This window comes from Bos grunniens, chromosome 3 (genome assembly GCF_055505025.1).
Source record: "Bos grunniens cultivar Pamir isolate PY7600 chromosome 3, Bosgru_T2T1.0, whole genome shotgun sequence".
In the NCBI taxonomy this organism is placed as follows: domain Eukaryota; kingdom Metazoa; phylum Chordata; class Mammalia; order Artiodactyla; family Bovidae; genus Bos; species Bos grunniens.
In genome coordinates, this window is record NC_141167.1 from 117,095,724 (window position 1) to 117,167,812 (window position 72,089).

Genomic DNA, 72,089 nt, shown 5'->3' on the forward strand with positions numbered 1-72,089 from the left:
TGAATCTTGGGCCACTGGAAGGATTAAGTGTCATTATTTTAGACAGGGAAATCTACAGAGGGACAAATTTATTGTAGTAGTTCAGGAGTTCATTTTTGGGACATGTTAAGTTATAATGCCTATGCGACATCCAGATGAATATATCCAGCTATCCACTGTATTCCCAAGTCTGTGGTTTAGAGGAGGGAGATCTGAGCTGACGATACAAAGCTTAAAGTCATGAGACTAGATGAGCTCACCAACAAAAGAGAAGAACTAAGGAATACGTTCTGAAGCAATATAATGTTAGAGGTCAGGAGACGATGAGGAACCAGCAAAGGATAATGAGAATGAGCAGTCAATGAGGGGAGAAAAATAGATGCTGGAACCCTTGTGTGACAAACCACGTAAAATAATAAGGGGACTAAGGAATTCTCATTTGATCTGCCAAGATGAGGATTGTTGGAAACCTTGACAAGAACCATTTTAGAGTAAATTGGTGCAGGCAATTTCCTCATGTAAGGATTTAAAAGAGAATGAAATTTAATTCAACATCATAATGAGATACCTTTTCACATTCACTAGAATATTAACTAAAATCAAAGAGACTACTCACTAAATATAGGTGAGCATGTAAAGCAAATGGAGCTCTCGCACAATCCTGATTGGAATATGAAGTCTTAGAATTACTTTGCAGAATTGTTTGGCAGATTCTTTAAACGGAAATATATACTTATCATAATACCCAGCACATACAACCAAGACAAATATCCAAAATAAACGGAAATATATATCCACTCAAAGACTTATACACTAGGACTCAGAAGAGCCTCTTCATAATAGCCAAAACTTAGAAAAAAACTAAAATATCCATCAACAGGAGAGTGGATATTCACACTGTGGTGTGGTCATATAATGTGAGAGCTTTCCTGATAGCTAAGTTGGTAAAGAATCTGCCTGCAATCCCAGAGACACTGGTTTGATTCCGGGGTCAGGAAGATCTGCTGGGGAGGGGATAGGCTACCCACTTCAGTATTCTTGGGCTTCTCTTGTGCTTCAGATGGTAAAGAATTTTTCTGCAATGGTAGAGACCTGGGTTTGATCCATGGGTTCAGAAGATTCCCTGGAGAAGGGAAAGGCTACCCATTCCAGTATTCTGGCCTGGAGAATTCCATGGGCTGTACAATCCATGGAGTCTCAAAGAGTCGGACACGACTAAGAGATTTTCACTTTCTTTCACACTTTTGTATAATGTTATTACTCAACAATACAAAAGAATAAACTGATACTGATGGACAAATCTCAAAAACACTATGTTGAGCAAAAGAAATCAGATTCAAAAACATAAATACTGCATGATTATATGAGGACATGAAGTCCAAAAAAAAGAAAAACTATAAACAGATAGAAATTCACGTGGGAAGAAAGCTAATTGATTAGAAAGGGCAAAAGGAAATTTTCTGGGTTGATGAATATGCTCTGTGTCTTGTTTTGTGTGCTAGTTCCATGAGTGTAAGCACTTGTCACAACTCAATGAACTATACATTTGAAGGCTGTGCATTTTATTGAATGTTAATTAAATCAAAATTTTAAGAAAGAATCAGAGATGACTTGGAGTCAGTAAATTATAAGCAGCTCTTCAAATGGAAAGAGGATCACAGAAAAAGATCAAAGGGATTAGGTGAAAGCTGGAGAGACACTGGAGTTAAGGACTTTTATTTTCTCCTATTATTTAAAATGAGTGGTGTTATTATATTTGCATGCTGATATATTAATAAATGATCCTTAGAAAAATAAATGATGATGCACAAGATTACAACACCTATCTTTCAGAATTGTTCTCAGGATAAAATTATAGATAATGAGTGAGAAGGATTTAACACAATACCTGGAATTTAGTAAAGGGTTCAGTACACCATAACTGATTCTGCTATTATTGTCATGCAGTGATTATGGGCTTTCTGCTTTCACTCTAAGTGTAGTACACATGATGACAAATTTTTCTTATGACTTTTACTTTATCCTTTTGTTTTTCTTTTTTTATCTGAATTTTTTTGTTTCTTTTTAAAATTTTTTTATTTTATTTTATTTTTTAACTTTACGATATTATATTGGTTTTGCCACATATCAACATGAATCTGCCACAGGTATACACGTGTTCCCCATCCCGAACCCTCCTCCCTCCTCCCTCCTCCCTCCTCCCTCCTCCCTCCCCGTACCACCCCTCTGGGTCGTCCCCGTGCACCAGCCCCAAGCATCCAGTCACCAGTCCAGGTTCGATGCATGATACTTTATCCTTTTTTTTACAGCACCTCATGATTAGGTTGATGCCCCCACTACTCCACCAACACTATTCACATTAAGTTCACTTGCCACGCTGTCAGTAAGTCTGAAATTTCATTGACTTCTTCCCCTTCCAATTTGATATCTGTAATCTGCAATGTGCTGTATAACCCAGATTATCAAATTTCTGTAACTGAATCTATCAAAGAATGGTGAATAGGCTAAGAGAGAAAATTATGCCATTTTAACTGATCCATCTTCCCAACTTGGCCAAGTTAGTTTCTACTCTTTCTTAAAGGGTCCATTTAGATTTCACTTACCCAGAGAAGCTTTTTCTGACCACCAAAGACTAGGTTGTCTAGGTCTATAAATTAGGAATTTTTCAGCTACTAGCAACAGAAACCCAACTAAAATTAGGTCTCAAAAACTATTTACAATAGCCAAGGCATTGAAGCAACCTAAATATCCATTGACAGATGAATGAATAAAGATATGGTCCATATATATAATGAAATATGACTCAGTATAAAAGAGAATGAAAAATGTTATTTTCAGCAACATGAACTGACCTAGAGATTATCATACTAAGTGAAGTAAGCCAGACAAAGACAAATGTCACACAATATCACTTATAAGTGGAATCTTAAAAAAATGACACAAATGAACTTATATACAAAATAGAAATAGACCTACAGACATTGAAAATAAACTTACAGTTCAAAAAGGTGGAGTGGGGGAGAAATATATAAGGAAGTTGGGATTAATGTATATACACTACTATATCTAAAAAAGGTAAACAACAAGGATCTGTTTATACCACAGGGATCTATATTCAATATTTTGTAATAAGCTATAATGGAAAAGATTATAAATACACACACACACACACACACACACACACACATATATATATATACATATATATATATATAGTTTGACTGGATTGCTTTGCTGCAGACTTGAAACTAAAAATTTTCATTTTAAGTAGTTGTTGTGATTCAGTCACTCAGTTGTGTCCAACTTTGCCATCCAATGGACTGCAGCACGCCAGGCTTCCTTCTCCTTCACCATTTACCAGAGCTCGCTCAAACCCATGTCCACTGAGTCCGTGATGCCATCCAACCATCTCATCCTCTGTCATCCCCTTCTCCTCCTGCTTTCTATCTGTCCCAGCATCACTGTCTTCTCCAATGTGTTGACTCTTTGCATCAGGTGGCCGAAGAACTGGAGGTTCAGCTTCAGCATCAGTCCTTCCAAAGAATACTCAGGACTGATTTCCTTTAGGATTGACTGGTTTGATCTCCTTGCAGTCCAAGGGACTCCCAAGAGTCTTCTCCAACACCACAGTTCAAAGTCATCAGCCTTTTTTATTGTCCAGCTTCAGCACTCAGCCTTTTTTATTGTCTAACTCTTGCATTCATACTACTGAAAAAACACCATAGCTTTGACTACACAGACCTTTGTTGGCAAAGTAATGCCTCTGCCTTTTAATACACTGTCTAGGTTTGTCATAGCTTTTCTTCCAAGGACCAAGTGTCTTTTAATTTCAAAGCTGCAGTCACCATCCACAGTAATTTTGGATCCCAAGAAAATAAAGTCTGTCACTGCTTCCATTGTTTCCATATTTATTTGCCTTGAAGTGATGGGACCAGATGCCATGATCTTAGTGTTTTGAAAGTTGAGTTTTAAGCCACCTTTTTCACTCTCATCTTTCACCTTCATCGAAACATCCTTTAGTTCCTCTTCACTTTCTGCCATAAGGTTGGTGTCATCTGCAAATCTGAGCTTATTGATATTTCTCCCAGCAATCTTGATTTCAGCTTGTGCTTCATCCAGCCTGTCATTTTGCATGATGTATTCTGCATATAAGTTAAATAAGTAGGGTGACAATGTAGGTTCTTGACGTACTCTTTCCCAATTTTGAACCAGTCTGCTGTTCGACGTTCAGTTCTAACTGTTGTTTTTTGACCTGCATACAGATTTCTCAAGATGCAGGTAACTGGTCTGGTATTCTCATCTGTTTATGAATTTTTCACAGTTTATTGTGATCCACACAGTTGAAGACTTTAGCATAGTCACTGAAGCAGAAAGAAATGTTTTTCTGGAATTCTGTTGCTTTTTGTATGGTCCAACAAATATTGGCAATTTGACCTGTAGTTCCTCTGCCTTTTCTAAATCCAGCTTGAACATCTGGAAGTTCTCAGTTCACGTAGTATTGAAACCTCACTTGGAGAATTTTGAGCATTATTCACATGCAGTAGTTTGAATATCCTTCGGCATTGCCCTTCTTTGGGATTGAAATGAGAACTGACATTTTCCAGTCCTGTGGCCACTGTTGATTTTTCCAAATTTGCTGGCATATTGAATGCAGCAGTTTCACAGCATCAACTTTTAGGATGTGAAATAGCTCAGCTGGAATTCCAACACCTCCACTAACTTTGTTCATAGTGATGCTTCCTAATGCCCATTTGACTTTACACTCCAAGAGTTCTGGCTTTAGGTAAGTGATTACACCATCATGGTTATCTGGGTCATTAAGATCTTTTTGGTATATTTCTTCCATGTATTCTTATCACCTCTTCTTAATATCTTCTACTTCTGTTTGGTCAATACCATTTCTGTCCTTTATTGTGCCTATCTTTGCATGAACATTCCGTTGATATCTCTGATTTTCCTGAAGAGATCTCTAGTCTTTCCAATTCTATCGTTTTCTTCTATTTCTTTCCATTGTTCACTTAGGAAGGCTTTCTTATCTCTCCTTGCTATTCTTTGGAACTCTGCATTCAGATTACCTTTTCTACATTGCCTTTCACTTCTCTTCTTTTCTCAGCTATTTGTAAGGCCTCCTTAGACAACTCGTTTAAATGGTAGAAATGGATATTAATTCATGTAATTGTAACATTCCAGAGCTGGATCTGGACAGATGTGGCTAGATTTAAGAGTTAAAATATGTTTTAGGAATCTGTGCCCCGCATCTGCACTTCTTCACATTACTCCTAATTTCTGGACTCTGGTTTCCCCTGTTTTGCTTAATTCTCAGGTGGTTTCATTACAAATGCTGACACAGGTGATCAGGTAGTTGTTGAGACCTAAAGAAGTATTAAAAAGAAATTCCTTTTTCCCATTAATTCTAGTATAGGTTCAAGGTGATTTATTTTTCTGACTTTAATGAAGTGTCCATCAAGTGTCCCTTGGGTGATAAATTTCTCTGAATGACAGTATGTCTGGACTTAGAAGCAAGGAGGCAGTGTGAGCCACAGCTATGAATCCTTGACTAGAAACAGGAAATTCATTCTGGGCAGGTTAAGACATAGGGTCTCCATGTTGTCTGCCTTAATCATTCCAAGATACCTTGAATGAGCCCTATCTTATCATTTAAAAAATAACCACTACTGCTAGTATGCACTACAGACTATGCTGAGAATGTTACAAACAGCATTTCAGTTAACTGTTGCAAAAGCCACTTTATTACCATTTAGTTCTATTTTACAGATAAGGAAACTAAAGCTCAGAGTTGTTCAATACACCCAAGCTGAGGCATGAAGAAGAAAGAAATGGGCCTACAGACCAAGGACATATTCTGGACTTCTGATTCTGGAGACCCTTTCACCATGCACTCCTGATGACTCTGATAGGTGGTCTATTCTCTGCAGCTTCCCATGAAAACATACCATTTTGTATTTTTCCAGCCATTTATAGTACACGTATTACAACATACTCACTTCCTTGAACATTTGACTCCCATCTCCACAATCTGCAGTGCTAACTGTGGCATTAGAACTTTGTTCAGTGTAGTCATGACTTTTTCAATGCTTCTAGAAGCTATATCAATAGCAAGTTTACACAATTTGTTTAGGTCCAGAATACGAAATCATATATGTCAAGAAGCTGATAGACCACATTTTGTCAGAACTCTCCACCATGACCTGTCCATCTTGGGTGGCCCTACACAGCATGGCTCATAGTTTCCTTGAGTTAAACAAGGCTGTGATCCAGGTGATCAGTTTGGTTAGTTTTCTGTAATTGTGGTCTCCATTCTGTCTGCCCTTTGATGGATAAGGATAAGAGGCTTGTGGAAGCTTCCTGATGGGAGACACTGGCAGGTGGTAAATCTTTAATCCACTTTTCTGTTGATTGTTGATTGATTTTCTGCTGGGAGGTGTTCCCTCACTGTGGTAGGGGTAATGGGGGCAATGGAGACCTACTTCAAAAGGACTTGAGCCAGGACTGTTGTACTCAGTGCTCCTGATTTTCACAAGACAACAGAGTAGAAGAATATATGCTTATCTTCTCCTGTGAGAACTCCAAAATTGCAAATAACAGCTGAAGAACCATCAACAGCAGAATGTTGGATCCCATCAAAAAAAGATACTCCATGTCCAAGGGCAAAGGAGAAGCCCTAACAAGATGGTTGGGGGGTGGTGAAATCATGTTTAGAATCAAACTCCATACCTGCCAGATGCTCAGAGGGCTCAAACAAAACCTTGTGTGCACTAGGACCCAGGGTCCCTACAAGAGACTGTGCCAGACCTGCCTTTGAGTGTCTGAGTGTCTTCCTGTGGAGGCACAGGTCAGCAGTGACCTGCTGCAGGGACAGGGGCTCTGGCTGCAGCAGACCTGGGAGGTGCAGCATGTGAGACCCAACACAGAGGCCCAGAGCAGACAACCCACAAACTGGAGAACAGTTATATCAAAGAATTCTAACACTGTTGTGAAAGTTCTAGGGACCACAACAGATTTCCCAACCTGGGGATCTGGCAAAGACCCTGAGAATCCCTAGGAAATTTGACTTTGAAGGCCAGTGGGATTTGATTACAAAACTTCCACAGGACTGGGGAAACTGACTCTTGGAGGGCACAAACAAAACCGTGTGCACACCAGGACCCAGGAGAAAGGAGCAGTGACCCTGAAAGAGACTGAGCCAAACTTATCTGTGAGTGTCCAGGAGTCTCCAGCAGAGGCGTGGGTCAACAGTGGTCTGCCATGAGGTCAAGGGTACTGAATACAACAGTCCAGGCATAAGTATTTTGAAGGAGATTGCCAGTTACCATTACCTCTACACAGCCACACCCATCAACAGAAAAATGGTTTAAAGATTTATTGATCATGGTCCCATCCACCAGAGCAAGAACCAGATTTCCCCACAAGCAGTTCCTCTCATGAGGAAGCTTCCATAAGCCTCTTATCCTTATCCATCAAAGGGAAGGCAGATCAGAAACCACAATTATAGGAAACTAACTAAACTGATCACTTGGATCACAGCCTTGTCTAACTCAGTGGAACTATGAGCCATGCTGTGTGGGGCCACCCAAGGCAGATGGGCCATAGTGGAGAATTCTGAAAAATGTGGTTCACTGGAGAAGGGAATGGCAAACCACTTCACTATTCTTGCCTTGAGAACCCCATGAAAATTATGAAAAGCAAAAAGATGTTACAGTGAAAGATGAACTCCCCACATAGGTAGGTGCCCAATATGCTACAGGAGAAGACTGGAGAAATAGCTCTGAAAGAATGAAGAGGCTGATCCAAAGCGAAAACAATGCCCACATGTAGATGTGAGTAGTGATGGAAGTAAAGTCCGATATTGTATTGGAAGTGATGGAATTCCAGCAGAGCTTTTTAAAATCCTGAAAGATGGTGCTGCTAAAGTGCTGAGCTCAACATGTCAGCAAATTTGGAAAACAGCAGGCACCACAGGACTGGAAAAGGTCAGTCTTCTTCCAATCCTAAAAAAGAGGCAATGCCAAAGAATGTGCAAACTACCACACAATTGCACTCACCTCACAGATTAGCAAAGTTATGCTCAAAATTCTCCAAGTTAGTTTTCAACAGTATGTGAACTGATAACTTCCAGATATTCGAGCTGTATTTAGAAAAGGCAGAGGAACCAGAGATCAAATAGCCAACATCCACTGGATCATAGGAACTACAATAGAATTCCAGAAAAACATCTATTTCTGCTTCACTGACTATGCTAAAGTCATTGACCACGTGGATCACAAAATAAGTGTGGAAAATTCTTAAAGAGATGGGAATACCACACCACGTGATCTGCCTCCTGAGAAATCTGTATGCAGGTCAAGAAGCAGCAATTAGAACCAGACATGGAACAACAGACTGGTTCCAAACTGGGAAAGAAGTATGTCAAGACTGAATGTTGTCACCCTGCTTATTTAACTTATATGCTGAGTACATCATGTGAAATGCCAGGCTGGATGAAGCACAGGCTGAAATCAAGATTGCTGGGAAAAATATCAATAACCTCAGATATGCAGATGACACCACCCTTATAGCAGAAAGTAAAGAAGAATTAAACAGCCTCTTGAGGAAAGTGAAAGATGAGAGTGAAAAAGCTGGCCTAAAATTCAACGTTCAAAAAACAAAGATCATGGCATCTGGTCCCAACACTTCATGGCAAATAGATTGAGAAACAATGGAAGCAGTGAGAGACTTTATTTTTGGGGGCTCCAAAGTCACTGCAGATGGTAACTGCAGCCATGAAATTTAAAAAATGCTTGCTCCTTGGAAGAAAAGCTATGACAAACCTAGACAGTATACTAAAAACAGAGACATCACTTTCCTGACAAAGGTCAAAGCTATGGTTTTCCCAGTAGCCATGTATGGATGTGAGAACTGGACCATAAATAAAGTTGAGCACTAAAGAACTGATGTTTTTGAACTGTGGTGTTGGAGAAGACTCTTGAGTCCCTTAGACAACAAGGAAATCAAACCAATCAATCCTAAAGTCAGTAATAAATATTCATTGGAAGGACTGATGCTAAAGCTGAAACTCCAAAACTTAGGCCACCTGATGTGAAGAACTGACTCATTGGAAAAGACCCTGATGCTGGTAAAGATTGAAGGTGTGAGGAGAAGGGGAAAACAGAGGATGACAGTGTTGGATGGCATCACTGACTCGATGGACATGAGTTTGATCAAGCACTGGGAGTTGGTGATGGACAGGGAAGCCTGGTGTGCTGCAGTCATGGGGTTGCAAAGAGTCAAACATTACTGAGTAACTAAACTGAACTGATATGTCAAGAAAGAGTTTTCAGGGACTTCCATGGTTGTTATCCAATGGTTAAGATTCCACACTTCCACTGCAGGGGCACTGGTTTGATTCTTTGTAGGGGAACCAATATTCTGCATGCTGTGCCATGTGGCCAAAAAGTTAAGCAAGCTCCCAGGCCAATAAATTCTTTTCCATAACATTCTGTGTTTGAGGACTCTGGACCTAACCTGCTAAGAATATAGCCCCAGGAATACAGTAAGTCCCCTGCATAAGAACATTCAAATTGCAAACTTTCAAAGATGTGAATATGCATAACTGGAGTGTTTTTTGAAGAGGTTGCATTGTGCTCAGTTGCTCCAGTCATGTCTGACTCTTTGACCCCATGGACCGTAGGCAACCAGGCTCCTCCATCCTTGGAATTTCCCAGGCAAGAATACTGGAGTGGGTTGGAGTAGATAGAATTGAATTCAGCAAGGAGCAGAACCTGTGCCATCAATATCAGGTAGGTGTGAGTGAAATTGCAGCTTGCCCTCCATCTCCTATTTCTGATGATCCTTCATCTCTACTACCTTCCACTTCTCTCTCCTCCAGTCATTAACTCTTCTTGCCTGTTCACTCAATACCAGCCCCTGTATGCCAGCTATTGTACTATAATACTGTACTTTCAAGTACGTACTATAAGACTAAAAATGCTTTCTTTCTTGTGTTTACTTTTTATGTATTAATTTGTGTGAAAAAATATTACAGTATTATGTAGCTGATTGCATTAGTTGTGTACCTAGGCTAACTTTGTTGGACTTAAAAACAAAGGAGACTTAGGAAGGTGCTCCAAGAATAGACCTCATTTGTATGTAGGGGACTTACTGTACTGTGAGTGTATGTCAGCTTGGTTATGTAGTTCATTTGAGCCAGAGTCTCTTCTCTCTCTAAATCAGGCCCAACACAGATCCAGGTGGGTTAAGGGGAATCTAGGAATGTGTCTTGATGTCCATCATATGCCACAAATCACTTAGTCTGCTAGAGCAGATTACAAACTTGGATATATTTTATATAACTATCAACTTGGTGAATATAGTCTTTTCTTTCTCAAGCTAGAAAAAGATTTTAAATAGTTTACATTCACATGGAATGAACGGTGTTATACATTTAGAGTTATCTTCTTGAGTTATATTAACTCTCCTTCCTTAGGTGATAATATAATTCAGAGACAGCTGGCGACATGCCACAAAAAAATCACATTGATAACATTACACTGATTTGGGCTGAATAAGCAAGAAGTGGCTGGAGCACTGGAGGCCTTAGAAAGGCATTGTACATACCTTTCCAAAGAGAGATGCAGGGATCAAATACACCTGTAAAATCTGTAGTGGTTCAGTGGTTATTGCTGTACCAGGACATTTGCATCAAAGTAAAGACAATCATTGCATCTTGCTCTTCTTACCACAAAGAATAAAGCCTAAATCACATGTTCCAGAAGCTGCATATTCTACACCTAGGAATATGGCTTTGCCCCTTATACAAAAAGAGGCAAAAGGCTATCAGCTTTGATTAGGCCCAAAGTAGGAGAGGACTTTCCAGAAGATCCACGCTGTGGTACCAACTGGTAGCAACATAGTCCAAGGTATCACTTGGACTGTGTCCTCTGGTGTCAGAAGTATCAGTGATGGGAAAAGATGCTGCATGGAGTTTGTAAGTAAGAGAATCACATGGCAGCACTTGGGATTCTGAAGTGGGACTTTACCATATGCTGAAGATAATTATACTCCTTTTGAAAAACAACTCTTACCACGTTTCTTGGCCCTGGTAGAGCACAAGCATGACCATGAGACACAGGCGACCATGCACCTGAAACTTCCCATCTTGAGCTGGCTCCTATCAGACTCACCACGTTTGGAGGGCAGTGACCCAGTGATCATCCACTGTGGGATTAAGTGTCACTTCTAAGACTGAGATCAAGTAGGATCAGAGGGCAGAAAGAAACTGCATAAATATATAGTCAAAATTTCCCATGCTATCCATCATTGTTGTACCCTTCCTTGCCTTGCATCTAGAGCTCTGTGGGGATTCATGAAGAAGGAACGGAAGTTCCTAGCTTGGGACAGTGCCCCTGTTCATACACTTTGTGGTGAAGGAGAGGTGACCCCACATTAGACTTCATGGGCAATGGTAAATAATGGACCAGATGGCAAGGAGTCTAGAAGGAAACAGATTGAAATACTGGGGACAAGTCAGTCTTGGATACAGACACATAAAAGAAGATACTGGAGTGGGTATAAAGTTTGAATGTCTTTCAAACACAAGATAACACCCACCAAAGAGCATTCCCCACATAAGTGTTAAATAAAAGAAAAGAAGAAAGTGAAAGTCACTCAGTTGTGTCCAACTCTTTGTGGCCCCATGGACTATACAGTCTGTGGAATTCTCCAGGCCAGAATACTGGAGTGAGTAGCCTTTCCTTTTTTCATGGGATCTTCCCAACCTAGGAATTGAACCCAGGTCTCTCACGTTGCAGGTGGATACTTTACCAGCTGAGCCACCAGGGATCCAGTCAAATAAGTATATCAAATGATTTTATATAATGGACAAAAGAACAAAGTGTCCATATTGACAGAGATGGAGGCTATGCATGGACTCAAGTGCATGAATTCCTAATAATAAAGACTGACATAACCATTGCTGCCATTGGAGGTTTAAATGGCAGCAACTGAGATCAGTACTTGACACCCTCATGGCACTATTTCTCTAAAATACCATATGGCCACTTGATGACAAGTAGACCACATTGGGTCACCTATATCCCAAAAGGGCCAGCAGTTTATCTTCACAGTGACCCATTTCCTATATGGGTTGCCCTTTCTTGTTTACAAAGCCTCAGTCATCACCACTGTCTTACAGAGTGGCTGAGGCTGGGGCCCACTTCACAGGGTCCTCAGTGTGGGCACAAAGCAGGATCCAATGGTCATTTGACATACTATAATGGCAGAAGCAGCTGGCCTCATAGAATGCTGGGATGGCCTACAGAGGCACAGTTACAGCTCCAGCTCCAGCAGAGAGGCTATAATTTTAAGAAAGGGTTGGCAAATTCAGTCTACCACCTGTTTTTGTAAATAAAAGTTTTATTGGAACACGGCCATCCTTATTCGTACACATATTGTCTATGGCTGCTTTTGCACTACAAGGGCAGACTTGAGTTGTTGTCACTGAAACCATATGGCCCACAAATTCTAGAATAATTACTATCTGGCTCTTTACAGAAAAAGTTTGCCAACCCCTCTGCTAGAGGATGTAATGCCATCAACTGGAAAAATGTATACACTGTGCCCCCAGTAAGAAAAAAGATACAGTTTCAGAAATCAAGGGGTGGAGGCATCAATGGTCTTACCATCACAAAGAATGATTCACTGGATTTTGTGTTTCCAGTATCTAGTACTCTGGGTTATAGGTTCTGGTTTTCAAAAGAGCCACACTTTTTTTTAGGGGACACAATAAGTGTCCCACTGAATTACATGATAAAGTGCTACTGTATGGAAAAGTGGATCTGAGTGGCATAAACAATGAAACATAGTAGACAGATGAATTATCCATAGTCTTTTGCAAGAAAGAACCTAATACCACTCTGCATGGAATGCAGTCAAAGGTTCCTTCTGCCTTAATTGTCGAAAATGGGTTTGCCCAAAATCATGACCTTCCCAGAGCAGCCCATATCCAGAGACTTTGCAAAGCAGAGGAGCAGAATTCTGGCTATCGGGGTGTAATGCGGCTAGTGATTATCTGGTGCCATATCACAGGAATTGTGTGTATGCATTTCCTCCTCATTCCCCACTCAATGGCATCACGTTTGTAGTTTCAAGTCAGCCACGGTAGAGGAATTTAAGTGATGGAAATTGGCAAATACTACAAATCCAAATTCCCCCCCACACCCCACTCCAGAGAGTTAGCTATTAAATATTTATCAGCACAGCACCAAGACACTTGTTGGGTAACAGTCACTCTGTAAGTCACTGCCAGGGTGAGTGAGGCTTGGTGTCATAGCTTTTCTCCTTCCTCTAACCAACACTACTTTCTCCCTTTCTTCCAGAGGTATTGAGCACCAATAAAAGTGTTAAATTTTATCTTATGTCTGCTTCCAGAAACACCAGGTTGCAACTTAAGATTTTTAGTATAAAGATTACTATTAGTAATCCTGGCATATAAGCAGCAAAAGAAGTTGTACTTATTTTAAGTGGTGTGATATATTGCAATTATATATTTGAATCAGGCTTTTGAATACATCAGTATAGAATTTTAACTATCAGCACTCTTAGAAAACCAAATGGCAAGCAAAGGACAGCTAACTTAAAGCTATGAAATCTTGTATTATTTCTGAAGGGAACATCAGCATGAAAATAAGGGTACTAGAACCAAATATCACAGGGAAAACTATTGTAGTTCAATTAAAAACTCATAATTAAAAGTCTTAGTTGAAATAGCCTAATGGAAATGCTCCCAGTACTAGTTAATCAATCACCTCTATACATAAAAATAGCTGCAGCAGACCTTCTTAACGACATTTTAAGATCTTAAGTTCTGTTCAGTCACTCAGTCTTGTCTGATTCTTTGCAACCCCATGAATTACAGCACGCCAGGCCTCCTTGTCCATCACCAACTCCCGGAGTTCACTCAAACTCATGTCCATCGAGTCGGTGATGCCATCCAGCCATCTCATCCTCTGCTGTCCCCTTCTCCTCCTTCCCTCAGTCCCTCCCAGCATCAGAGTCTTTTCCAGTGACTCAACTCTTCGCATGAGGTGGCCAAAGTACTGGACTTTCAGCTTTAGCATCATTCCCTCCAAAGAAATCCCAGGGCTGATCTCCTTTAGAATGGACTGGTTGGATCTCCTTGCAGTCCAAGGGACTCTCAAGAGTCTTCTCCAACACCACAGTTCAAAAGCATCAATTCTTCAGCGCTCAGCTTTCTTCGCAGTCCAACTCTCACATCCATACATGACTACTGGAAAAACCATAGCCTTGACTAAGCAGACCTTTGTTGGCAAAGTAATGTCTCTGCTTTTGAATATGCTATCTAGTTGGTCATAACTTTCCTTCCAAGGAGTAAGCGGCTTTTAATTTCATGGCTGCAATCACCATCTGCAGTGATTTTGGAGCCCCCAAAAATAAAGTCTGACACTGTTTCCACTGTTTCCCCATCTATTTCCCATGAAATGATGTGACCAGATGCCATGATCTTAGTTTTCTGAATGTTGAGATTTAAGCCAACTTTTTCACTCTCCACTTTCACTTTCATGAAGTGGCTTTTTAGTTCCTCTTCATTTTCTGCCATAAGGGTGATGTCATCTGTATGTCTGAGGTTACTGATATTTCTCCTGGCAATCTTGATTCCAGGTTGTGCTTCTTCCAATCCAGCGTTTCTAATGGTGTACTCTGCATAGAAGTTATTTGGCAAAACTAATACAATTATGTAAAGTTTAAAAATAAAATAAAATTTAAAAATAAATAAATAAATAAAATAAATAAGCAGGGTGACAATATACAGCCTTGACATACTCCTTTTCCTATTTGGAACCAGTCTGTTGTTCCATGTCCATTTCTAACTATTTCTTCCTAACCTGCATATAGGTTCCTCAAGAGGCAGGTCAGGTGATCTGGTATTCCCATCTCTTTCACAATTTTTCACAGTTTATTGTGATCCACACAGTCAAAGGCTTTGGCATAGTCAATAAAGCAGAAATAGATGTTTTTCTGGAACTCTCTTGCTTTTTCCATGATCCAGCAGATGTTGGCAATTTGATCTCTGGTTGCTCTGCCTTTTCTAAAACCAGTTTGAACATCTGGAAGTTCACAGTTCATGTATTACTGAAGCCTGGCTTGGAGAATTTTGAGCATTACTTTACTAGCGTGTGAGATGAGTGCAATTATGTGGTAGTTTGAGCATCCTTTGGCATTGCCTTTCTTTGGGATTGGAATGAAAACCAGATCTTAAAATATAATAAATACCATCACTCACTCATGCTTCACAAAATATTCAATAAAATGTTGCATAAAATTCTCAATTGCTCTTAAGATTGAAAAGCATTTTTTTTCATTGGTACAGTCACCAATTCTTGGTGCTTGGAGAAACAGAATGTGGACATGTTGATGCCAAAGGGGTTATTCCTAACCTGAAATGTCCTAGAAAATTAAGGGGGGAAATGTAGGGCCAAGCCATACTTACCAATACATGGTAAGTATGGTCTTAGGTCCTAGATTAATATAGTCAGCTGTAGCATACTACCAACACACACACACACACACACAAAACCCTTGCCTCAAAGCTAGATACTACCACCTCCAAAATGTGTATTATTACCTTATCTGTTTTCTGTGGCTTTCTCACTTTAGGGAATATGTTGCAACTCTTTCTCCATACCCTTGAATACAACATTTTAATTTATCTTTTACTTTTTAAACTGCCCCAGCCCTGCTTAAGTAAACAACACATTTTGCTTAATGTCCAGCCTAGATGTTGGTACCTACCCTTTACAGGATTTAGACTTTAGCTTTGAGCAGCAGATGCAGGCTGGCTCCATTCACTTCTATACCTCGCTCCTGCAACCACATGTGGCAGGATATTTCAGTCCTCCCATACCCCCTCTTCACTGCTCTAGCTTCCAGAAAGAAAGCTGCTGCTGCTGCTGCTGCTAAGTCGCTTCTGTCATGTCTGACTCTGTGCGACCCCATAGACGGCAGCCCACCAGGCTCCCCCATCCCTGGGATTCTCTAGGCAAGAACACTGGAGTGGGTTGCCATTTTCTTTTCCAATGCATGAAAGTGAAAAGTGAAAGTGAAGTCGCTCAGTCATGTCCAACTCTTCGAGACCCCATGGACTGCAGCCTACCAGGCTCCTCCGTCCATGGGATTTTCCAGGCAAGAGTACTGGAGTGGGTTGCCATTGCACCAGTCAGTAACTCTTTATGACTTTGGAGAATAGGAATAATAGCAACACTTCCAAAACAAGAAAGCTACATTTCTAACAAGTTTTGAAATGTTCCCCCATCAGAATTACAGTGCTGTTGACTCATGATAAAAACTGTCATGATGATAAGACCAGATTTCCAAAGGGCTGTTCCCAGCAAGGGAGGCCATGTGTCAAAACTCAGCCTATGAAGGTACAGAGTGGAGTTGGAAAAAGTGGACAGAAAAGCAATGTTGAGACAGTAATGGAGGTAGGGAATAAGGGAGTTAGGGAGAGAAATAAAGCTTTTCAAAGAAGAAGATGCATTTAAAGAGAAATTATATTTATATATATATATGTATCTCTGTTTTCTGTATTGTAGGTTGCCATGAATGACACTTATGGCAGTTTTACAGAGATCTAGACTAAAGATCTATGTTATTCTTCAAGGTTTCTGGAGGCAGATTATCATTTCATTAAATGTTGCTATGAAGTTATGCTATAAGGCAGTTAGGTTTCTATAAGTTAGATGGAGAAAAGTATATAGCCTACATTGAGTTCTTCATTTTTGTCAGTATACATTTAAACTGAATTAGCTGGAGTAAAAGCCAAATAAATGAAGATTCAGTCCACACAACTTGAAAAGCTCAGTGATTCTAAGATGCTCTATATTTTAATAAGATGGAATGTTATGTGTATATATATATATATATATATATATAAAAATAAAATTCCAAAATGTATGCCTAATTTATAATCAGAGCCCCATAAAGATTTATTTACTTTTCCCTACTTATCTCTTCTCTCCAAATGATGAATAATAATTCATCAAAAATAGCACATCAAAATAGTTGAGAATACTATAAATTATGCAGAAAAAGAGAACAAAGAGGCTAAGATGTAAATCATGAAGAATTAAACTGTTAACTGACCTCTAGCCTTTTAGGCAAAGTGAGGAATCAGTGTGTCCTAAGACCCTAAAATGCTTTGATTATGCTAATCCTTTGAGTTATTTTTAAGAATTTTTAAGAATACTGCCTCCAGGTTCTCTTTAGTGATATCAGGCTCTTCCTTTGTAGATACTACTTTTTTTCATGTTTCCATTTTTCTCTTCCACCTTCCTTAGGCATTCAGCACCATCGTCCCAAGTATTTACATCTTATAGTAGGGAAAACAACTGGTTATCATCCTATTTGTCAGCTGTAGTCAGTTCATGTAGTGACTCCCTGAAGGCTGCCTCAGAATTCTTCTCAACATATTACTGGGCAGAATGTGAGGGGAAATGTGCTGATTAATCAGTTTACTCGTGATGCTTCTGATGGGTTGGGAGGCTGATGGTATTATTGTACAGCTTACCTGTCAAATCAACTTTTGTGTAATTTTAAGTCATTAAGCTAGTAGCCTGGCTTCCCACTCCACCAGAACACTTTAAATATTTAATATTTTTATTATGAAATATTTAAAATATGTGTTTAAATATCTATAAATACAAATAGAGATATTTAAATATCTCTACAAGTGTAAAGATAATAGAATAATTAAACTGATTTATCCAAAATTTAGATCCATCTAATATCAGTACATAGCCAGTCTTCCTACAGCTATTTCTCCAAGTTCCACTTTCTCTTATTTCAAGATTATTTTGAAATAAATCTCATAAATTAGACTATTTCATATGAAAATATTTCAGTATGTATCTCTAAAGAGACAAGTATCTTTTTAATACTTGTATTATCCATTTCCTCCTAGTAAAGGAATGAAAGATTCCACAGTTTTGGGGAAGCAGATGTTCTCCTCTGGATTGCCAAAATCACATAGAATAGCACCTTCTTGCCTTTTACAAAACTGGTGATTTGAGAATTGCAGGTGATTGTGTTCAATTGGAAAGGAGATTTTTGTCTGCTTTTTCTGAGTGGGCAGACTCCATCACACATGTACAGGCAGAAAGTATGGGAAATGTGAGTGGAGCAGTAGGCAATGCGAGACATGATGTGAACCAAGCCCTTCCCAACACTGATGAGAATGAATGACCAGTCTGGCTCCAATTTCATTAAGATAAAAACCAAATTGGCTCCTGGCCAACAAAAATGATGCTCCTGGGTTGAGGGGGCGGGGACTTGTTGAAGCAATGGTTCAGTATTACACAAAATATTCAATAGTCTTATTAGATTCTGGTTTCTAATTCTATACAGTATCAATAGAAGTTAAGGAGAGTCAAGAAAACTATCCTCATGTTCCATTTCCTAAGAGGAGCTAGGTCTGGAGGTTGAATTTTAGTCACAAGGAACTGGAATCAGGTTTGTGTCTGTGTGTGTGTGTGCTCAGTCACTTCAGTAGTATCTGACTCTTTTGAGAAACCATGGACTGTAGCCCGCCAGGCTCCTTTGTCCATGGGATTCTCCGGGCAAGAATACTGGAGTGGGTTGCCATTTCCTCCTCCAGAGGATCTTCCCAACCAAGAGATTAAAACTGAATCACCTGTGCCTCCTGCATTGCAGGTGATTCTTTACCCCCTGAGGTTTATGTGTAACTACCTTATCTGCTCATTCTTGGTGAAGCCATGACAAGTAAGCAAATATCACACAATAGGCCATATGAACTTGATTATTTGAAAGGGCTATTTCAATAAGCCAAAGTTAGAGAATCATTTTCTCTCAACCCATGGTTCTTTTTTTGTTTTTTTCTATAGCCATAGCTTAAATGACCATCTCAGTTTCTGGCAAAATAAAGTGCTTTTTATGTGCAATGTCTGTGCTTGCTCTCTGCTCCTTCTTCATTTCATATCAGTCACCCGGCTGTGTTTCACTCTTTTCGACCACGTGAACTGTAGCCTGCCAGGCCTTTCTGTCCATGGAGTTTTCCAAGTAAGAATACAAGAGTTGGTTGCCATTTTCTACTCCAGGGGATCTTCCCAACCCAGGGATCAAACCCAAGCGTCTTGTGTCTACCACAATGGCAGGTGGATTCCTTAACACTCCACCACCTGGGAGGCTGGTACTGTCTGCACTGCTCCTCATTTCCACACAAATCCAAGAACCAGAATGGCACGAACTAATCAGTGCTGTTCCTCTTTCTTGTCTAAGACTCCATTGCTCTATCCAGGACTTCCTCATTTCCAGGGAATTTCCATTCTCTCAAGCTGCTCATGTAGCTATTTTATTCCCTCTCTTCAGATGTATGCCTATCCATGAAATGTCTATGAATAACACTCTGATTTCACAAAGCACACTAAATAAGCCCCTGCATGATTTTGTGTCACTTATTCCCCCCTCCCCCTTAGAAAGTGGATAACTCAGAGCAAGCTGGCTGACTGCTAATAAATGTATAGCAGATGGCAAGCAACATCGTGTCCATTGTTGCCTGAGTCCCTCCACCTTACACAAGATAAAGTCAGTTCATACCAGTGAAGGAACTATCTGTGTGTCGATCTCTTTTATATGTATGTTCTTGATCTACCCCTGCTTCTATAACAAAATACCACGGATTAGGTGACTTAAACAAAAGAAATTTATTTTTCACCATTCTGGGGGCTGAGAAGTCCAAAATCAAGGTACCAGTAGAGTTGGTGTCTGGTGAGAGTCTGATTCCTGATTCATAGATGGCTCTCTCCTCTTACTGTGTCCTCACATGGTTGAAGCAGCAAGAGGGCTCTCTGAGATAGTTTATAAAGTCACTAATCCCATTCATGAGGCTCCACCCTCATGACTTAATCATTTCCCAAGGGCCCCCCCAACCTTCTCACACCATCACATATGAATTTGGAAGGTAGGGTATACAATCATTCAATCTATAGCACACATCTTGACTATGCATTCCTATATGTCTTAGAGTTAATACATACAGTTTTCTAAAAGTGTTTTGTGATGAAAGGCACGACACAAATGTAAGTTCTCACTATTGCTTGCATTATAGCTTTGATATAATCTACTTTACTAGAACAATCGTAAAATTACATATTTTTCCAATCATCAGGTGAAATATAGAATATTCTTTCCCAAGCACAAAACAAACCCATATTGGATTTTATAACTTTGATAGATACTATTTTATTGTTACTCTTATATTATGCCTCTGTACTTTATTTTATGCATCACCTTTTCACAAAATGCAAAGAATGGTCCCTCAGTGATTGTTTAATCTGACTGTATTGCAAGTAAAGAGAAATATCTTCAATCACCTCTTCCCTTTTACAAAGGAAGCAATAGCCTCACAGATAAGGAAGGCTCACAGACAGTATCAAAGGAGATCATCACTGAAAATGTCAAAGTCCCCTCATTTGAACCACATTGGGAAAAGGGCAAGTGTAGGGATGTTTCAACTCACTGCCATGGGCTTCATGTGGTTCTTTAGAGCTTCATGTGCAAGCATTGTGGCATCTGCAGAACAGAAAAATTAAAGATACAGTAACAGTTTACAGAGATAAATAACTAAACATAAAATTTATTGCTTTTAATTAATTTATTTATTTAAACTTCAAAATTTCATAGGAGAAAAAAAATGCATCAATGGTGTAGTTGATTTACCATAGAGGGCAATATGAACATCATAGTTGCCTTACAAAATGGTGAGAACAAAGCCATTCAATAAATTTAATCAAAGCCAGATGATAATTTGTCAGTGATGTTGAAGAAAATATTCTAGGCACCCTTGATTGCTCTCTTTCCCTTTCATTACATCTCTACCAGTGCCATGAGTTCTGAGGCCAACCACAAAGGTTAAAAAGTGGACAGTGGCCTAATTCTTGGAAATCCCCCCACTTTCCCCAAATAGTTGGAATAATCCTCCCATTCATTTACCTATGAAATTAGCCAGCCCATAAAAATTAACCATGCCATATTTCAAAGCCTCTCTCTCCTTCTGAGATAGCCCACACTCTATGAGTGTGTTTCTCTCTAAATAAATCTGCTTCTTACCTAAAAACAAACAAGTAAATTCTTTCTAAAATCTTCTGAAAATTCTGCCTTTTAAATTATGTACATCATGACCTAGTAGTTATGTCATACAAACAGAAGATATTTATGGGCTGACAAAAAATTCAGAATTACCCTCTATCCTATGCTATTTTTCTCTCCTAGATACATTTTTGTATGTGTGTTTCTCTGCCATGCTTTATATCTGCAGTAGGACTGCCTTTGCAAACAGCATTCCTCATATTCCTGTGCCAGCTGGTAATGGGAGGCCTTCACTGGAGATTGGAAGATGAAAGAAAAAGATCACGGCATTTCTTCCTTATTTGCTCCACTCCTAAGGACAGCTCAGTTTCTATGCTTCTGGTGTTCCCTGAACACTCCTTTTTGTTTTACTCCTTAACTAAAAAGTGGTCACTTCTTTAAAGTCTTTCATCTGAACCATCTGAGATGAGTTCTCTTTCGCTGTGTCCTTGACTTTTATACAGGCTTTCCCAGTAAATCGGATGGTAAAGAATCCACCTGCAATGCAGGGCACCAAGGTTTGATCCCTGGGTTGGGAAGATCCCCTGGAGAAGAGAATGGCTACCCACTCCAGGATTCTTGCCATGGGCAGGAGAGCTTCTTTATGGGGTCATAAAGAGTTGGATAGCATTTAGCAACTATGCTTTCATTTTTTTTCTATTTGACCTCAGTACATCTAGAACAACTCGAGGTAGCTAAGACAGCCAAATTCCCAAAGACATGAAGTTTTTTTTTTTTTTTTTTTATTCTTCCAATTTTATTTTATTTTTAAACTTTACATAATTGTATTAGTTTTGCCAAATATCAAAATGAATCCGCCACAGGTATACATGTGTTCCCCATCCCGAACCCTCCTCCCTCCTCCCTCCCCATACCATCCCTCTGGGCCGTCCCAGTGCACCAGCCCCAAGCATCCAGCATCATGCATCGAACCTGGACTGGCAACTCGTTTCCTACATGATATTTTACATGTTTCATTGCCATTCTCCCAAATCTTCCCACCCTCTCCCTCTCCCACAGAGTCCATAAGACTGTTCTATACATCAGTGTCTCTTTTGCTGTCTCGTACACCGGGTTATTGTTACCATCTTTCTAAATTCCATATATGTGCGTTAGTATACTGTATTTATGTTTTTCCTTCTGGCTTACTTCACTCTGTATAATAGGCTCCAGTTTCATCCACCTCATTAGAACTGATTCAAATGTATTCTTTTTAATGGCTGAGTAATACTCCATTGTGTATATGTACCACTGCTTTCTTATCCATTCATCTGCTGATGGACATCTAGGTTGCTTCCATGTCTTGGCTATTATAAACAGTGCTGCGATGAACATTGGGGTACACGTGTCTCTTTCCCTTCTGGTTTCCTCAGTGTGTATACCCAGCAGTGGGGTTGCTGGATCATAAGGCAGTTCTATTTCCAGTTTTTTAAGGAATCTCCACACTGTTCTCCATAGTGGCTGTACTAGTTTGCATTCCCACCAACAGTGTAAGAGGGTTCCCTTTTCTCCACACCCTCTCCAGCATTTATTATTTGTAGACTTTTGGATCGCAGCCATTCTGACTGGTGTGAAATGGTACCTCATAGTGGTTTTGATTTGCATTTCTCTGATAATGAGTGATGTTGAGCATCTTTTCATGTGTTTGTTAGCCATCTGTATGTCTTTTTTGGAGAAATGTCTATTTAGTTCTTTGGCCCATTTTTTGATTGGGTCATTTATTTTTCTGGAGTTGAGCTGTAGGAGTTGCTTGTATATTTTTGAGATTAGTTGTTTGTCGGTTGCTTCATTTGCTATTATTTTCTCCCATTCTGAAGGCTGTCTTTTCACCTTGCTAATAGTTTCCTTTGATGTGCAGAAGCTTTTAAGGTTAATTAGGTCCCATTTGTTTATTTTTGCTTTTATTTCCAGTATTCTGGGAGGTGGGTCATAGAGGATCCTGCTGCGATGTATGTCAGAGAGTGTTTTGCCTATGTTCTCCTCTAGGAGTTTTATAGTTTCTGGTCTTACGTTTAGATCTTTAATCCATTTTGAGTTTATTTTTGTGTATGGTGTTAGAAAGTGGTCCAGTTTCATTCTTTTACAAGTGGTTGACCAGATTTCCCAGCACCACTTGTTAAAGAGATTGTCTTTAATCCATTGTATATTCTTGCCTCCTTTGTCGAAGATAAGGTGTCCATATGTGCGTGGATTTATCTCTGGGCTTTCTATTTTATTCCATTGATCAATATTTCTGTCTTTGTGCCAGTACCATGCTGTCTTGATAACTGTGGCTTTGTAGTAGAGCCTGAAGTCAGGTAGGTTGATTCCTCCAGTTCCATTCTTCTTTCTCAAGATCGCTTTGGCTATTCGAGGTTTTTTGTATTTCCATACAAATTTTGAAATTATTTGTTCTAGCTCTGTGAAGAATACTGTTGGTAGCTTTAAGGTAAAATTTCTCAGTGATCTGGAAGAGTTTAAAGAAAAATGCTGATCATTAGCCTCAAGACAAAGATAGATAAGGTAAATCTAAAGTGAAGAACTGAGAACAAATCCATAGTATAAGAGAACAATAGTGGAAAATGAGTGAAAAAAAGCCCCAGGAAAATAAGAGTAGTGATGAGAACTAAGAATGCAGAGTATTTGGGAAGGGGCTGCATCACTAAAGAAAAATCTCAGAAAGAGATATATTATTAAGCCTTATAAAATGAATACTTTTTAAATTTTATGTTGCAACATCATGCCCACAATTTTTTTTTAGTTTCTTTTTTTAAAAAATTAATTTATGTATTTTAACTGGAGGCCAATTACTTTCAATATTGTAGTGGTTTTTGCCATGCCTTGACATGAATCAGCCATGGGTGTACATGTGTCCCCTATCCTGAACTCCTCAGCCGCCTCCCTCCCCATTCCATCCCTCAAGGTTGTCCCAGAGCACTGGCTTTGAGTGCCCTGTTTCATGCATTGAACTTGGACTGGTCATCTATTTCACATATGGTAATATACATGTTTCAATGCTATTCTCTCAAATTATCCCACACTCGCCTTATCCCACCGAGTCCAAAAGTCTCTTCTTTATCTCTGTGTCTTTTTTGCTGTCTCACATATTGGGTCATCATTACCATATTTCTAAATTCCATATATATGCATTAATATACTGTATTGGTGTTTTTTTTTCTGGCTTACTTCACTCTGTATAATAGGTTCCAGTTTCATCCACCTCATTAAAACTGATTCAAACGTATTATTTTTAATAGCTGCATAATATTACATTGTGTATATGTACCACGGTTTTCTTATCCATTCATCTGCCGATGGACATCTAGTTTGCTTCCATGTCCTAGCTATTGTAAACAGTGCTGTGATGAAATTGGGGTACAAGTGTCTCTTTCAATTCTGGTTTCTTTGGTGTGTATGCCCATCAGTGGGATTGCTGGGTCATATGGCAGTTCTATTTCCAGTTTTTTAAAGAATCTCCACACTGTTCTCCATAGTGGCTATACTAGTTTGCTTTCCCAACAACAGTGTATGAGTGTATTCCTTTTTTTCTGCAACCTTTTCAACATTGATTGTATGTAGACTTTTTGATAGCAGCCCTTCTGACTGGTGTGAGATGGTATCTCACACCATCTCACTGGTGTGAGATTGTGGTTTTGATTTGCACTTCTCTGATGATAAGTGATGTTGAGCATCTTTTCGTGTGTTTGTTAGCCATCTGTATGTCTTCTCTGGAGATATGTCTGTTTAGTTCTTTGGCCCATTTTTTGATTGGGTGGCTTATTTTTCTGGTATTGAACGACAAGGGCTTCTTGTATATTTTTGAGATTAATTATTTGTCAGTTGCTTCTTTTGCTATTATTTTCTCCCATTCTGAAGGCTGTCTTTTCACCTTACTTATAGGTTGTTCTTTGTGCAAAAGCTTTTAAGTTTAATTAGGTCCCATTTGTTTATTTTTGCTTTTATTTCCAATATTCTGGAAGGTGGGTCATAGAGGATCCTGCTGTGATTTATGTCAGAGAGTGTTTTGCCTATGTTTTCCTCTAGGATTTTTACATTTTCTGGTCTTACATTTAGATCTTTAATCCATTTTGAGTTTATTTTTGTGTATAGCATTAAAAAGTGTTCTAGTTTTGTTCTTTTACAGATGGTTAACCAGTTTCCCAGCACCACTTGTCTTTTCTCCATTGTATATTCTTGCCTCCTTTGTCAAAGATAGGTGCCCATAGGTGTGTGGATTTATCTCTGGGCTTTCTATTTTGTTCCAATGATCTATATGTTGGTCTTTGTGTCAGTACCATACTGTCTTGATGACTGTTGCTTTGTAGTATAGTCTGAAGTCAGACAGGTTGATTCCTCTGGTTTCATTCTTTCTCAAGATTGCTTTGGCTATTCGAGGCTTTTTTGTGTTTCCATACAGATTGTGAAATTATTTGTTCTAAGTCTCTGAAAAATACCATTGATAGCTTGAGAGGGATTGCATTGAATCTATAGATTGCTTTGGGTAATATACTAATTTTCACTACATTGATTCTTCCAATCCATGAACATGGTATATTTCTCCATCTATTAGTGTCCTCTTTGATTTATTTCATCAGTGTTTTATAGTTTTCTATATATAGGTCTTTTGTTTCTTTAGATAGATTTATTACTAAGTATCTTATTATTTTCAGTGCAATGGTGAATGTAATTGTTTCCTTAATTTCTCTTTCTGTTTTCTCATTGTTAGTGTATAGGAATGCAAGCGGTTTCTGTGTGTTAATTTTATATCCTGCAACTTTACTATATTCATTGATTAGCTGTAGTAATTTTCTTGTGGAGTCTTTAGAGTTTTCTATGTAGAGGATCATGTTATCTACAAACAGTGAGAGTTTTATGTTGTCTTTTCCCAATCTGGATTCCTTCTATTTCTTTTTCTTCTCAGATTGCTGTGGTTAAAATTTCCAAAACTATATTGAATAGTAGTGGTGACCCTGGGCATCCTTGTCTTGTTCCCGACTTTAGGGGATATTTTTCAGTTATTCACCATTGAGGATAAGGTTTGGTGTGGGTTTATCATAAATGGCTTTTACTATGTTGAGGTATGTTCCTTCTATGCCTGCTTTCTGGAGGGTTTTTATCATAAATAGATGTTGAATTTTGTCAAAGGCTTTCTCTGAATCTATTGAGATAATCATATGGTTTTATCTTTCAACTTCTTAATGTGGTTTATAACATTGATTAATTTATGAATATTGATGAATCCTTGCATCGCTGGGATAAAGCCCACTTGGTCATGATGTATGATCTTTTTAATATGTTGTTGGATTCTGTTTGCTAGAATTTTGTTAAGGATTTTTGCATATATATTCATCAGTGATATTGGCCTGTAGTTTTCTTTTTTTGTGCCATCTTCGTCTGGTTTTGCTATTCAAGTGATTGCAGCCTCATAGAATGAGTTTGGACGTTTACCTTCTTCTGCAATTTTCTGGAAGAGTTTGAGTAGGCTAGGTGTTAGCTGTTCTCTAAATTTTTTGGTAGAATTCAGCTGTGAAGCCAGCAGTCCTGGGCTTTTGTTTGCTGAAAGATTTCTGATTACAGTTTTGATTTCCATGCTTGTGATGAGTCTGTTAAGATTTTCTATTTCTTCCTGGTTCAGTTTTGGAAAGTTACACTATTTTAAGAATTTGTCCATTTCCTCCAAGTTGTCCATTTTATTGGCATACAGTTGCTGATAGTAGTCTCATGATCCTTTGTATATCTGTGTTGTCTGTTGTGATTTCTCCATTTTCATTTTTAATTTTGTTGATTTGATTCTTCTCCCTTTTTTTCTTGATTAGTCTAGCTAAAGTTTTGTCTATTTTATTTATCTTCTCAAAGAACCAGCTTTTAGTTTTATTGATATTTGCTATGGTCTCTTTGTTTTTTTGCATTTATTTCTGCCCTAATTTTTATGATTTATTTCCTTCTACTAACCCTGGAGTTCTTCATTTCTTCTTTTTCTAGTAGCTTTAGATGTAGCTGCTGCTGCTAAGTAACTTCAGTCGTGTCTGACTCTGTGTGACCCCATAGATGGCAGCCTACCAGGCTCCTCCATCTCTGGGTTTCTCCAGGCAAGAATACTGGAGTGAGTTGCCACTTCTTGCTCCGATGCATGAAAGTGAAAAGTGAAAATGAAATCATTCAGTTGTGTCCGACTCTTCATGACCCCAGGGATTGTAGCCTACCAGGCTCCTCCATCCATGGGATTTTCCAAGCAAGAGTACTGGAGAGTTAAGTTATTTATTGATTTTTCTCCTGTTTCTTGAGGTAAGCTTGTATTGCCATGAACCTTCCCCTTAGCACTGCTATTACTGAATCTCATAGGATTTAGACTGTTGTGTTCTCATTTTTATTCATTTCTATGCATACTTTCATTTCTTTTTTTTTTTTTATTTCTTCTGTGATTTGTTGGTTATTCAGAAGTGTGTTGTTTAGCCTCCATATGTTTGATTTTTTCATAGTTTTTTCCTGTAGTTGGCATCTTATCTTACTGTATTGTGATCAGAAAAGATGCTTGAGCTGATTTCCATTTTTTTGAATTTACCAAGGCTAGATTTATGGCCCAGGATGTGATCTATCCTGGAGAAGTTTCCGTGTGCACTTGAGAAAAAGGTGAAATTCATTGTTTTGGGGTGAAATGTCCTATAGACATCAATTAGGTGTCACTGGTCCATTGTATCATTTAAAGTCTGTGTTTTCTTGCTAATTTTCTGTTTAGTTGATCTATCTAGAGGTGTGAGTGGGGTATTGATGCCTCCCACTATTATTGTGTTACTGTTAATTTCCCCTTTCTTACTTGTTAGCATTTGCCTTACATATTGTGGTGCTCCTATGTTGAGTGCATATATATTTATAATTGTTATATCTCTTTTTTGGATTGATCCTTTGATCATTATGTAGTGTCCTTCTTTATCTCTTTTCACAGCCTTTATTTCAAAGTCTATTTTATCTGATATGAGTATTGCTACTCCTGCTTTCTTTTGGTCTCCATTTATGTGAAATATCTTTTTCCAGCCCATCACTTTCAGCCTGTATGTGTCCCTTGTTTTGAGGTGGATCTCTTATAGGCAGCATATATAGGGGTCTTGTTTTTGTATCCATTTAGCCATTCTTTGTCTTTTGGTTGAGGCATTCAACCCATTTACATTTAAGGTAGTTATTAATAAATATGATCCCCTTGTCATTTACTTTGTTGTTTGGGTTTGAGTTTATAAACCTTTTCTGTGTTTCCTGTCTAGAGAAGGTCTTTAGCATTTGTTGAAGAGCTGGTTTGGTGTTCTGAATTCTCTCAGTTTTTGCTTGTCTATAAAGCTCCGGATTTCTCCTTTATATTTGAATGTGATCCTTGCTGGGTATGGTAATCTGATTGTAGATGTTTCTCTTTCATCACTTTAAGTATTTTCTGCCATTCCCTTCTGGACTGAAGAGTTTCTATTGAAAGATCAGCTGTTATCCTTATGGAAATCCCCTTGTGTGTTATTTGTTGTTTTTTTTTTTTTTTTCCCCCTTGTTGCTTGTAGTATTTGTGATTTCTGTTTGATCTTTGTTAATTTGATTAATATGTATCTTGGTGTGTTCCACCTTGGGTTTATCCTGTTTGGGACTCTCTGGGTTTCTTGGACTTGAGTGGCTGTTTCCTTCCCCGTTTTAGGGAAATTTTCAACTATCATCTCCTCAAGTATTTTCTCATGGTCTTTTTTTTTTTTTTTTTTGTCTTCTTCTTCTGGGACTCCCATGATTCGAATGTTGGGGTGTTTAACATTGTCCCAGAGGTCTCTGATGTTGTCCTCATTTCTTTTCATTCTTTTTTTCTTTTTTCCTCTCTGCTTCATTTATTTCCACAATTCTATTTTCTACCTCACTTATCCTATCTTCTGCCTCTGTTATTCTACTCTTGGTTCCCTCCAGAGTGCTTTCGAGCTCAGCTATTGCATTATTCAGGCTTCCCTGGTAGCTCAGATGGTAAAGCATCTGCCTACAATGCAGGAGACCTGGGGTTGATCTCTGGGTTGGGAAGATCCCCTGGAGAAGGAAATGGCAACCCCCTCCAGTACTCTTGCCTGGAAAATCCCATGGACTGAGGATTCTGGTAGGCTACAGTCCATGGGGTCGCATTATTGATTGACTCTTTTTTATTTCTCCTAAGTCCTTGTTAAACTTTTCTTGCATCTTCTCAATCCTTGTCTCCAGACTATTTATCTGTAATTCCACTTTGTTTTCAAGATTTTGGATCATTTTTACTATCATTATTCTGAATTCTTTTTCAGGTAGACTCCCTATCTCCTCCTCTTTTGTTTGGCTTGGTGGGCATTTATCATGTTCCTTTACCTGCTGAATATTTCTCTGCCTTTTCATCTTGTTTAGATTGCTGTGTTTGGGGACACCTTTCTATGTGCTGGAAGTTTGTGATTCCTCTTTATTGTGGAGATTCCTCCCTGTGGGTGGGGTTGGAAGAGTGCCTTGTCAAGGTTTCCTGTTTAGGGAAGCTTGTGTCAGTGTTCTGGTGGTGGAGCTGGATCTCTTCAATCCAGAGTGCAATAAAGTGTCTAGTAGCGAATTTTGAGGTGTCTCTACATTTGGTGTGACTTTTGGCCACATGTGTTTTAATGCTCAGGCTTATCTTCCTGTGTTGTTGGAGAATTAGTTTGGTATGTCTTGCTCTGAAACTTGTTGGCTCTTGGATGGAGCTTGGTTTCAGTATAGGTATGGAGGCTTTTGGATGAGCTCTTGTCGATTAATGTTCCCTGGAGTCAGGAGTTTTCTGATGTTCTCTAATTTTGGATTTAAGCCTCCTGCCTTTGGCTTTCAGCCTTATTCTTACAGTAGCCTCAAGCCTTCTCCATCCATACAATACCAATGATAAAACATCTAGGTTAATGGTGAAAAGATTCTTCACAGTGAGGGACAGCCAGAGAGGTTCACAGAGTTACATGGAGAAGAGAAGTGGGAGGAGGGACATAGAGGTGACCAGGAGTAGAGGAGGGGGAGTCAAAAGGGGAGAGAGCAATCTAGCCAGTAATCAATTCTCTGTGTGCTCTCTGCAGTCTGGAGCATTCAGAGAGGTTCACAGAGTTACATAGAGAAGAGAAGAGGGGGGAAGGAGATAGAGGTGACAAGGAGAAGAGGGGGAGTCAAAAGGAGAGAAACAAATCTAGCCAGTAATCAGTTCCCTAAGAGTTCTTCATGGCCCAGAACACCCAAAGAGATTCACAGAGTTAAGTAGAGAAGAGAAGGGAGAGGGAGGAGATAGAGATGACCTGGGAGAGAAAAAGGAGAGTCAAAAGGGGAGAGAGCAATCAAGCCAGTAATCACACTTCTAAGTAAAAATGGGTACTGAAGATTGGATTCTTAAAGGTACAAAATTGATAACAAATATTAAAAATAAAGATTAAAAATCTAGAGTAGAGGTTAGGCTCCAAAAATACAATTTTTTTTTAAATCACAAAAATTATAAAATATATATATATATATGAAATTTGCTTTAAAAATTGGGTCTTTTTTTCAAGGTAATAGTTTTTAAAAATTAAAGGAGTAATAAAGAATTTAAAAATTTAAAAAATTTAAAAATTAAAAAATGATAATAGTAAAATATATCTAGAAATTTCTCTGGAGCTGTTGAGGGCAGTGTGGGGTCAGTTCAGTTTCAGATAGTTCCTTGTTCCAGCTTATACTTCTCAAGGTCTATAGGCCCCTTCCAATGTAGTCAGTGCTAACTACAGGGTTTTAATCTGTCGCACCTGTCACTTCCAAAGCGATTCCCTCTTTTTGTTTATTTTGGCTTATCTGTTTGCACGTCTCTTCAGTGTCTAATTTCTGCCCTGACACAAGGGGGCAAAGGTGGATGTTTATTAAGGCTCACTTGTTCAATTGTGCTGTGGGGAGGGAGGAACACTGAAGAGTGCTTGCAGTGTCTGGGCCCTACTAGGTTTGCCCCCGCTCACGGCGTGTGTGCTTTCCCAGTCTACACTACTCAGACTCGAGGTTCTTCTACAGGGGGCCCTGGGTTGTGTGCACTTCCCAGGTCTAAGCCTCTCAGGTTCAGGTTCTTGGGTACTCCACAAAAACACAGACTTGGTTGGGCCTTCGTTTTGTGCCCTTCACAAATCCGAGCAGCTCAGGTGGCCAGGTGCTTGGCAAGCACACTCTCCCCAGGTGGACGGTGTGTCTTATCACCTCCCCCTTCCCAGCCGCTCGGTTTCACCAGGGTGCACCACAAAAGTGCCGTCTCAAGTGTGCCGTTTTTCTCTTCTAGGAAATTGATTTCTTACTGCAACCCTCCTGGCGGATGTCAACCATCCAGGATCCCAGGAAGGCTTGGTTAGTAACTGGGAGCCTGCTCATAGTTTGGTGGAGGATGCCGTCTCTGGGGCCGAGATTGCCCGTCGCCTTCCGGCTCTGGTTGTCACCCGCCTGCCTCTCTGCCTCCAGCGGGGGGAGGGGCCTGTCTGCAGCCGGCTAGCTCTCCTCTGGTATTTGCTCAGTCCTTTGTTCTGTGAGCAGGCCAGGCTATGCCTTAGAGCTTTTCACGGGAAAGTTCTCTCTCTCTCTCTCTTTTTTTCCCCTCTCTCTCTCTCTCTCTCTCTCTGGCTATCCCACATTTTAGGTTGCTATCTCACATTCAGTTCAGTTCAGTTCAGTCGCTCAGTCGTGTCCGACTCTTTGCGATCCCATGAATCACAGCACGCCAGGCCTCCCTGTCCATCACCGGAGTTCATTCAGACTCGTGTCCATCAAGTCAGTGATGCCATCCAGCCATCTCATCCTCTGTCGTCCCCTTCTCCTCTTGCCCCCAATCCCTCCCAGCATCAGAGTCTTTTCCAATGAGTCAACTCTTCGCATTAGCTCCCTCAGATTGTCCTCAGATCATTTCCCTAAGCAATGAAGCTCGCACCTCCCTGTTCAGCCCCTGCTTGCTGCTGGCAGACACGTGCATCTGGGTTACTTTTCCACTGGGAGTTGAGGTTAGGCGTGTAATCTGTGGGTTTGTTTTTTGTTTTGTTTTTTCCCCCTCCTGGTTATGTTGCCCTCTGAAATTCCAAAACTCCCCACAGACACGCCTGTGAGAGGGTTTCCTGGTGTTTGGAAACTTCTCCTTCACAACTCCCTCATGAAGGGGTCTCCATTACTAAGTCTTTTGTCTCTCTTTTTATCTTTTATCTTTTGTCCTACCTCCTTTCAAAGAGAATGGGCTGCCTTTCTGGGTGTCTGGTGTCCTCCGCCAGCATTCAGAAGTTGTTTTGTGGAATTTGTTCAGCGTTCAAATGATCTTTCGATGAATTTGTAGGGAAGAAAGTGGCGTCTTAGGACTGCCAGCTATCCTGCCCTTATGTTAAAAATGCACTTCTTAGAGGAAGCATATGTTGGTCCTTGCTTTTTATTCAATTTGACAAGCTATGTCTTTTATTTGGGGGTATATGATCCATTTACATTTAATGTGATTACTGATGTGATTAGGATTAACTTTATCTAGAAGACAATTTCTTTTTCCTCTACTCTTTCTTCTTTTGGATTAACTAATGGCTCTTTTAAAGTGTCACTGTGGTTTTTTTGTTGTTGTTGTTGAATTTTTAGTTATAAATCTGCCATGTTATTTTAAAAGATGATCTGGGGGTTATAGTATCCATTTTTAACATATCAGTCTAGTTACAAGTCACAATATACTGTTTCACATATAACATAGGAAACTTATAGTAGTGTACTTCAGTGTCTCCCCTTCTGTCTGGTATGTTATTATTGCCATACATTTCACTTTTACATATGTTATAAATCCCACTACATTAATATTATTTTTGTTTAAATGTTTATTATAGTTTACATACTTACATAGTAATATTTTCTTATTATTGTATATTTTCCCATGTTGCAACTGTTTCTAGTGTTCTCCATATCTTTATTGGGGTTCAAATTATCATCTGGTATTGTTTTCCTCCTCCCCAAAGACTTCCTTTATCATCTCCTCTGAGTTAAGTGTGCAGATAATGAACACTACTTTGAACTGCTATGTATCTGGAAAATTCTTTCACCCTCAAATTTGAAAACTATTCTTGCTGAATATAAAATACCAGAATGATATCTTTATCTTTCAATACTTAAATGATATTGCTCTACTGTCTTCTTGCTTGAATTTTTTCTTACAAAATACTCTTACAAAATAAACACTATTTTGGATCCTTAGAATTAAATGTGCCCTTTGTCTCAGTCTTCCTTTGTCTTTATTATAATAAAGATAGTCTCTTTATTACTTGAGCAATCATTGTACTTTGGTATAATTTTCTTCATGCCTCTTATGCCTAGGGTTCATAAAATCTTATTATCTGTGAGGTTATAGGTTTTATCGGGTTTAGCAAAGTTTTGAACCATTGTTTCTTCAATTATTTTTCTTCACACTCCCCTCTCTTCTGTGGATTCTATTTATATGTATATTAGGTCACTCATGGCTTTTCAAAACTCACTAATATTGCTTTAATTGCATATTTGTTTTTTTCTTCCTATGTTTAATTTGGAATATTCCCCCTGCTTTATTGTATTACACTTATTGATATTTTCTTCTGCACTGTCTAATCTAATCTATGATTCATCTCAGACATTTTAGTTTTTGTACTTTACCTTTTTAGATGCTGGATATTTTTATTTTCCTATACCTAGTCAAAACTTTTTCTAAAATTAACTTACTTTAAATCAATTAAACTTTGAGGGGTCTTGTTTCTAAGATTTGTTAAGCAGGTCTAGATTATGATTAATCTAGAAATAAATATTTTATACTATTGAGGCAATATTCCTCTGTATATTCTACTCAAATGTTTCATAAATCATGTGATTTTCTAGTCTTATTGGTGGGGCCAGGAACATTTCCTAAATGTGGGCATGTTGCCTCTACTTCCTTCAGATGATTCTTTCCCCAATCTGCCAGTTTCCTCACACATGTATGTTGATCATTGCTCCAGTAAAGACTCAAGGGTAACCCTTTGTATATCTCTGAAATTCTCTAGCTGTGCAACTTTCTCTTCTCTAGTAGTCTTTCCTATGAACTCTATGCTTTCTCAACAATATCCTCTCTACTCAGCCAGAGGGCTAGAACCACCATCAGTTAACCTTTCTTATACCATGACCCATGAACTCTCCATACAATAACATGAAACAATCATAGGTCACCTGATTTGTTTGACTGATGTCCAGTGACTTATATATCAGCTCAGTTCAGTTCAGTCATTCATTCGTGTCCAATTCTTTGTGACCCCATGGACTGCAGCACGCCAGGCCTCCCTGTCCATCACCAACTCCCATAGTTTACTCAAACTCATATCCATTGAGTCGGTGATGCCATCCAGCCATATCATCCTCTGTCATCCTCTTCTCCTCCCACCTTCAATCTTTCCCAGCATCAGGGTCTTTTCAAATGAGTCAGCTCTTTGCATCAGGTGATCAAAGTATAATTTTTCCTATACTTTATTCAATTATTTTATGTGGAAAAAGGAAATACAATTTCTGTTATTCCATCTTGTTTCAAAGAGTAAGTACTGTGGCTGCTTTTATTTTTATATTGTTTTATTTTTTAATGCAGAGTTTGGAGAATAAATAGTTTAAGTCTAGAGAGCAAAAAGAATGAAGCAATAGCCAAAAAGGAGTGAGAGACTGGGATAGGCAAGATCTTAGTTCTCAGGAATGACTCATGAGAGAAGGGAATAGGAAAGAAGAAAGAACTATAAATATGATTTCCCTAGGTTTCATTTATATGAAAATTTACTAATAAGCAATTAAATTTGCATTATTTTCAAATTACTTTTTGTTGTCAGCCTGTCTTTTGATTTATTTGAAATATTGTAGTATGCATAAACTGAGCCACTGGCTTTTATGCGGGTTATAAATATTGTCATGTACTTTCAAAAGTCTACACTTTCCCACGTTTAGAGTTTTCTTTCCATTTGGAATGTGATTCCCCCTTGACCTCACTCAACTCTTTACACCCTTTTACATTCAACAGATTTCTTCTGTGAAGCCTTTCCCCTCTGCTCTGAGGCTAATCCTGTTTCTCTCCCTTTTCTGCTCCTACAATTCTTTGTTCATGTATACACAAATTCTAGCACATACTACTTTGTATACCACTAAGAGTTTATACAAGATTTCCTCAGCAGACTGACACCATATGAAAGGTAAGAACCACATCTCAATCACTTTGGATTGAGCTCCTCAGTGCTTCTCTGAAGTATTGTATACTACTCTCCTTTTCTCCAAGTTTAATATTTATCAAAATATTCTTTATCCAATACACATATAGTTTATTCTTGAATTTTAGTCCGAAATTTAATATTGCAAAAGCTACAATTATTATTTGGTGCAGTCTTACAAGCTTGTTAAAGTAATTAATTGCTTTTACCAATTTGTCATTACCTGAGGTATGTGTTTTATCTCATAATTCCAAACCTGGCTGTCATCAGAATCTCCCATCTGAGATCTAGCAAATAAAAAATTTCATAAGAGTTATTCATAGGAATGTATATATATATATATATATATATATATATATATATATATATTAAATAGTTGCTAGGGTCAGTGTGGTCATCGACAAATATCTGAGTTTGTTCCCAGTTAAATATGCAAAGATCTTGGATTGCATTTCTGAGCTAAAATATTTTAGAAATGTTGGTTGCCCAGGAGCCTACTTAAATTTGAAGGTTTATAATAGAACCAAGATGGTAAAGAACCAAAAAAATGGGGTGGAGATATAAAAATTAATGTACAAATGTATGCACCTCTATTTCCTACCTAGGGTGGTAAGCATAGTTAGTAAATATGCATGCATTTATTGAAGGATAGAAAGAACTAAATTATAGTACCTTTGCTATTTCAACAGTAAGTCTATCAAGAATAAATCATGCATGATCACTTTTCCTTTTTCTTTTTTTTTTTTTTTTGTCCCTCTTTTGCCATTTTCTAGGAATTGCATCCCACAATTTTGTTGTAATAAAATGTGACTGCTTGGGAAACGTTCACAGGGTTGGCATTCATTTGCATGCTGCTGCCATTTCAGCCCAGGGCATTCTCTTCTTCTTCCTGGTTCTCCCTCATCTCCCCTGCAAACCCCCCTTGCAAGGCACTGATGAGATGTGACAACAGAAAACACAAGTGCATTTCCTAGAGATTTACCAACATCCAGAAGGAAAGCTCGGAGGAAAAAGAACAATAGAAAAAGGGGACTTGTGGAGGGAAGAAAGTTTCTAAGCCTATCATTTGCAAATGTCAGCTCCATTCTCAGGGAGCTCTAGAGACTGTTAAGCAAACCTGTTTCTAATGAATACAACAAGAGCCATTTGAATCCTCCAGACTTGAGCCAGTCACATTTAACAGATCACCCAGTCTATCTTCTATTATCCTCAGGGCAGCCTGGGCCTTACACAGTCTTTTCAATTTCAGCTTTAAATGGCCCAAGCCAAGCATTTCCAAATAATTCAATAGGAAAATGATGTCAGAGGGTTAACATATTTTCCCCATAACATTATATAATTGCTATATGCTTATAATATTATGTACCATAATATTATATAAATATTATATACTATATTATATAATTGTTATATACTTTATAATATTATCTCCCATAATTTATATAAATATTATGTACAATATTACATAATTGCGATTTATTTTAGTCATCTCATTCTCTTTGCTCTTTGGTTTCAGTGACCAATTAGTCTTTATCATTTATTAATAGTATCTGGACAGCAGCACTAACACAGGTAGACCCAGTAGACCTAGATTTTCTTCTCCACTTCAGCATTCATTACTTGCTCATCCTTGGGTAAAATACATCCTCTCCAGGCCTCAGTTTCTACATCTGCATTAATGAAGTATAATTTTATCTTACCTAAAATGCTTGCTTAAAGAGTAAAAGAGAAGGATATATTTTATAAAGTAATATAAAATATGAGCTAGTATAATTAATGTCATAATTATCTCCAAATAACTGAAGTTGACTTTTCACCTTATTGAGCTCTTTGTTGAGTCACATTCTATAAAAAGGAGTATTTTCTTCTTCAACATTACTGAGTTGAGCATGTTCATCATTCCTTTAGTTGGCTGCTTTGATTCACAAATCATTCTTGTCATTCTGAATTCTCTTCTCTTTACCACTATATATCTGATCCTGAGAGGTCCATTGAGCAAGAGTATTAAATAGGGCACAAAATAAATAAATAAATAAATAAATAAATAGGGCACAGAGCTGGTAAGATTCTCCATCACCTTCTTCCAAGGACATTACTTCCACCGGATCCAGTCCATATTTACTTCCTCCTGTGAAACTACTAGCTTGACTATAATTTTCCCTTAATAGAGAAATTATTGCAGTTCTCCAGAACCGAAAAAATTAATAAATGAATGATGATTTTTTTAAATGAATCAAGGCACAAGCTCTGAATAAAGATCTATATACTTTTGGGGATTTGTGAAATTATTTACATATATTGATGATAATACATACTGTCCTATGCTAAATAGTAATTAGGTACATAGTTACAGACACTATCATGCTACTATCATGCTACTCTATGGACTGCTTCATGTACAAAATAATTGAGCTAAATACACCACCCCACTATTGGGAATTTCTTGAAGAACCACATGACTTTTACTAGTCTTGATGTTGGAGTTCCGCTTAGAATCTAACGTGATAGTGTTCTTGTTTTAGCCGCTTTCAAACAGAAAGAAAAGACAACTCATCAGTGATAAACGAAAAGGAAAGAAAAGGAGATGAGCAAGAGGACAGAGAAAAGAAAAGAAAAAAGAAGAGAAGCTGTAAAGTCTGAGGAAAAATTGCTGTGGGTTGTAGGCGGCATACTGGTATATTTTTGAGAGGAATATTTATTTTCAGTTCAGTTCAGTTCAGTCGCTCAGTCGTGTCCGACTCTTTGCAACCCCGTGAATAGCAGCACGCCAGGCCTCCCTGTCCATCACCATCTCCCGGAGTTCACTCAAACTCACATCCATCGAGTCAGTGATGCCATCCACCATCTCATCCTCTGTTGTCTCCTTCTCCTCCTGCCCCCAATCCCTCCCAGCATCAGAGTCTTTTCCAATGAAGCAACTCTTTGCATGAGGTGGCCAAAGCACTGGAGTTTCAGCTTTAGCATCATTCCTTGCAAAGAACACCCAGGGCTGATTAAACACAGATTTTTCTTTTTCTCTTCCTTTCTCATCTCCCATTGGCAATGTGTGGAAATGTGAACAATGAACATGTGTTAGAATTTGCAAATTCAATAGCAAATGGTAGGGGATGCAGAAATGGAAACATTTTCTAAGATGAATATAAAGGCCATGTTAAACATGAAGTATAGTGATGCTTAGGCCCAGCTAGTCAAGGCTATGGTTTTTCCTGTGGTCATGTATGGATATGAGAGTTGGACTGTGAAGAAGGCTGAGAGCCGAAGAATTGATGCTTTTGAACTGTGGTGTTGGAGAAGACTCTTGAGAGTCCCTTGGACTGCAAAGAGATCCAACCAGTCCATTTTGAAGGAGATCAGTCCTGGGATTTCTTTGGAAGGAATGATGCCACCTCATACAAAGAGTTGACTCATTGGAAAAGACTCTGATGCTGGGAGGGATTGGGGGCAGGAGGAGAAGGGGATGACAGAGGACGAGATGGCTGGATAGCATCACTGACTCGATGGACGTGAGTCTGAGTGAACTCCAGGAGTTGGTTATGGACAGGGAGGCCTGGCGTGCTGCGATTCATGGGGTTGCAAAGAGTCGGACACGACTGAGCAACTGAACTGAACTGAACTGAATAGTGATGCTTTAAATGCTTTAAAGTGCTTAAGACTCATTTTTCAGTGCTAGAGCATCTCCACATTTAATTTTATACAATGAAAAATGTCAGTAGAATCACACTGAATATTTTCTTTGCAAGGTGGTTGATGCCCCTTCGAAATCTTGGTCCAAACTTGTTTCCACAGAATCCAGATTCAACCCCACTCAAACTAATTCAATTTCTTGAGATGATTAGAAATGGTAGGTTATATCTTGTAAGATGGTATAAATAGGGAAAAATAGTTGTCATAGACTGTTCAACCAGAGATAGTAGCATGGTCAGTCCAGCCAATGAGCAAATATGAGCGGCAGGGAACACTGAGACTATGCTAGTAGTTCATGCTTCACTTCTCCCTGACAAACTCTGGGTTTCAAGTATCATCATGAAGAGGGGACATGAAGAAAAGGAGACTGGCCTGGATAGATTTGAAAAATGGCCCCCCAAGTAGAGATTCATTCTTAGTTGAAAAAAAGAAGTATTATGAAGATTATGATACAAATCCTAAACTATCAAAGCTACATTTATGCTGAATCAGGTGAACGTTGAACAAAAATTTCATAAATCCCTATCATGGAAAGGAAGGATTGGCCCAGATATTGAGACAAGATGAGTTTACAGATATATATCTTTGGGATTAAGGAAGATCATAAACTCAAGAGATTGCTACCTTCTCCAGTGTGGGACTAAGATTCCTAAATAATCCCATTTATCCCATTGAATTATAATATCTAACTTTCATGTAAAATTGAAATTTAGAACTGATTGAAAATTTGAAAAACACTATACAAGCCAAACAAAACATTTCTGAGGGCAGTCAGTTTTAAATTGCTGTAATCTTCTATGGAATTTAGCATCTGTTTCTACTCACTCCCATAAATTTCTCTGCTTTTTACTGTATGTTATTGTTTTCTTGTCAATTAAATTTTAGGCCAGGTTGTCATCTCATTGCTGTTCATAGATCTCATAGTACCCAATGCTGCATCTAACAAATACTGGAAGATTCAAGTACTATCATATGAAACTATTTCATATCACATGTACTACTTCATATAGTAGTATATGAATGAAGATTAAAATACAAGAATTATTAACATACTGCTAATGGAAGAGAAAAGAATAACTTTTCACTAACATCACTTAGGTGTTAAGAAAGCATACCAGAAGGAAAAGATCTCTGTGTCAGTAAAGACAGGAGTATGGCAATTCATTGTTTTAGGGGGAAAAAAGAATGTTAAAATCTGCTGAAAGGAGCAACATGACCAATAACCCTGGGGCTATTTTATGGGAGAAATATTTGTAGGTGATTCACTAGTTAACTGAAAACTGGAGAAAAGCGGGAGAGGGTTGGAGAGAGGAGGGGTGGAGGAAAAAAAAAAAAGGAGGAGAGAGAGAGAGGAAAAGAAAGGAAAGGAAAGAGAAAGTATGTTGAGGCAGAGATTAAAAAGTAAAAGTTTGAGAATATTCCAGTATTCCCATACATCAGACATAACATCAAGCAAGAAAAGGTAATATAATGTTCCCAGAGCCATCTCAAACTGGCTGGTAAGAGTTGAGGTCTCCCATTTCTACCAACAGCTTGTCCAATGACTCACACTTACAGCTTGAAATCAGCTGTCACCAAAGTATTGACACCATGGAAATCAGCAGAAGCTACCAATAAAAGCTCTTTTCACTTTCACCCCCAAACCCACTTCCCAGCAGATTGTTAAACACTTATCAATATATCAGTGTATCATAGAGAACTGTGATTTCCTATTGTTCAGAAATAACAATTGGGAATTTAGAGGTGTTGACAGTCAGTAGACAATGAAGAACCAGCCTGAGCAGCCAACAGTCCCAAGTCTGGGAGACATTCAGTACCCTACCCTTCCCACCATCCCCCAGCTCACTAGAATTCTCTCACTGACTCCCTGACCTCACGGATCCCCAACTTTTTTCCTTCTTAGAACAACATTACTCACCAGTCTCCGGGATAGGACTGGCCTGTCTAGACCTCTGGTAAGTTTCAGGCCAGTTACTGGACCTATCCCTACCTTCCCAGCCTGATATATCACTATTCAGGTGCCAGGGTGATACAAGGAGAGACTGACAAGCCTCACTACACGCAGTGCCTCTCCTTAGAAACTTCCACCAGCCTATGAAATAATGCCTTTTCATTCAGCAGGGATCAATGTGGATATGCCTCATTAAACAAAACCCTATACAAGAAAAGGTAAATTTGGTAACAAGCCTTTATTTTAATAAAGAATTCACCATAGGACAACATTAAATAACTAGCTTTCCAAATGCACTTACATAAAATCTCTTTAAGAGCACTGCCATTATAGAAAGTGAGCTAATATTTAAACTGAATATACAATGACACTTTAGGGGAAAGAGTGCTTAACTACTGAGAATAATTGTGGGACTGCTTTAAAATTTAGAAAGTCACTGGTTTCTATGGCTCCGTATAATAATTTCTCTGTTCTGCACTATGGCTGACCCATCAGAAAATGTGCAACTGAAATAGAAGATGGTATCCTAGATGATGGTTATCTTAAAAGGATTGAAGGAAGTAAGAAAACAGACATAATTTCAAATTCTCTCCCTTTGTCAACATAAATGAATTATCATTTATAACCCAATTGAAATGAACATTGAACACATTTGCAACAACTCAGTAGATTCCCGTGTCTAGAAAATATTGAAATTGAAATTCTATAAATACAAAGTCATTAAAAATATTAAAGTTCAGTAACAAAGGGGATATAAATCCTGTCCAGTTTTCATTGATCAATTTTGTCCTGCTATTCTTAAAATTCAGCTAAAATTCCTATCCCTTATATGATTGTTTGAAATTTAACCAAGTGCTACTAGGCTAATGTAATTTTTTTTTCCCCAGTGCAGGAAAACTGATGCAGTGGAAGGTGGCAGGAAATAAGAGAAGGGGTAAGAAGGGAGAATTTAAAGAAGACTTATCCTATGACAGATTGCAGTAAGCCATTTCATGTGATTTTTTTCCTCATTTTATTTTTCCAAAAAAACAAAACAAACAAACTTGAGACATTTTGGTACATCTGTTTTACAAATGTGTTAACAAATTCTGAGAGGTTAAATAGCTTGTCCAAATTCACAGAAATGATTTTTCAATGTCAGATGGGATTTTGAGTCTATTTGACTCAAAAACCTGTTATTTGGGTAGACACTGTTGATGTTCCCAAAATAGTGCATATTCATTTTATAAAGTTAGAAAACAATGAAAATATTCAAAAATTAGAAACATGGGCTAATTATTTAACCTAGATATTCTTATGGTTTACAGATAGCCATTGCCCTTTAATTTCCTTTTTGTGCATATTTTTCTGTTTTATAACATTTTGTTTTTCTTCTTGTAGAAAGAGTACATCTTCATTATAGAAAACACAGAAAAGTATAGAGAAAGTAAAAGACATCTATTATTAGCTATAGTTCCTGGGCCGCACACAATAGATCATTAATAAGTGGTGTGATTTTTATTTAGATTGAAATTATACTATATGTGTTTAGAATTCTGTACCAACTTAACAGATCTCTTGCAGGACATTTATTGCTTTCAAAATGTTTATTGAGAATTTTGGTCCATTATTCATTAAATGATACAAATTTTAACTGTGTTAAAGCTGTATTTTGCATTATTTTATTGTAATTCATGATGAGTTTTGGCTTTCACATTTACTCTTGTTCTTCCTAGTCATGTTCATCAGGATTACTCTTAAGTCACTGAGTGATTGCTCTCAAGGATACATTGGCCTGATCATTGGTTTTATATCCAGTATATCTGTCGACAATTTTCATTATATGGATTTATTTTGTTAATATTGTCATGAAGCTAGTGGCCATATTTGAGTGTGACCACCAAGGACCTGAGTCATAACTGCTTTGCTTTTCTTCATTTAACACTTAAAAAAAAAAAAAAAAAAAAAAACTCCAAATTGAAGGATGATGTATTACCATCAGCTTTTGAAATTTGTTATGACAGCCTTCCACTGTGTTGTTTGTTCTGTGATTGCTGTTCAGTGTTGATATAAAAATATTCCAAGTTTCTGGTGGAAATCTTAGAACTTATGATCTTATGCCTCTGCCAAGGTTTCCACGGACATGTATTCTCACCACATGATCCATTAGGTCATCTAAATTTTTTTCTGCAATTTCCACAATGTACCCAAAATTTTCATTTACATCTTCCAAAGACACAGATAGAAGTGCAGATAACAGGGATGCACACTCATAGGTGTTACTTTCTGTTGTCATATTCTCAAATATCAGACACAAAGAAGTGTTTCACCATCGTGAGAGTGAAAAGTGGATCAAGAACCCTTTTCCTCCTGCATTTGACAGGTGTTGTCAAATCACATTCATATTTGCAAATCTCAAAATTCATTAGGCAAATGAAAGGTTGTTGTTGAGATTTCTTTCTGTACAATGCAAGTGTTTTCTCATTTGCTTATCTATAAGTGTTTCCTTGCCTTTTCACTGCTAGTGCATAAATCAATGGCACACTTTCACCCAACAGTACACGGTGCACAGTAAATAACTGAGTGAACTGTGTTGGTGCCATCTTGAAGGTGCCATCGCTGAGTAATGTTGTACTGGCACTTGTATAGCTATAAAAAAGAATTATTTCCTCATCTTGAGCACTGGAATCATGCATAAGAACTGGGTCTCTACTGGTTACTGGAATACTCCTCTGGAATTTCAGCTCCATGCAATGAAGTTGGGTTCAGGGGTTGATGTTTGCTTTAAATTCTGTTTACTCTCCTCTTTAATGAGTTGCTTTCTGGTAGTATCAAAAGGACCTCTTCATCCTAAATATCATGATGAGGTCTTCACAGTACTTGTGATGGTATTGCATTTGCTTCTTATTCTGCCATTTTAACCTATTCCAGGTTCTCTTACTTCCCCTTCAAGACCAGTGTTGTGCTGATGTTTTCCTGTCTCACCTTGAATAATTGAAATGTCATCCAAGCCTTGACTTAATATATCTGGTGTAGAAGATTCTCCTCTTTTCACAGCTTCAGTAGCTTTACTACAATTACTGTTAAGGATTGGAAATGGTAACAAAAACCATTAAGATATAACACTGGTTTTTCTTTTTGAGAGTACACTATTTCTGCCATATTCTGGTGAGAAATTTCAAATAAAGGTGTCATATTTCCAAGCAAGAGGAGAAGAGTTATTTCTTTGTAAGCATCTGACCCATACTGGTTTACTAGCTGGGTAAACCTTACTGATATCTTATGCATCCGACACCCTGTTCAACCAGGCTGAATCACCAGTAGGTAGGCAACAGCTGACGGCGTGGTGGTCCACAGTGATTGAGAGGTAAGTGTGGAAGTCATATCAACTAATGTTTTCCCAAATAGCAGTACGAAGCTCTTGCAGGCTACTGCAGTTGTACCTCTGTAGGACATCAATTCAAGGGAAATATTGCCCAATAACCTTGAGCAATGGAATAGTTGTGTGGGGGGGGGGGGAGGTGATAATTAGATGCTGGGTATTCAATGAAGTTGGAGAAGCTCAATACATTCAGCAAAAACAAGACTTGGAGCTGCCTGTGGCTTGGATCATGAGCTCCTTATTGCAAAATTCAGACTTAAATTGAAGAAAGTGGGGAAAACTACTAGGCCATTCAGGTATGACCTAAATCAAATCCTTTATGATTATACAGTAGAAGTGACAAACAGAGTCAAGGGATTAGATCTGACAGAGTGCCTGAAGAACTATGGACAGAGGTTCATAACACTGTACAGGAGATGGTGACTAAAACCATCTCAAAGGAAAAGAAATGAAAAAGGCAAAATGTCTGTCTAAGGAGGCCTTAAAAATAGCTGAGAAAAGAAGAGAGGGAAAAGCAAAGGAGAAGGTGAAAGATATACCCACCTGAATGCAGAGTTCCAGAGAATAGCAAGGAGAGATAAGAACGCTTTCTTAAGTGAATGATGTAAAGAAATAGCAGAAAACAATAGAATAGGAAAGACTAGAGATCTCTTCAAGAAAATTAGAGATACCAAGGGCAAATTTCATGCAAAGATGGGTGCAATGAAGGACAGAAATGGTATGGACCTAACAGAAGCAGAAGATATTAAGAGGTAGCAAGAATACACAGAACTGCACACACACAAAAAGCTTTTAATGACCCAGATAACCATGATGTCGTGGTCACTCACCTAGAGTCAGGCATCCTGGAGTATGAAGTCAAGTGGGCCTTAGGAAGTGTTACTAAGATCAAAGCTAGTGGAGGTGATGGAATTCCAGCTGAGCTATTTCACATCCTAAAAGATGATGTTGTTAAAGTGCTGCACTCACTATGCCAGCAAATTTGGAAAACTCAGCAGTGGCCACAGGACTGGAAAGGTCAATTTTCATTCCAATCCCAAAGAAGGACAATGTCAAGGAATGTTCAAACTACCATACAGTTGCACTTATTTCACGTGCTAGCAAGGTTATGCTCAAAATCCTTCAAGATAGGCTTCAGCAGTACATGAACTCAAAACCTCCAGATATAAAACATGAATATAGAAAAGCCAGAAGAACTAGAGATCAAATTGCCAACATCTGCTGGATCATAGAAAAAGCAAGGGAATTCGCAGAAAGAAACATCTACTTTTGCTTCATTCACCACGTTAAAGCCTTTGACTGTGTGGATTATAACAAACTCAAAAATTCTTAAAAAGATAAGAATATCAGACCATCTAACCTGCCTTCTAAGAAACCTGTATGCAGGTGAAGAAGAAACAGTTGGAAAAGGACATAGAACAATAGACTGGTTCCCAATTGGGAAAGGAGTACATCAAGTCTCTATATTGTCACCTTATTTATTTGCACCTTATATGCAGAATACCGGAGAAAGCAATGGCACCACACTCCAGTACTCTTGCCTGGAAAATCCCATGGATGGAGGAGCCTGGAAGGCTACAGTCTATGGGGTCGCTGAGCGTCAGACACGACTGAATGACTTCCCTTTCACTTTTCACTTTCATGCATTGGAGAAGGAAATGGCACTCCATTCCAGTGTTCTTGCCTGGAGAATCCCAGGGATGGGGGAGCCTGGTGGGCTGCCGTCTATGGGGTCGCTCAGAGTCAGACACTACTGAAGTGACTTCGCAGCAGCAGCAGCATATGCAGAATACATCATGTGAAATGCTGGACTGAATGAAGCACAAGGTGGAATCAAGATTGCTGGGAGAAATTTCAATAACCTCAGATATGCAGATAATAATACCACTCTAATAACAGAAAGCAAAGAGGAACTAAAGAGCCTCATGATGAGGGTGAAAAAGGAGAGTGAAAAAGCTGGCTTAAAACTCAACTACAGAAAACTAAGATTATGGCATCCAAGCCCATCACTTCATGGCAAATAGACGGGGAACAAGTGGAAACAGTGACAAATTTTTTCTTGGGCTCCAAAATTACTGTGGATGGTGACTGCAGTCATGAAATTAAAAGATGCTTGCTCCTTGGAAGAAAAGCTATGATGCAACTAGACAGCATATTAAAAACCAGAGACATCACTTTGACAACAAAGGTCTGTGTAGTGAAAGCTGTGGTTTTTCCAGTAGTTGTGTATGAGTGCAAGAGTTGGACCATAAAGAAGGCTGAGCACCAAAGAATGATGCTTTCAAACTGGTGCTAGAGAAGATGCTTGAGAGTCCTTGGATTGCAAGGAGATCAAACCAGTCAATTCTAAAGGAAATCAACCGTGACTATTCACTAAAAGGACTGATGCTAAAGCTGAAGCTCCAATAATTTGTCTACCTGATGCAAAGAGCCAACTCATTCAGAAAGACCCTGATGCTGGGAAAGATTGAGGGTAGGAGGAGAAGGGAGCAACAGGGCATAAAATGGCTAGATGGCATCACTGACTCAGTGGACATGAGTTTGAGCAATCTCCAGGAGATAGTGAAGGACAGGTAAGCCTAGTATGCTGCAGTCCATGGGGTCACAAAGAGTCAGACAGAACTTGGTTACTGAATAACAACCATCTCCCTCATGACAGCTATGATCACTTGACCCCTTCTTGCTGCTCCCAATAAAGGAAGACAGTTTATGGAAAATTTGCCTCAAAGTATTTTTCATTTGTTTTACCCAGAAGCTTGACCAAGCTCCTTCTTTCAAGCTCCACCCTTATTGAACAATCCAGCTATAGCCAACCAAAAGCCCTGTAAGCTATTAATACATCATGGATCACAAGGGTCCATCCTAGAGTTATTCTCGGTATATTTCTGTAACTGTAGGAGTCTTTCTTGGTAAATATAATTAATATAAATCCAGTTTTTCTGCATGGTTTGATCCCAAGCCCATCTACCTACATGATTACCAGCTAGGTTACTAAAGCAAAAAGAGTTATTAGTGGCAATATAGACATAACACAATTATTGGACCAATAAAACATGATGGATGGTATTTTTACATATTAATTCTATAAACCAAAAACATAAATAAATGTCATAGGCTATTGGAACCCAGGGATGTTTTCTGAGGGTGGAGGTTTTAAGAGGATCAAATATCAAGGATTTTTTAACATGGACCTAATATACTTATGGACATTTTTGATAGGACAAAATTTTGGTGTGGACCAAATGTCTCAGTGACCATTTTGGGCAAGACCAAAAGTCCACTTATCAACAGCTCATAACTACCCTTTGTAAAAGACTTCATGATTTTCTATTTTATGAATTTACTCTAATTTATGGAACCATTCTCTTTTTATTAGAAAGTTAGGTCATTTTCAGTCGTTCGTTACTTTAAATAATGCTGCAATGAATATGCTGGCTCATAGCTCTTTAGTTCCATCTCAAATCACTTTTGCAGGATAAATGTCTACAAATGAATCATTAGGTTAAAGCACCTGAGAATTTTCTTAAAGTTCTTGAAATATAGGGGCCAAACTGCTCTCCGAAGTGATTGCACCAATTACAATCCCATTTGCAGAAACTAAAACTGATTTTATCTATAATAAGGTTTTTATATTGGTCAAAATTTGTTGCCTCTTATTATTTCTATGGATTCTGATCTTTTTTTCTTAGTACTTAAAACTTGTAAGTCTTTTTGCATATTTGTTGAATATAAGCCTCTCATTAACAGTGACCCTGGTGAAAATAAGAAATAAGTCTATTTTTTTTTCACCATTACACAGCCAGTATTTAACATAGGGTTTAACAGAGATAGCTATATTTATGTTTCCTGAATAAAGGGAGAAATTTGTCCAGTAGATGATTATTTTTCTGAACATTTAAAAACCAGAATCAACTAAACAAGATAATAGGTCTGAAAGAATTTTTTAAATAATCTTTTTTTTTTAAGTTTTCTTCATAATAAAAGATGGATTTGGTCTAGAATCCAGTGTGTGATCTAGTGCCAGGCTCTGAGAAAGTAGACAGTAATGTTACAGCAGCCCAACTTTTGTGAGACGCACAAGGTATTGTAGATTGCAGGAAGCTCACACTATACTCTCATGGTGGAAAATGAGAAGAGGGAGGAAGAGTGGAGGGGTGGCCTCATCATTTACACGAAAGTTGTGATGGTTCTTAATTAGGTATTTATAAGTATAACCTACACAAAGTAAAGACTGTAGTCTTAGAAGCCAGCCTCCTTCTTAAAAAGAAACGACACTTACAAAATCATTAAAGGATAATGATAACTTTTGAAACCAAAACAAAAATTATTAGACACAAATTGTGGGATGGTCCCATATGTAACTGAATTGCTTTCTCCCACCATTTGTGTGTTTGTATGTGTGTGTTTATTCAAAGGATGAGCTTAACTCTTGCCCTTGGGTAAAATCCTTGACTGCTCCATGAATTTCCTGGCCCTTTGTAATATTATTGATAGTCACTTAAACTGAACATAGCTAATACTTTTATGGTCACTTCAAGTTGCCGAGTCTTAATGCAGAACACCCAGTCCAATACATATGCAGCACACACTTCAATTTTCCTGGCTTCAGCTAGGGCCTTGTATAAGCTTTCTTCAAGAACCTCCTTTAAGGAAGGGGATGTGGTGTATTTTTTCTGTCTCCCAAAAATCTCCTCTCCAACTTTTAGGTTTTGTTATTAATTTCTAGAAAATGGGGCATGAGCATAGAAGAAGAGTAGTGAGGATATGGCCATTTTTTTACTTGTGTAACTGGTTATATAACTTTGGTTTTCTGGGTCCTGGTAGATGTGTGAAGCAGCCTTTCTCCTGCAGCCACTGATGCACGCTGCTCTGATGTGCTCTTCGAAGTGAACAGTGTTTTTACAGAATTCAAGTCCTGATTTCACAGGCAAAGTCCTGTATTGCTCCAGCTGCCCACTGCTTCCCCACTCAAGGCCTCTCTCCAGGTTCCATTGACCTTCCAGGCAGTTTTCCTGAGCCAGAATCAAATGGCTTCAGCCAGTGGTCCCTGCCTTGCCCCACCCATAGCATACATCTGATTTTTCTGAAAAGCACGTATAGATCCTTTGTTCCCACGAGTGGGTCACAGTGCAAGAGGTCCTCTCCTTTGCTTCCCCCAATGCAGCACAGACACTTGTTTCTCTCCTCTGACCATGCAGGAGGTGGCATCTGTAACTGTACTCAGTAATCTTGTGGAAGTCTTCACCCTCTGGTTGAAGGAAGGAGACAGGCAGACCCTGTATTTCTACCCACTTCATTCACCTTGGAATTCGTATTTACTTCACAACTCTTTGGGGATATAAATGATGTAGATATCCTCATTAGGCACAATGAAGAACCCAGCATTGCCAGATACCTAAAGGCTTCCAAAGGTATACAACATTTTAAGCTGAAAGTGGTGGGGAGTGAGAGGATACTAAAAAGAGGGATAAAAAAGTAGGTATGGTGGCTAGAACTGAAGAGGTGTGAGCGCTTGGTATCACATGCTACACAGAAGCTGAATAGCTTGAGGACTGAAAGAAGGCCATTTGAAGAAAAAAACTGGAAAACAGTGTGTCACTCTTTGAGAGAACTATTCTGGTAAAGGTGTAGGAGCCAAAGTGAAAATATACGCACTTCTTTATTGCTGTCCCCAAGTTCACATCTGATACAATTTAGGCATGGTAAAAAGCAAGCACAAGTGTCTAAAATGGCTTTATTAAGTACGCTTCCGTATTTTTTCCTTTTTTCCCCTAGAACTGCATCCTTATGATGTAAACCTGGCTTTCTTTTTCTATATCCATCCATTCACTGTACTATTTATTAGTTCACTTGTATATCCAAGCCTCTAGTAAGTCTCCAGCATAAGCCTCTCCCCTGGCTTTACATGCCTGGCCAAAATGAAGCTGTAAACACACACAGTGTGACAATCCTCTTCCTGTCCCCTGTGTCTCTGTAATATCTACTGTGATCATCTCAGAATAAAATTATCCCTTTACTGTTCAAGTTCTTTTTACATGCTCTCTTATGTTCATTTTCTTTCCATCTGCATATTTATCTCCTGAAATAGAGTTAAGACTTATACACTTGAGAGATGGACTGTGTCTGATGCAGTGTCTCCACACCAAGCTGTTCTGCCTTAATTTTAAACATTCCATTTTTTCCCCTTTTCTACAGGGCAAAGTCTAAAGCTTTGCGCATACCCTACAACTCCATTATGTTATAACTAGTTGCAACATAATTGGAGTTTTATGCTTCAAAGCTTTGCACATGCACAGATGGAAAGCAAACTCCTGGAATTCCCTTAGTAACCATGATTTAGGCTTAGTTGCTCAATACAGAAATATTAAATATTAATTGTGTGCCAGACCCCAGACACAAAGGAACTATCTTTAAGGATCTTGCATCATGCTGCTTGTATTAGTTCTCTATTGCTGTTTTAAAAAATTAGCACAAGCTGAGTGGCTTTAAAACAACACAATTATTATCTCAGAGTTCTGGAGATTAGAAGTCTGAAATGGTTTTCACCAGGCTCAAAACCAAGGTGTTGGCGGGGCTGTATTCCTTCTGGAAATTCTTAGGGAAAATCTGTTTCCTTGCCTTTCCCAGATTCTAGAGGCTGCCTGTGTTCCTTGGCTTATGGCCTCCTTCCATTCGTGAAGCCAGCAATCAAGCGTTTAAACCATATATAGCATTATTCCAACTTTGCTTCCACCATCACATCTTTTCTGACTCCATCTTTTCTGTCTTCTTTTCCACTACTTTTAAGGACCCCTGTGGCTGCATTGGACCCACTTGGATAACCCAGAAAATGTTCCTTATTTTAAAATCAATTGAATATCAACTTTAACTCTCCAGTAGCCTGTAATGTTACACACTCACAGATTCTAGGGCTTGGCACGTGGATAACTTTGGGGAGCATTATTCTACCCACCATACTGATAGAGCTAGTCTGTCATACATGAGTAATGTAAACTATTTTATGATGTAAGTGAAGTCTGTATAGAAAGAAGTAGAGCAGGAAAGACAGAAACAGTCCTGTGATCATTTCTGCCTGGTAGAGGGTCAGATACTACTCTAAAATGAGAAGTCATTGAAATTACAGTCTAAAAAATGGCATAATTTCTTACTAGGCTGAAGAGATGAAATAGAGTTAGAGAAAAGTAACTCTCAGCAAACACGACAGCAGGAGCAAAAATGCTTATTCATGAAACAGCATGACAAGTTAATGCAAATTGAAAGAATTTTAAACACTGTGCAAGAATGAAGCATACCAAGAAATAAAATTAGAGAAGAAAGCAGAGGCTGTTTCAGGGAAACCCTTGCATTATACATTAAAAAGGTGGGAATTTGCCTTAAAAATAACTAACCCTTGAGAAGTTTTTAGCAATAAATCAGAATGATAAGGTTGGTGTTTTTAGAACAATTACTCTAACCAAGATTAACACAGGACTGGAGGTAAGGAATTCAGCTGTGTTTCAGTCAAGAAATAATGAGAGCCTGAACTTAGGGAGTGGCAGTGAGGAGGGAAAAATAATTTGATGAAAGAATAACGAGTAGAATTTGTTAGACTTGGGACTGGATGTATAGAGTAAAAGAGAAGAAAGTTTCCAGGATGAGTCACAGGGTTGGTTTTGAATGACTGGTATGATCCAGTGAAAAGGGATCATAAAGATGAAGAGCATGTAAGATAGGGTTGAGTCCTATTTATTTTAAGATACTTGTAGGAAATCCAATTATAATTCCCAGGAGGTTAGTTAGTTGTACTAATCTAGAAATAAGACACATATGGGCTAAAAATTTAGATATAAGAGACATTATTATACAGATGCTAGTTGAAGCAATGAAAATGATTAAGTATAAAGTAAGAGGAAAAGCTGGTCGAGGACAGGACCCTGGGCACCAGCCACATTTATAGGATGGATAGAACAAAGGATGCAACTAAGGAAGCTAAGAAATACTGAGGAATATGAGGGGAAGCTGAGAAAGAGATAAAAAAAAAAAAACCCCACGGAAGTCAAAGGAGGAAAGAATCTCAAGAAGAGAGTAATCAATAGTGTCAAGCATCAGAGGAAGGTCAAGTAAGAAGATGATGATTAAAGCCCACTGGACTTGGTGATTAGGAGCACACTGCTGACCTTTGCTAGTTCCATGGGAGAGATGGAAGAGAAACCTCATTGCAGTGAGTTAAAGAATAAACTGATCATAAGCAAGCTAAGACTATGCTTTCAGTGTTATTAGCTTTGAAGGAAAAGTCGGCAATAATTAGAATCAAAAGAGGTTTGTTTTCTTTTGCAGATAAATACACAAGGATTTCAAACCCTCACGAAAATCTTTCCAAATTCCTTCACAAAGAATTGAGTGCTTCCTCCTCTGAACTCCCATGAAACGGTACATACCATTGTGAACTTCTCAATAACAACAATATACTGCTCCAAGAGGTCAATAAACATTTTAAATAAGTAAATGAATGAACCAATGAGTGAAAATGTGTTTATTGGTTGACTGAAATTTGGAACACAAAAATGATGACATATGCTGGCCAAAAAGCAAATTTCAGTGATGTTGTTTGGTCACTGGACACCAAGAAATATGATGGTTAGGCAGTATTCAATATATTTCTTTATAACCAACAAGCAATAACTGGCAGAACATTTTCTACCTTAGGGATTTAATTTTCATTACAACGCTCTCTTTATTGCTCACACTACCCTTTGTGATAAGTAATCTGAAGTTAAAGAGGATCAGAGAGGTGATTCTTTGGAGAGAATTTCACAATTCTTGCTGCCTGACCCTTACCAGCCTCAAGGAATAAGTGGGACTACTTTATTTCCACGTTAAACCCAGTGAGAGGAGGACTTCCTCGATACCCGCTGGAGGATTTGGCATATTTCCCCTAAAGTTTGAGGTATTTGCCACCTAAGAAAGACTAAAGGGAGAAGAGATACCTGCTTAGGAAACAGAGAGGAGGAGGGCACTGAAGTCAGGTGCACTTCTGCCAATGGTGAGATGAGAATATCTACAAGCTGCAGAAGGGCCCCAATCGCACTGTGCGGGGTTGTCCACCAGACAAAGACTCAGGATGTGCACATGATGAGCCAGAAGAGAGGAATTTCCAATGCCAACAAAACAGGAACAGTTGGGATCCAGAGGGAGGTGGGAGTGTATGAAATAAAACAATAGCAGCGAGTAGTGGAGGATTCAAGAGACATTTTAAAAGCAGAATAAACAGAACTGCATGACCTATTAACTCAGGCATATAGGTGAACAGATCAAAGGATGGCACTCAGGTAACACGTGATGCCACATACAAAGGTCAGGCAGACAGAACATCAGATTGGAAGGAGAGAAAACAAAAAGTAAGCTCATTTTAGATATGTTTTCATCATTGATGCTTTAGTCATAAAGCAGGAGCAGTTAGTATCTCAACATCGTGCAGCCAGACTTGCTTATTTTTTATCATTGTGGTAAGAACACTAAACATGAAATCCACCCTCTTAACACATTTTAAGTGCATAATCCAGTATTGTTGACTGACTATAGGTACAATGACATACAGTAGATCTCTAGAATATATTTTTTAATATGTAACTGAAGCTTTATACCTATTGAATAACAGCTCTCCATTAAAACCCTTAAATTTCAGTCCAAGAAAACTCTCTTCCTGGCTTGTAAACAGCTGCCTTCTTGCTGTGACCTCACTTGGTAGAGATAGGAAACTTGGATGTCCCTTCCTCTTCATATAAGTGCACTAGTCCCATTGTGAGGCTGTCCTGGTGGCTCAGATGGTAAAGAATCTGCCTGCAATGCAAGACCTGGGTTCAGTCCTTGGGTTGGGAAGATCCCCTGGAGGAGGGCATGGTAACCCACTCCAGTATCCTGGCCTGGAGAATTCAATGGACAGATGAGTCTTGTGGGCTACAGTCCATGGGGTCACAAAGAGTGGGACATGACTGAGTGACTAAGCACAGTCCCATCATGAGTGTTCCATCCTCATGACTTCATCTAAACAAATACTTGGTCCCAAAGGCCCCACCTCCTAATACTATCTTAATGGGGACCAGAGTTGCAACATATGAATGGGGAGGGGGAACACAAACACTCCATCTATACATTCTTCTTCTTCCTTTCTTCTCAAGTTTGACATATGTCTTGAAAGTTGGAGAGGAAATTAAATATCATTCTTGAAATGGGCCCAGAGGTCAAGGGAGAACATGTCATACTTAGTCATAATAATCTCTCCTCTGTAACTTCCAATATGATATAATTCATGTCAATACTCCTTCATATGTGTGCTCAGGATCCCAAGATTACCCAACATTAATTCTCTTTTCCGGAATGCCAAGTGCCCTTTGAGATTTACAAGCTTACTCTCAGATTTCTCAAGCTCTTCCTCTGAGCTCAAAAACTATCTATGAATAAGTTCTGGGGACGTAACATACAGCATGCTGACAACAGTTAATGATACTGTATTGCATATTTGAAAGATGCTAAGAAATCAGGTTTTAAAAGAACTCATTAATGAATGCATGCTAAGTTGCTTCATTCATTTCATTTCAGTCGCTCAGTCGTGTCCGACTCTTCACGACCCCATGAATCGCAGCACTCCAGGCCTCCCTGTCCATCACTAACTCCCGGAGTTCACTCAGACTCACGCCCAGCGAGTCAGTGATCCCATCCAGCCATCTCATCCTCTGTCGTCCCCTTCTCCTCCTGCCCCCAATCCCTCCCAGTATCAGAGTCTTTTCCAATGAGTCAACTCTTCGCATGAGGCGGCCAAAGTACTGGAGCTTCAGCTTCAGCATCATTCCCTCCAAAGAAATCCCAGGGCTGATCTCCTTCAGAATGGACTGGTTGGATTTCCTTGCAGTCCAAGGGACTCTCAAGAGTCTTCTCCAACACTACAGTTCAAAAGCATCAATTCTTCGGCGTTCAGCCTTCTTCACAGTCCAACTCTCACATCCATACATGACCACAGGGAAAACCATCCTGTCCAACTCCTTGCTACCCCATGGACTGTAGACTGCCAGGCTCCTCTGTTCATGGAATTCTCTAGGGAAGGATACTGGAGTATGTTTCCATGCTGTCCTCCAGGGGATCTTCCCAGGGATTGAACCCAAGTGTCCTGCATTGGCAGACTAGCGCCACCTGAGAAACCCTTAAAAGTATGTACCAACACACACACACACAAAATGTGTAACTATAGGAAGTGATAGATATGTTAACTAGCATTATTGTGGTAATCTTTTCAAAACACATACATATATCAAATCATTGAGTCATTTATACCTTAAATTTACACAATTATTATTTCTCAGTGGCTAAGTTGTAGCAGACTCTTTGTGACCCCATGAACTGCAGCACACCAGGCTTTCCTGTCCTTCACTACATCCTGGAGTCTGCTCAACCTCATGTCCATTGAATCAGTGATGCCAACCAATCATCTCTTCCTCTGTTGCCCCGTCTTCTTTTGCCCTCAAACTTATACAATGTTATATGTCAATTGTACCATAACAAAGCTTGGGGAAAAAGATTTCTGTACTGTTTTCCTCACATCATACTGTAATGGATAACTTTGTACTGGAATAAAGATGTTTCCTTGACCCTCTTAGGGTCCTTGGCTGGATCTGAAAATTAGACCAACAAAGACTAAAGAGATAAACCAAAGGAGAAAATCACATGAACATACTTAATATAAGTTTCACATGACAGGAGGCTTCATAAGGAAATGGAGACTTGAAAACCAGTTTAAATCTGAATGATTTTTTGCTAGATTTAATGAAGAGTGGAAAGTCACAGAAAGATGTGATAGGATGAAATTGAGCTAACAGTAATAATCTTAGCAAGTCCTGTACTTTCAGATTCCGCTCTCCGTTTCTTCTTCTTCAGAGACAAGAATGCTCCTTTCTTCTAAATATAGGACAGACACATCTCATATGACTGTTTTATAGCATATAAGAAGGTCAGAAACTTCTTGCTGCACATGCCATTTCTCAAATCTGTCAGTTTGAAATATTCAATACCCCATGGTGCCATATTGGGAGAACAGTGTGTTTTGAATCCCACCACTTTGTAAGACCCAACTCCTAGGTGCTTCTCAATCTTTGTTGCTCTTCTGCTGTAACAAAATTCTGGCCTCAGACTTCTACATCCTTTACACAGCCTTCCCCGGCTACATGCTGGAAAGGGAAGTACAGTTTTCTTTGCTCTGAGATTCCCCTCATAAGGACCTGGGTTTGTATTTTCTACCTACTCATGCCCAAGGATCCTATGATAATAGAGGACACTGTGCAGAACCCGTGTGACCATCGACTGCCTTTTTACTCTACTCCTCCTCCACTGGAGACAAAAACTCTTTGACCTACTCTAGGAAGAGTGTAAGGAGAAGGCAATGGCACCCCACTCCAGCACTCTTGCCTAGAAAATCCCATGGACGGAGGAGCCTGGTACACTGCAGTCCATGGGGTCACTGAGCGTCAGACATGACTGAGCGACTTCCCTTTCACTTTTCACTTTCATACATTGGAGAAGGAAATGGCAACCCACTCCAGTGTTCTTGCCTGGAGAATCCCAGGGACGGGGGAGCCTGGTGGGCTGCCGTCTATGGGGTCACACAGAGTCGTACACGACTGAAGCGACCTAGCAGCAGCAGGAAGAGTGTATAGCCCCTTTCCTAGAAGGAGTGGAAGCAGGAGACTAATTAGGAGTCTATACCTAACATTATGCCAAAATCCTGATTCTTAATGTTGAAAAACCTTTCTCATTGAGGAATTTTACCTACCATCAAATTGGCACAATACTATCTAGAGAAGCTGGGAGGCTCACATTTTGACTCTTTGTTCTCTCCACATTGTCCCTTCCCTGAGAAGGGTAATAGAGTGGCCATACTACTGCCCAAATGTTGGGGAAAGTAAATGTTAGGGAAGAATCTTTAGATAAAATCTCAGAATTTTGTCTGAATTATATCATAGGTCCACATAGCAGCCCTTTTGTTGCTGTGGCCACACAAATGTGGCCCAGGCTTTGATCAGTTTTCCACACTTCCCCAATAGCTCAGTGGTAAAGAACCTGCCTGCAATGCAGAAGACGTAGGAGATGTGGGCTTGATCCTTGTGTTGGGCGGGTCCCTTGGAGAAGGAAATGGCAACCCACTCCAGTATTCTTGCCTGAAAAATCCCCATGGACAGAAGAGCCTGATGGGCTACAGCCCATAGGGTAGCAAAGAGTCGGACATAATTTGGAGACTAAACAAACACTTAAAAAGGCCATGTTTCCTAGCTCCCACCCAGTGAAGTGAGGATCTACTGCCTTATTAAAACTTTCAGTATGTCAATAATTAAATAATCAGGATCACTGTGTCTCTGAGCCAGAAATGGAGACTAAATCTCCCAGATCACTGGGTTTAGAGAAGTCCGGGTGAACACCTTTCCCCATAACATCCATCCCTGCCATCCTTGAGAAAATATTTCAAACGTTATTTTTTAATGGAATTAAGAAAACGTTTATCCCATTTTCTTTTATAAAGCAATAGTCAACCTCACACCTAGGGGCTGATGTTGTCGAGTCTCTACTTGGAGGACACTACAGAAGGATCGAGCCCCCCTCTCTGGCTGTCTCTCTCCCTCACACTTACCCTCAATGGATTGTCAGGAAAATTCTCTGTGCCTCTCTTCAAAGGCACCTCAACAGCTGTGAACTCCTGACCTAATTGTTCTAATGGCATTCCCAAGCTCCCCTGCTCAAGGCCAGAGAAATCACAGCCCTTTGGACCTCTGGCTAGTAATTCATGGTGCTTAGTCAAACTCCCTCCCCCACGCCTCCAGCCCCTCCTGCTGCCCCTCTCCTTCCTCCTGTCCCCTTGCTCTCTGGCTCTTCTCCTTCCTCACACCAGTCTGAAGCAGCTTGATCACCTGCCAACCAGTATTGATTTTTGCTTCCCAATCTCCAGGCTGGATGGAAAGAAAAGATTAAAAACAGTTTGTCAGTTTGAAGTTGAATAAGAATTCGGCACAAGGGACATCTTAGAAATGTGAGGAAGTGGCGGGGGAGGTTGAGAGTGTAGGCAGTCAAGGCCAAAGCAAATCTTAAGGGATTTTAACCCTTTGTCCCAACCAGCCCCAGAATTTCTGAGGCAGGATTGAGCTATAACCCTGCACACTCCTTTTTTGCTGTGTCTCATGCACTCAGATCCTCTCGTGGTTTTCTTTTAGCTCGCAATATCAGCATAGATTTGGTTGGGACTAGCCCAAGTTCTTGCCTTCTCTGGTGGCTCAGATGGTAAAGAATCTGCTTGCAATGCAGGTAGACCTGGCTTTGATCCCTGGGTCAGGAAGATCCCCTGGAGAAAGGAATGGCTACCCACTCCCCTATTCTTACCTGGAGAATTCCATGGGCAGAGGAGCCTGGCAGACTCTAGTCCATCAAAGAGTCGGACAACAATGAGAAAATAATACTTTAACTTTTTCACCCCAAGTCCTAGGACAGGGCCTTCATCAGCTCAACTGATACCTCCTGTCAGGTCAAGTGGACCTTACCAGGAGGTAGTGTCTGCAGCTTCTCAGTTGTAGGGGGCACTGGGCCTGTATATCTGAGCTCTGCCAGGGACTCCGTTAGTATTCATGGAGCAGGGTTTGCTGCTGTCCTTGTCAAGATAGAGTGGGGAGACCAGAGAAATTTTCCTTTCAAAAAAATGAGTACCATTGACTCATGAAGGATCTTTTTGGTTTCTTTCTCAGTGGTAGAGATGACAAATGATTTACAAGCATCAGTAGAAAATCTGAAGGGCCAAAGCACAGACAAACAGCATATGAAGTCAAATCCAGGGCACTAAAATTTGACTCACTCAGCAGCCAGGTTACTTACCAGTCTGCTAAGAGCTCAGGGGCTGAGCTAAAGCAGGGAGTTCACCTTTCTCTCCCATGTAAGCATAACAGTTAAAACCAGGTCAAACCAACTTGTGGCCAAGGAAAATGAGAGATATCTGCACAATAATGAAGACTATGTCAGTTATTCAAAACATAGCTCACTGATGGGATCTAATTCCCTTTTCTTTCCCTGCTCATTTCTACAGGATTTGGTATCAGTGGTTTGTACAGTGTACAGCATAATCAGGCAGAGATCAGTCTTGTTAACAAGTCTGGATGGTGGGCTCTTCTAATGATTTTGCTCAGTTTGTACATTTATATTTGTATATCTCTAATTAGCAAGTATATTCTACCTTATCCAAATGGTCTTTTTGTGTAATACATAATACTTAGCAGTGTTCTATAAGTCAGAATCTCATGAAGACAACAAAATATGTGGAAAATGATTAAAATGATGCTGAATATTATGAATTCTACTCCATTTATTCAAAATATTTAGGCAAAATCAATAGTTAATAGGAATCTCTACCTCATCCTCACCACGCTTGCTATGGGAGGGTTTCTGGTCCAAATAGCTTTCTATTTGTTTCACACTTTCTTTGTTTCATGCCATAGGCTTTGCTCTGTCAGTTAATTTCCCCAAAATCTTTAATATTTGGCTCAGATTTATCTTTTTCACATGTTCTAGCTGTCATCTTCAAGTCCTAACTGTTTCACTGGGAAGCTGAATGTTCATTGCTTGAAATTACAGCATACTATAAAGCTACAGTAATATAAACATTATAATACTAGTGTAAGATATCTTGTGAAACAGAATTCCAGGGAAAAAAGCTGGCATGCTAAAATAATAGAGAAGTATGATTTTTCAACCAACTAGTTCTGGGAAAATTAGTTAACTCTTAAGAAAACATAAATTAAACTTTCTTTGATAGCAAAGTAAAATCTAGTTAAACTATCTAGAACTACATATGAAATAAGATATAATGAAATTATAAATAATATAATTAATGTTTTCAAAGTGTAAAGAAAAAAGAAGAAACAAGAACTTACATCTATTCAAACTTTTGCACGTGAAAAAATAATTACCATAAACAAAAAAGCAAGTGGGAAAGTGGAGAAATATTTTAACTTACATGAGAAAGAAAAAGGTTAACATTCCTACTACTTAAAGACTAACACCCTTAATATAAGAATAATTCTTAAATAACAAGAAAAGTACATAAACAAAGAATAAAAGGTTTGCAGAATGAATATATTTACACATCAGTACATACATAACGCATACACACATACAATATAAAACCAAAACCATTAAAATAGTCAACCTCATGATAGATCAAAAATGGGCAATTTTTTAAAGAAAAAAATAATATTTTATTTATCAATGGTAAAGGTTTTCAAAGAGATAATTCCAATGTAACAGTAGATTTGAGAAAGAAAGTTACTGTATTATTTTAGTTGAGTTATAAATTACAGTAACAAATTTGGAATAATTTAAAATTATGTAACAAATCAAACTTCTAAATAATCTCCTACACAACAATTTTATATATAATATATTATATTATATAAACTGTGAAAAAGCAAGTACAGAAGTGCACATTTAAAATTTTTAAAAATTTTATAAATAACTGTAGTGTCTAATAAGTTAATTATATTCCATTGCATTGCATATGTTGCCATTAAAACTCTTGTTTCAGAAGAATATTTGATGAAATGAAAACAATTGACCAGTATATTGGCAATGTATTGTAAAATTAAGTTGGGTTGCAAAATAATCCTGCAGTATTAATCCAATTTTCAAAACATGTGTGTGTGTGTTGTTCTTGTTGTTTAGTTGCTAAGTTGTGTCTGACTCTTTTGTGACTCTACAGACTCCTCTGTCATGGGACTTCCCAGGCAAGAATACTGGAGTGGGTAGCAATTTCCTTCTCCAGGGGATCTTCCTGACCCAAAGATCAAACCCATGTCATCTCCTGCATAGGCAGGTGGATTCTTTACCACTGAGCCTCCTGGAAAGTTCATGTGAGTGTATATGAAGTTATTAATAAAACTACTAATAAGGGCTATTTATTAAAGAATGTTTTAAGGTTTTTTTCTATATTTATATCTATATTTTTATCTATTGTTTGGATAAAAAGTTATAACCTTCATAATAAGAGAAAAAATCCTATTTTTAGGTCCCAATTATTTAATCTGAAACATTTTGATAATAATATTTGAGAGTTCTCAGATTTGAAGGAGGTGAGAAAACTATGTTTCTAAAAACAAGTAGTTTTATTATTTTTTTTAAATACTTAAATACCGTCCATTTAATTGGAGATACAAACATTTTACCACTGTTGATTTCTGCATGCTACCTTAAAATTTCTAGGAAGCATGGATTATGAATAGTAAATTCTGGCATCTAAGGTATGATTTTAAAGAAATCACTTATGAGGAAGAATTTCCAAATTATGAAGGATTTCAAATTGTTAGATAATAAACACATATGTTTTTCCTGTGTAAAGTGAAAGTGAAGTCGCTCAGTAGTGTCCGACTATTGGCAACCCCATGGCTCCTCCATCCATGGGATTTTCCAGGAGAGAGTACTAGAGTGGGCTGCCATATCCTTCTCCCAGGGATCTTCCCAACAAAGGGATTGAATCCAGGTCTCCCGCACTGCAGACTAACGCTTTACCATCTCAGCCACCAGATGTAAGCAAATATCAAATTATAACTCAATAGCTACAAATCTACATTTCAAAGTTTGATTTTGAATATGTAAATTCAAATAAAATACTTGAAACTTATTTGTGGAATCAAGGGTTGGCCACAGTCTCTCTGTACCTCAGTTTTCTTTCTTTTTTGTTTTTAAGTCTTTATTGAATTTGCTACAATATTGTTTCTGTTTTGTTTTGGTTTTCTGAGGGACAGGGACCTGAGGCATGTGGGAACCTTAGCTACCAGACCAGGGATTGAACCCAAACTCCCTGCATTATAAGGCAAAGTCTTAACCTGTGGATCACCAGAAAAGTCCCTATATTTTGGCTTTTCTCATCTGACAAATGCACCAATAATCACACCTCATAAGATTGTTGCAATGATCAAGTGTGTATATTCATGTAAAATCACTTTAACAGATATAATACATAGATAAAGCATCTGTCATAATTGATAAATATACATCTGTTTACTTTTTTCATTGTTATTATCTACTATGCATCAGGATATGATCCAACCAGTCCATCCTAAAGGAAATCAATCCTGAATATTCACTGGAAGGACTGATGCTGAAGTTGAAACTCCAGTACTTTGGCCACCTGATGCAAAGAACAGTCTCATTGGAAAAGACCCTGATGCTAGCAAAGATTGAAGGTGGAAAGAGAAGGGAATGACAGAGGATGAGATGGTTGGATGGCACCACTGACTTGATGGACATGAGTTTAAATAAGCTCTGGGAATTGGTGATGGACAGGGAAGGCTGGCATGCTGCAGTCAATGGGGTCGCAAAGAGTTAGACACAACTGAGCAACTGAACTGAACTGATACCTCAGGAAGCTTTATAGATCTTTGGGAATCATTATTAAATAAAATCAACATTAAAAAAAATCAAACAGTCCATCTCTTCATGGAACTTAATTTACATTTCAGTGCGAGAAGATAGGTAAGAAGCAAAGATGGATTTGAATTGGGGTGGTGCTAAGTATTGTAAAGAAACATATAGCTCAATTAATGGGTCGAGAAATGCAGGGAAATCTTATCTAAGAGAAAACAAAACAACTGGAAAAAATACTGTTTAAAACTATTAATGGAATTAAAGGACCAATATGATAGTAGGGGTTTACCAGAGCAAGAGAACAGAGACCTAGAGAGTTGAGAGCTGTGTAGGTATCACTTTTTTATGGAGCGTTAGTAAATTCCAGAGTGGGTGCTAGGGACTGCACTATGATTTTGAAAGACACACACGGCTATTAGAGTCTGGGACCCAACAAGTTAGAAGACTTTATCCTGATAACTACCTCCCACTCTTTGGGTTCATATCTGAAATGTCACACCCAAGAGTGAGAATGAAATTATAAAAGACCACTCTTGAGGTGCCTGTAGCTCAGATTCCGATTGATTCAGTCTCTGGATTTGGACTAAGATGATGCTGAATTTCTATTACTTCCAATCCCTGACTGAAATAAATTAAAATCTTCTTAGAAGAATGTAAAAATATCTGATCTCAAATTATTGCTGTCAACAATTTTATAAATAAGATATTTGGCATAAAATCAAAAGTAACAACACAATAGGAAATAAGCTAAACTAAACTGAAACCAAAAGAAACAACAGATAAGAGAAACAAGCCAGCGGGACACACCAGTACTGGAGATATCAAATAGTGACTTTAAAATAAAATGCTTGTTATTTTCACAGAACATGAATTAGATTGAGAATTTCAGCAGAGCTCTAGAAATTACAATATAAGAAAAGAAACCAAATGAAAATTCTGTAATAGCCAATTTTAAGATTGGTTGAGAAAAGGTTAGATACAGCCAATGAAAAAAAATATGTGAAATGGAAGGTAGGTGAAGAGAAAAATAATGATTCTAAATATGTATATACATAAAAAATATGATAAAGCTATGGAGAGCAAAAATTGAAAGAACCAAAGGAAGAAGCAAAATTATTTGCTTCATTTTAATATATCTAATTAAGAATACACCGAAGAAATATACAAAAAAGATTTTCATGACCCAGATAATCATAATGGCATGATCACTAACCTAAAGCCAGATATCCTGGAATGTTAAGTCAAATAGGCCTTAGGAAGGAAGCATCACTATGAACAAAGCTAGTGGAGATGATGGAATTCCAGTTGAGCTATTTCAAATCCTAAAAGATGATGCTGTGAAAGTGCTGCACTCAATATGCCAGCAAATTTGAAAAACTCAGAAGTGGCCACAGGACTGGAAAACATCAGTTTTCATTCCAATCCCAAAGAAAAGCAATGCCAAAGAATGCTCAAACTACAGGACAATTGCACTCATCTCAACACTAGCAGAGAAGGAAATGGCAACCCGCTCCAGTGTTCTTACCTGGAGAATCCCAGGGATGGGGGAGCCTCATGGGCCGTGGTCTATGGGGTCACACAGGGCCGAACACAACTGAAGCGACATAGCAGAAGCAGCAACACTAGCAAAATTATGCTCAAAATTCTCCAAACCAGGCTTCAACAGTATGTGAACTGAGAACATCCAGATGTTCAAGCTGGATGTAGAAAAGGCAGAGGAACCAGAGATCAAATTGCCAACATCCCCTGGATCATCAAAAGAGCAAGAGAGTTCCAGAAAAACATCTATTTCTGCTTTATTGACTATGCCAAAGCTTTTGACTGTGTGGATCACAACCAACTGTGGAAAATTCTGAGAAAGATGGGAATACCAGACCACCTGACCTGCCTCCTGAGAAATCTGTATGATGCAGGTCAAGAAGCAACAGTTAGGGCTGGACATGGAGCAACAGACTGGATCCAAATAGGAAAAGGAGTATGTCAAGGCTGTATATTGTCACCCTGCTTATTTAACTTTTATGCAGAGTACATCATGAGAAATGCTGGACTGGATGAAGCACAAGTTGGAATCAAGATTGTGGAAGAAATATCAATAACCTCAGATATGCAGATGACATTACACTTATGGCAGAAAGCAAAGAAGAACTAAAGAGCCTCTTGATGAAAGTGAAAGAGGAGAGTGAAAAAGTTAAAACTCAACATTCAGAAACCTAAGATCATTGGATCTGGTCCCATCACTTCATGGCAAATATATGGGGAAACAATGGAAACAGTGACAGAATTTATTATCTTGGGCTCCCAAATCACTGCAGATGGTGACTGCAGCCACAACATTAGAAGACACTTGCTCTTTGGAAGAAAAATTATAACCAACCTAGAAGTGAAAAGCAAAGGAGAAAAGGAAAGATATAAGCATCTGAATGGAGAGTTCCAAGAACAGCAAGAAGAGATAAGAAAGCCTTCTTCAGCGATCAATGCAAAGAAATAGAGGGAAACAACAGAATGGGAAAGACTAGAGATCTCTTCAGGAAAATTAGAGATACCAAGGGAACATTTCATGCAAAGATGGACTTGATAAAGGACAGAAATGGTATGGACCTAACCCACTCCAGTGTTCTTGCCTGGAGAATCCCAGGGACTCTGGAGTCACACAGAGTTGGACATGACTGAAGCGACTTAGTAGCAGTAGCAGTAAAAGAAGCAGAAGATATTAAGAAGAGGTGGCAAGATTACACAGAAGAACTGTACAAAAAAGATCTTCATGACCAAGATAATCACGATGGTGTGATCACTCACCTAGAGCCAGACATCCTGGAATGTGAAGTCAAGTGGGCTTTTTAGAAAACATCACTACGAACAAAGCTAGTGGAGGTGATGGAATTCCAGTGGAGCTATTTCAAATCCTGAAAGATGATGCTGTGAAAGTGCTGCACTCAATATGCCAGCAAATTTGGAAAACTCAGCAGTGGCCACAGGACTGGAAAAGGTCAGTTCTCATTCCAATCCCAAAGAAAGGCAATGCCAAAGAATGCTCAAACTACCACACAATTGCACTCATCTCACACGCTAGTAAAGTAACGCTCAATATACTCCAAGTCAGGCTTCAGCAATACATGAACCGTGAACTGCCAGATGTTCAAGCTGGTTTTAGAAAAGGCAGAGGAACCAGAGATCAAATTGCCAAGATCTACTGGATCATCGAAAAAGCAAGAGAGTTCCAGAAAAACATTGCTTTCTGCTTTCTTGTTATGCCCAAGCCTTTGACTGTATGGATCACAATAAACTGTGGAAAATTCTGAAAGAGATTGGAATGCCAGACCACCTGACGTGCCTCTTGAGAAATCTATATGCAGGTCAGGAAGCAACAGTTACAACTGAACATGGAACAACAGACTGGTTCCAAATATGAAAAGGAGTACATCAAGGCTGTATATTGTCAGCCTGCTTTTTTAACTTATATGCAGAGTATATCATGAGAAACACTGGGCTGGAAGAAGCACAAGCTGGAATCAAGATTGCCAGGAGAAATATCAATAACCTCAGATATGCAGATGACACCACCCTTATGGCAGAAAGTGAAGAGGAACTAAAAGACTTCTTGATGAAAGTGAAGGAGGAGAGTGAAAATGTTGGCTTAAAGCTTAACATTCAGAAAATGAAGATCATGGCATCTGTTCCCATCACTTCATGGGAAATAGATGGGGAAACAGTGTCAGACTTAATTTTTCTGGGCTCCAAAATCACTGCAGATGGTGACTGAAGCCATGAAATTAAAAGATGCTTACTCCTTGGAAGGAAAGTTATGACCAACCTAGATAGCATATTCAAAAGCGGAGACATTACTTTGCCAACAAAGGTCCATCTAGTCAAGGCTATGTTTTTTCCAGTAGTCATGTATGGATACGAGAGTTGGACTGTAAAGAAGGCTGAGAACCGAAGAATTGATGCTTTTGAACTGTGGTGTTGGAAAAGATTCTTGAGAGTCCCTTGGACTGCAAGGAGATCCAACCAGTCTATTCTGAAGGAAATCAGCCCTGGGATTTCTTTGGAAGGAATGATGCTAAAGCTGAAACTCCAGTACTTTGGCCACCTCTTGCGAAGTGTTGACTCATTTGAAAAGACTCTGATCCTTTTGAACTGTGGTATGGGAGAAGACTCTTGAGAGTCCCAAGTTTGGACAGCAAGGAGATCCAACCAGTCCATCCTAAAGGCAATCAATCCTGAATATTCATTGGAAGGACTGATGCTGAAGCTGAAACTCCAATACTTTAGCCACCTGATATGAAGAGCTGACTCATTTGAAAAGTCCCTGATGCTGGGAAAGACTGAAGGTGGGAGGAGTTGGAGATGACAGATGATTAGATGGTTGGATGGCATCACCAACTCAATGGACATGAGTTCAAGTAAACTCCAGGAGTTGGTGATGGACAGGGAAGACTGGCATGCTTCAGTCCATGGGGTCGCAAAGAGTCAGACATGACTGAGCTCCTGAATTGAATTGAACTGACTGAATTCACTAATTAAAGAAAAAATTAAATACTAATATAAAGTAGTATATTGAACAGCTAATTTTATACTAGAAAAGTGAAAGTGAAGTCACTCAGTTATGACTGACTCTTTGCGCCTCCATGGACTGTAGCCTACCAGGTTCCTCCATCCATGGGATTTTCCAGGCAAGAATACTGGAGTGGGTTGCCATTTCCTTCTCTAGGAGATCTTCCTGACCCAGGGATTGAACCCAGATCTCCCACATTGTAGGCAGACACTTTACCATCTGAGCCACCAGGCAAGCCCAAAATGCCAGTAAAAGGTACAACATATGCAATATTAGCAAACTTGCCATATTATGTACAGAATACCAAATAACTGCAAAATAAAAATATTCTATAGCAAACAGAATTCTTATAAAATTAATCATATAATGATCATTAGGATAGTCTCCATGAATTTCAAAGACTGCAGTCAATATAGAGAATGCTCTCTAACAAGTGAAATAAACTAGAATTTTTTTTAAATGAGAAAAAAGCTCTTCAAATATTTTGAAATTAATAAATATTAATACATTCCAGAATAACCTATGGGTTAAAGAAAAAAATCACAATAAAATTACAAAATATTTTAACCAAATGACAACAAAATCATGTATATCAAACCTTTTGAGATGCAATTAAAACTATTTCATTTTAAAAATCAATTTCTGTAATTGTATTATTTGAAAAAAAGAAAGGTTAAAATCAAGAACCTATTAACTACCTTAAGAAATTAGAAACTTAATAGCAAAATTAAGCTCAAGGAAAGAAAAAAGGAGATAATAGGGATAAAAACAAAGACATTATTCAGAGAATAAACAAAGCAAATGGCTCTTGAAAAAGTAAAAAACAGTAAAATTAATGAATTTCTAGCAAGTCTGATCAAGGTAAAAACAGAGACGGTACAGATAGTCATAATGAAACTCAATTTTAAAATTGTATGAAGAAATATATGCAAATGCATTTGAAATCTAGATAAAATTAAAATGTTTTTTTATCAAAAATTACATTTAAAAAGAAATAAAATTTTAATAAAACCCAAAATACTAAAGAAATTCAATTCTTTATACAAATTTTGCCAAAGAAATATATAATCCCAGATGATTTATTTCCCTGGTTAATTCTTACAAATATTTGAGCAAGAAATAACATCAATCTTCCATTTTTATACAATCAAAATAACTTTGATATCTACTTCTGAAAAGAACTTTACAATAATAGCAAGTTGCAGGCCAAATAACATCAAATAGGTTAAAAGCCATAATAAAAATGTTAGTAAAACTAATTCACTGATATAGAAAATGGAAAATATACATCACAAATTTAGTTAATTTCCGTCAAGTGAGTGAAACATCTGAAAACCATGCAATGCAATTCATATTAACAAAGAAAACTAATAAGGTCATTTTAATACATGAAAAGTCATGGGATAAAATTCTAAAAATATTCAGTTTTTTAAAAATCTAAGAATGGAAGAGAAGTTCCTTAGTCTAGTAAAACATATCTGCAAAATAACCTATTGTATGTGTCACATTTAATTACAAAACTTGAAGTTTCCCCTTTGAAAAATCCAGTCAAAAATGCCTGTTTCATTGTATTAGGTGTCTTGACCAACTTAGTAAGACAAGAAAAATAAATATAAGTTATAAACTTTGAAAGGAGAGAAACAAAACTTTTTTGTAGATTATATAAATCTACTTTGAAAAAACACAAAGGAAACCACAGATAAATAATGACAATCAATGTGGTTAGCAAGGTTACTAGACACGGGGTCAACATTCAAAAATTAAGTGCATTTTTATATCAATATACCAGCAAAAAAAATTATTGAAAACTGATCCCATCTGAAGCTATATCAAAACATCAAGTCTCTATGAATAATGACATCAAAAATGTGTAAGATATCTGCAAAAACAAAACAATAATAACAAAAAAAAAACCACACCATAAAATGTTATTGAAAGAAACCAAAGATCTAAGTGAATGCTCAACTCAAGTTGTGCTCAGTCGCTCAGTTGTGTCTTATTCTTTGTGACCCCATGAACTGTAGCCCACCAGCTCCTCTGTCTGTGGGATTTTTCAGTCTAGAATACTGGCATGGGTTGCCATTTCCTAATCCAGGAGATCTTCCTGACCTGGGGATTGAACCCATGCCTGCTGCATCTCCTGCACTGGCAGGCAGATTTTTTCCCACTGAACCAACTGGGAGGCCCCTCTTCAAGCTGGTATTCCAATCTAATGCATCCTATCTATACTGCTGCGCTGCTTCTGCTAAGTCATTTCAGTCATGTCCGACTCTGTGCGACCCCATACTAGAACATACCTAAAATAGAATTCAATAACAGCTGCATTCTGAAGAGTTAATTTAGCCTATACTATGAAATGCTATTTCTTTAAAATCACTCTTAAAGAAAAGCCAGCATGAATTCGAAGCCACTTAAAATATTCCACTTGAAGAATAGATTTGGTTTCACTGCTGTTGCTAAGTCACTTCACTTGTGTTCGACTCTATGTGACCCCATAGACAGCAGCCCACCAGGCTCCGCCATCCCTGGGATTCTCCAGGCAAGAACACTGGAGTGGGTTGCCATTTCCTTCTCCAATGCATGTAAGTGAAAAGTGAAAGTGAAGTCACTACCTCTGTCAAACATTTACTTTTCTTGAGGCAACCATTCACAAACACAGTTCTCTTTGGAAAGTTCTGCCAACAAAGGTTTTGGGGGTTTTGTTTGTTTGTTTTTTAATGTAATCTGTCTCAAAGTCAACTCAAGTGCATCACTGGCAAACATCTTAAGCATTACTACTGAAAAAGACTGGCTCAGTTAGATCACACCCTCCACACACCTCCAAAATCCACTCACCACTATTTTTAAATGTATATTTCTTCCATCCCAGGAACTCTATACAGGGTATAAAATATATACCCAAAAGTATATATAAGAAAAGTAACTATAAGAAAGTAACTATAAGAAAGTCAGGATATGGGCGGAAACACAAATATGGCCTCTTTGAGGGAAACGTGTCTTAAAGAACTTTTACCATTCAAAGTTATACTGGCTCTATCAGGAATCTGAAGCAAAGTTAACCATGAACACCATGAAAAACTGCAAAACCAAAACAATAAGCTTTACTGTTTAAATCTTGTTCCTACTAAAAGATTTTACTTTCTCACTTGGATCTTCACAGTCAAGAACTAGATTTTCTGAAGACTGAACTAGAACATTCTAATGATAAAAGCCTACTGTTTCAGTGCACCAGCCCAGAGGGATGGTACGGGGAGGGAGGAGGGAGGGGGGTTAGGGATGGGGAACATGGGTATACCTGTGGCGGATTCATGTTGATGTATGACAAAACCAATACAATATTGTAAAGTAATTAACCTCCAGTTAAAATAAATAAATTTATATTTAAAAAAGCCTATTGTTTCAAGTGGGTAAGGTGAGGAATACGGATTACATACCTAAAGAACAGTTCCAGGTTCAAATTGAGAGAACTAATTTATCCACAGAAACTCTTACTCTTAGCACTCCAAAGACGAGATTGAGAATTAAGTAATTTCTTAAAGCCACTCCTTTCCCCCCTTAATTGATCACTTTATCAGAGGGGTAAGAGATGTAGTAACAAAGGAAGGAGATGTAGGTCATTGAGGACAAGTGTCCCACTGAATTCAACTAGAATGTATTAATGTTCGGCACTGTTGGCAAAGAAACTTGAATGATGAAGTCTTTGTGCTGAAAGCCCTGTTGACCCCAACCCCTTGACAGGTTAATGTAATTAACCTGAAGGCTACAGGTTTTATTTGAATGAAGGCTGGAGGAGAAAAGGAGGTAGGTTCCAGGAAGGTAACAGATGAGCAGGTAGGCTACAGGGCCCAGGAGTTGCCCAGGAGGGCTCGGACCCCTTCTCAATAGACTCATACCATGTTTTAAAGATGGGCTTCCCTGGTGGCTCAGACGGTAAAGAACCTGCCTGCAATGTGGGAGACCTGGGTCAATCCCTGGGTTGGGAAGATCCCCTGGAGGAGGGTAGGGCAACCCACTTCAGTATTCTTGCCTGGAGAATTCAATGGACAGAGGAGGCTGCTGAGTTCCCATCCAAGGGGTCGCAAAGAGTTGGACATGACTGAACAACTAAGCACGTGTTTTAAAGATATCAAGACTCTCCAAATAAATCTATTTAGTTTTTAAATGATTATAATCAAAATCCCAAAAAGAGATGCATGTGTCTTGAAAGTTGCCAAAATAATTATCAAACTGATATGGAAATGACCATTACAAAATATCACCAAAATCTTCTGAAGAAAGAGTTACAAGATGAGAGGATTTTCCCTCCTAGATATCAAGATGTATTATGGATCTACAATAACTAAAATGTGAAGATGGACACTTAAAATTTATGACAGAGGTAATACTGCAAATCAGTGGAGAGTGGTAAATGCTGTTGTATCAACTGAAATATCTGCATTAAGAAAAACTGTTGATTTTTATTTATCAAACAAGTTCAGTTCAGTTCAGTTCAGTCACGGTCGAGTCCAACTCTTTGCGACCCCATGAACTGCTGCATGCCAAGCCTCCCTGTCCATCACCAACTCCTGGAGTATACTCAAACTCGTGTCCATTGACTTGGTGATGCCATCCAACCATCTCATTCTCTGTCATCCCCTTCTCCTCCCGCCTCTGCTTTTTAAACAAATAAACTCAATTTCAGTCAGACTGTAGATCTAAATGTGTAAGGTAAATCAGTGATTTCTACAAGATAACATGGAAGATATTCATGACCTTGTGGTGAAGTGTTCCTAAACAGGACATAAAAAGCAAACAAATGCTAATGGAAGAAACATATTCAGA